This window comes from Arachis ipaensis, chromosome B10 (assembly GCF_059453495.1).
Source record: "Arachis ipaensis isolate K30076 ecotype BB chromosome B10, ASM5945349v1, whole genome shotgun sequence".
Taxonomy (NCBI): Eukaryota; Viridiplantae; Streptophyta; class Magnoliopsida; order Fabales; family Fabaceae; genus Arachis; species Arachis ipaensis.
Genome location: NC_142435.1, coordinates 119751388 through 119823476, shown reverse-complemented (window position 1 = coordinate 119823476; position 72089 = coordinate 119751388). Strand labels below are relative to the sequence as shown.

General features: G+C 35.5%; 4 protein-coding genes, 1 long non-coding RNA gene and 2 other non-coding genes across 7 annotated transcripts; 5 read left to right on the top strand and 2 right to left on the bottom strand.

Moving 5' to 3' along the window:
* Nucleotides 1-893: 893 nt before the first annotated feature.
* Nucleotides 894-1979, top strand: LOC107621633 (uncharacterized). Its single transcript, XR_001615869.3, has 3 exons — nucleotides 894-1126; nucleotides 1221-1341; nucleotides 1636-1979. It is a non-coding gene; the product is annotated as an uncharacterized LOC107621633 (long non-coding RNA).
* A 15494-nt stretch (nucleotides 1980-17473) lies between these two features.
* LOC107620974 (callose synthase 5-like) lies at nucleotides 17474-29403 on the top strand. Its single transcript, XM_088509770.1, has 39 exons — nucleotides 17474-17663; nucleotides 17763-17863; nucleotides 18895-19016; nucleotides 19119-19326; nucleotides 19408-19629; nucleotides 19762-19853; nucleotides 19960-20089; nucleotides 20216-20430; nucleotides 20545-20620; nucleotides 20729-20854; nucleotides 20947-21061; nucleotides 21241-21584; nucleotides 21752-21804; nucleotides 21890-21950; nucleotides 22092-22173; nucleotides 22271-22320; nucleotides 22523-22609; nucleotides 22853-22975; nucleotides 23058-23152; nucleotides 23231-23315; nucleotides 23415-23575; nucleotides 23849-23972; nucleotides 24097-24191; nucleotides 24299-24416; nucleotides 24531-24682; nucleotides 24794-24903; nucleotides 24991-25116; nucleotides 25211-25279; nucleotides 25633-25822; nucleotides 25924-26035; nucleotides 26119-26238; nucleotides 26311-26426; nucleotides 26519-26602; nucleotides 26722-26834; nucleotides 26940-27169; nucleotides 27257-28051; nucleotides 28179-28229; nucleotides 28320-28505; nucleotides 28724-29403. The coding sequence occupies exons 1-39, from the start codon at nucleotides 17474-17476 to the stop codon at nucleotides 28952-28954; spliced, it is 5760 nt and encodes a 1919-aa protein (XP_088365896.1). The 3' UTR covers nucleotides 28955-29403.
* On the top strand, nucleotides 25208-25288 carry LOC148581488 (small nucleolar RNA J33). Its single transcript, XR_015899263.1, has one exon. It is a non-coding gene; the product is annotated as a small nucleolar RNA J33 (small nucleolar RNA).
* Nucleotides 29404-30218: 815 nt separating the features above from the next.
* Nucleotides 30219-33033, top strand: LOC107623616 (BTB/POZ domain-containing protein At2g13690). Its single transcript, XM_016325947.3, has 2 exons — nucleotides 30219-31400; nucleotides 31687-33033. Exons 1-2 carry the CDS (start codon nucleotides 30696-30698, stop codon nucleotides 32626-32628), a joined length of 1647 nt encoding a protein of 548 aa, XP_016181433.1. The 5' UTR covers nucleotides 30219-30695; the 3' UTR covers nucleotides 32629-33033.
* A 4217-nt stretch (nucleotides 33034-37250) lies between these two features.
* Nucleotides 37251-40390, bottom strand: LOC107623165 (NAC domain-containing protein 82). Its single transcript, XM_016325333.3, has 5 exons — nucleotides 40146-40390; nucleotides 39470-39990; nucleotides 39113-39390; nucleotides 38185-38565; nucleotides 37251-37883 (listed from the first exon to the last, which is right to left on the bottom strand). The coding sequence occupies exons 2-5, from the start codon at nucleotides 39624-39626 to the stop codon at nucleotides 37596-37598; spliced, it is 1104 nt and encodes a 367-aa protein (XP_016180819.1). The 5' UTR covers nucleotides 39627-39990; nucleotides 40146-40390; the 3' UTR covers nucleotides 37251-37595.
* A 764-nt stretch (nucleotides 40391-41154) lies between these two features.
* LOC148581487 (uncharacterized) lies at nucleotides 41155-42555 on the top strand. Its single transcript, XM_088492389.1, has 3 exons — nucleotides 41155-41359; nucleotides 41437-41845; nucleotides 42366-42555. Exons 1-3 carry the CDS (start codon nucleotides 41155-41157, stop codon nucleotides 42553-42555), a joined length of 804 nt encoding a protein of 267 aa, XP_088348515.1.
* Nucleotides 42556-50497: 7942 nt separating this feature from the next.
* LOC148581486 (small nucleolar RNA R71) lies at nucleotides 50498-50605 on the bottom strand. Its single transcript, XR_015898040.1, has one exon. It is a non-coding gene; the product is annotated as a small nucleolar RNA R71 (small nucleolar RNA).
* Between the last annotated feature and the right edge of the window lie 21484 nt (nucleotides 50606-72089).

Genomic DNA, 72089 nt, shown 5'->3' with positions numbered 1-72089 from the left:
TTCAAAAAGCATTAAACAGAAGACAGAGAAATGATTAAGTTGTGAATAAAATATGGGGAAGGCAGTTAAGGTTTCAGAGTTATCTATTTTTCCGGATTAACTTTTCTTACTAACTATTTTAATCATGTAGGATTTAATTTATGGCAAACTATATGTGACTAGACCCTAATTCCTTAGACTTTTCTAGTCTCCTCTAAAATTCATCAACAGCGAATTCCTTAGTCAATTAATTCCAATTAGGGGGTGATGATCAAATTCCAGTTTATATGCCACAAAAACTCTAATTACCCAAATATAAAAAGGATTATATGTCACGTATCCCATTAAATCCAGATAATTAAAATTTAGGAGAATATGTTTTTAAGCTGTTGTTCAAGTAAAGAGCTTTTCCAAGTTATACAAGAACATAATTAGAAAGATGGTCATACTTCCGTTCCACCCAAATTCATAAGATAAAGAGCGAAAACAATTCTTAAATTATAAATCCATACATAAATTAAAATAGAAAAAGTAATAAAATCAATCCATACAAATAGACAGAGCTCCTAACCTTAACTGTGGAGGTTTAGTTGCTCATGGTTCAGAGAAAAATAAGGATTGTAAATTGGAATGGAATAATGTTGTGTTGGAATCACCCTGTTGAAATTCCCTTTTATATCTAATCCTAATTAATTTAAAATCTATCTTCTAAAACTAAAATAATATCTTTTCCTAAAAAATAATGTTTGAATTTAAATTAAAATTAATTAACAAGTCTTCAATTAATAGGTGGGGACCACTTGTTTTGTCCATCCTGCAGCTTCTAATCTGTGTTTTCTGGACTGAAAACTGAATAAAACTCTACCATAACAGAAAAGATATAAGCAACTTGATGAATCTTTAAATAGAAGCCCTGTTTTTATTTACGTCTGAACCTGCTAAGGGTCATATTTTGGTCTTCATTCCAATTCTTATCCTCATTTATCGAAGAAAAGGCATTTACAAAGAAGCCTTAATCCAAACAAGGATATACTTTATTAGTTGTTAGTGGATATCTAAATAACCTTCATTCTTCAAATATATTCAGTTTTATTCTCTATTTGTTATTTTGCAGAGATGAAGTTGTTTTTCATTGTCGAAGCTTTAGGTACTTTGGTCTATTTAAAGTATTACTGGCAAACCAATTGTTTAGATTAAATATCTCTAAACTTTTGTCCTAATTAAAAAAATGTCTCTTACAGGTGAAGGTCTTCTTTTTCGTTCTTGCCGTTCCTGAAACTGTTGCAGCAAAAATTGAGCTTTCAGATGGAGTTATACTGAGGTGTATTTTTTTCGTGGAAGCCAACTATGACCCCCTGTGAGGTTTGTCCTTCAACAAATTTGATACTTTATTTTCAGAGAAAAAATTCAATCATAGAAGTTAGAAATTTCTTGAGCTAACAATTTACTGCTGGATAACTATAATTGCAATTTACAAAAAAGTCCCTAGTTGTATAAAATGATTTATGTTATATGTATATATATTGTTGTAAACTCATGCAATATATTGTGGATGGATTTGACTGTTAATTTGCGTATCCCCATCTTTTATCAGTTTAGTGTTTCTTCTAAGACAGCTACTCAGCACTGTTCTTGATTTTCATGTTAATGATGCAGTTTGTTAGCTCTGCATTGAAACAAGCAGATTTGGAGTTTGAGCTAATACATCCGGTCCAACGGCGGGCAATCCCTCGGTTCACCAAAGCAGAGGAGAACAGTAAAACATTAGAGGATGAGGACTTAGTACCTTCAGCTCTAATTAAGTTCAAGCCATTGAAAACGGATTCTGTTGTTTTCACATGTGTTAAAAATAAATTGCTTCAAATTAGTGAGACGTTTGTAAATGCTTAAACAATTCCTTTTATATTAACAGTATTGGATTCTTCCCTAAGTTTTTTATTTTCTCTTGGTTTTGTGGGAGAATTGGATATAGATATATTTTTCTATTGTTTTAGTTTTCACATGGTATAGTAAAGTTGCTAATTAGCTAAATTCGCAAAATTGTTTTAAGATAATCATAAAAAAAAATTCGTTAATATTTTGGTTTTTAAAATAATAGATTTTTTTTATTATTCTATCTTTTTTATTAAATATTATAATCATATAGGAATAATATAATTCAGCTAACAGTTTTAATCTATTAAAATTATTCAGTTGTCCACAGTAAAACTAAAGCAAAGGCTGCAATTTATTTAAGCATCTTGATAATGACCAAATTAAAAAAGTAATACACACACAACTGTGTGCTAAGTTGCTAATTTTTTTATGGAGATGCTTTTGATAAAAAAATTTGTTATAACTTTCATAAAATAATTGCATAATGCTTTTAAAAATTAAAAAATATTAATTAATAATATAATAAAAAAATATTAATCAATAATATAATAATTTAATTTTTTAATTTAAAAACAAATAATTTGTATAATTTAAAAAAGGTATAATTAATAATAAATGAAAATATTATCTTTCTCCTAATAATATAATCATATAGAATGCTACCATTAATTAATTTGAAATTCACACTTTTTTCGTAAGTATAATGAAATTATTGATTAATACTATAATAAAGAATATCAACATAAAATTATATCCAATATATTAAGAAACAAACTATATTAACATAATTATCAAAAACAAACTAATTATGAAATTTTCATGCCTTAAGTAAATTTTAAAATATTATTCTATTCTCAAAATTTAATTTCACAATTATGTTTAATATATTAATTTCTTTAATTAGAGTATATTCATTTAACTATAATGCTTTTAAAATTAGAGAATAAATTATTAATTAATGATATAATAATTTGATTCTTTAGTCTAAGAACAAATAATTAAGTACAATTGTAGTATAACTAGTATAATTTATGTTTAGTATAAATAGTATTAAATTGGAACATTTTTTTTGAGATTAAACTAATCAAATCTTAATATTAGAATTCAGTTATTTAAATAATATCTATGGTATTGAATTCTAAACTTTAGATATTTATACATTAGAATTATTTTTGCAACGACAATCAATAAAAATAGCTTTTTTGACCAGACTGAATGTACAGAAACAACGCAAATTTAGACTATCCTCTTGAATACGATAGAAAATCAACAACTAAAATATATTTATAAAAAAGAAATAAACCAAAAAATAAGCTAAGGATATATTTGTGTATTTACACAAAAAGGTTACTAGTTATAAAAAATAAAGATAAAAAAAATTCGAGATATTATAAATAGTTATAATATTATATTATTTTACAAAATATTGATAGTGTATTACAAAATACTTTTATTTAAGTAAAAAGGTTTTTGGAAATACTTTTTTAATTTATGATAAAAATAAAAGAATTAGTTATATCAACTATTAATTCAAGTAGTAGAAGAAAATTAATTTAAACAATTTATTATTTTTTTAATGTTATTATTTAGGCTAATTATAATACAATATTATAGTGTTAAAAAAATTTAGATGATACTTTTAATCAGGAGTAAGTCTAAAATGAAATACTAACAATTTAATGCAAATAAATTATTGTTGAATTAAAATAGTTACATCATGAATTTGATTCGTTTATAAATTTGTAATTGAGTTAAGACAAATCGTTAGCCATATTCGAACTTGGTTCGTTAACAGTTTGATAAGTTTACGATGTTGGACACGAATTTTGAATTATAACTTGAACTTATTAATGTGAACTTAATATGGTACTAAAAGAAAATTAAGATTTTTTTATGACATAAAATAAAGTCAAAGTAAGAAAAGGAAAAAACAAAAGAGTTATAGCCTATGTCATTTTTGTCTTACTAAGAGCAATTACATAAAAGTTTTTTCAAGAAGATATACACCTTGTATACCCAATTACATTAATCTTTTCTCTTTTTACAATTAAATCAAATATGGAATTCACGTTCTCTAACATAAGCGCTCATGAATGGCGGCTATTATCCAATTCGCATAGTCACCGAATCAGATAAGAACCACACTCTAAAAGGATCAGTATGGTTGTAGGATGTGACTAGTTCTTCATTGATCTATGATGGATACCAATCTAAAAAGACCATTTTATCGATGCTCTAAAGATATATTTATCTCTTGAGTATGATAGAAAGAGAAAAATATGTTTAAATAAAGAAAATGAACGAAAAAATAACCATTCCACATATTTGATCTTTTACAAAAAAAATTAATATATAATAAAAATACAAATAAAAATAAAAAATATAAGAAGACTAAAGTATTGTTTTTGTCCCCTAACGTTTGGGATAAGTCCCAAAGTTGTCCCTAACGTTTCAATCGTCCTATTTAAGTCCCTAACGTTTCAAAATTGACTCAATGTTATCCTGTCGTTAGGGATCCGTTAACAGAATTGACGGCGGGACAAAATTGAGACGATTTTGAAACGTTAGGGACTTAAATAGAATGAAAACGTTAGGGGACAAAAACGATACATAAAAATAAATTTTAATTTAATTTTATCTTTCAATAATATTAATTTTTTACTATACATAGTATTCAATTATTTTTTAATTACATCTAAATAAATTATACTTAATCACATTACTTTCATTTTAAATAAATTTATTTTTTTATAATTTTAAAGAATTTTGATACATTAGAGACAAAAGGTATAATTTATATTTTATTGTATATATATTATTTTTTTCTGCAAGTTTATATACTAGTCATTCTACAAACATTTCATGATAACTAAAAATTTTTAAGAGTAAAATTATAAAAAAAATTAATTTATTTAAAATAAAAGTAATATGATTAAGTGTAATTTACTTAGATGTGATTAAAAAATAATTAAATACTATGTATAGTAAAAAATTGATATTATTGAAGGATAGAATTAAAATTTATTTCTATGTATCATTTTTGTCCCCAACGTTTTCGTCCTATTTAAGTCCCTAACGTTTCAAAATCATCTCAATTTTGTCCCGCCGTCAATTCTGTTAACGGATCTCTAACGGCAGGACAACATTGAGTCAGTTTTGAAACGTTAGGAACTTAAATAGGACGATTAAAACGTTAAGGACAACTTTGAGACTTACTCCAAACGTTGGGGATAAAAACAATACTTTACTCAATATAAGAATTTATTAATAGTTATAATATTAAATTCTTTTAAAAAAATAATAATAGGTTCGCTCTTGATTTCTAAAATTATGATTTTTACTTATTAGTATCCTTTGCATTATACTTTAGTGACATCAATACATATTTAAAATATAACTATTCAACTAGCATAGGTAGATAGATTTTTATTTCTCTAATGCATGACTGAAGTTAGAGCTTTTGTCCATTGTTATCATTGAATTCAAAATTTTTTATAAGATTTAATTTTAAAAAATTACTCTAAAAGACTATTAAAAATATTTAATTATTAAAAACTTAATATAAAAATTATTTGGTAGGATTAATTATTATAATATTTATAAAAATATTATTTTAAAACTTGGAACCTATATATAAACTATAGCTCACTTTATGATGAACGTACAATTTATTATTATTATTATTATTATTATTATTATTATTATTATTATTATTATTATTTATACATGTTTTTAACTTAAAGGGTTAAGTACGATTTTGGTCTCTAAGGTATAGGCCAAAAAATTTTTTCATTCCCAATTTTTTTGTGCATAAAAAAATTGTCCCCAAGATTTAACTTAGTTTTAAAATTGGCCTTTTTTTCAAAATTTTAATTTTTATTACCAAACTATCCCTAACAAAAAAAATTATAAATTAAAAAAAAGGGAAAAAAAAAGAAAAACAGAACGGATAAGAGGGAAGAAGGGGGAATCACGCGAGGGGGAAGGGGGGATGGAAGAAGAAGAAGGGGAAGGGAAGAAGAGGGGAAAGGGGGGATGGCGTCGGCAAGGCTTGGGGCCACCGTCGCGAGAGAGAGAGAGAGAGAGAGAGAGAGAGAGAGAGAGAGAGAGAGAGAGAGAGAGAGAGAGAGAAGAGAGGTGATTTCTCCATCTTGGATTGGATGTCTTTGAAAAGGGATCATTGTTAGGTGGTCTTGAAGAATTATCCATATAATTGACTTGTTCGGAAAGGGGTTACTCATAGTTATAGCTTCCAAATTGAGACACTCCGCCACCCATGTCATATAATGTGTAAAGGGTATTTATAGCTGAAATTTGCATGCCTTCCAAGTATTGAGTGATGGCATTAATCTGCTGAGACATGGCTTTATTTTGAGTAAAAATGGCATCTAAGGCATCTAATTTCATGACACCCTTCTTCATGGTTCTTTTTGAAGAGTACAAGTACTAATTATTGGCCACCATCTAATTTAAGGCCTCATTAGTGGTCTTCATGTGCAAAGAACTTCCTGCAGAATTATTCAGAGAAAGTCTTAAAGCCGGAGTGATCCCATCATAAAAAAATATGTAGTTATACCCAATCAGCGAACATGTCTGTACGACACTTTCTCACCATAGCTTTGTACCTCTCCCAACCTTCATAGAGAGACCTGCCCTCGAGCTGTTTGAATATCTGTCCTTAGCTTAGGCAATCTCTAAGATGAGAAGAATTTTGTTAAGAACTTACTAACCAATTTTTTCTAGGTTGCTATGCTTTTTTTGGGTTGTGTCTGAAGCCACTAACTAGCTCGGTCCCTCACAGCAAAAAGAAATAACAACAAATGGTAAACATCAGCGAGAACTCCATTAGTCTTGACTGTATCACAAGTCCTTAGAAAATTGGAGATGAAAAAATTGGGGTCCTCTTAAGGGCTTCCACTAAACTGACAATTCTGCTAGACCAAAATGATGAGTTGAGGCTTCAACTCGAAATTGTTGGCATGCACAACTGGGGATACTATGCTTCCTACGCAATTCCCAGGATTAGGGATAGTATACGACCCCAGAGTTCTCCTAACAGGCGGAGCATTATTGAGGTTGTTGACAACAGCATGCTCATTGTTGTCTGTCATACTGACTTCAATTTTCTTTTTTGATTTGTCCCTGAGAATTTTTGTAGCTCTCTGAGCTCTGACTTGTGTTCTGTTTCTCCTACAAGTTCTTTCAATTTTAGGATCGTATAGAAAAGATTTTTTATCCTTATTTTCCTACATAAACAATTAGAAAACAAGAAAAATTAGGTTCTCAACACCACAGTGAAGAGATCCTTAGTAAAGCACATGAAAATAAAAGAAAAATAAATAAGAAAATAAAATGGCAAAAACTAAAGAAAAAAATAAAATAAAAAATGAAATTTAAAAAATAAAGAAAAAGGTCTAATCTAGGTAATCAATCAACTGATAGTTGTTAATTACGGTTAATTCTCGGCAACAGCGCGAAAAACTTGATGCAGATTTTACATCACAAACTACCGGCAAGTGCACCAGATCGTATCAAGTAATAAACTCACGGTGAGTATCGATTCCACGAGGATTAATGGACTAAACAAGCAATCGTTGACTAATTATTCTAGTTAGACAAGTGAAAAGTAAGAGTTTTGAATATCAAATAGTATAGAAGACAGTGAATTGCATAATGCAAATAATAAACGTGTGAGAGAATAATATGAGAAGAGAGATAAGACTTTGGAGATGTTTAAGTTTCCGGATTAACAATCATTGTCAACTACCTTGATCATGCAAAGATTTAGTTCATGGCAAACCCCAGGTGAATGAATTCCAATTCCTTGGCAATTCAATCTCTTCTAACCCAACCAACTGTCAATTCCTTGATTAATCACTTGTGTTAAAAGATTAAGTTCAAATTCTAATTTATAAGTCACACAATCCCTAAGAACCAAGAAATAATCCGATTATATGTCACGTATCACATTAAATCTAGATAATTGAAAAATTGTGAGAAAAGGGATTTCAAGCTTTAATTCCAGTATTTAACTTTTCCAAGATTAAAAGAAATTCAACTTAGATTAGGTTTATTTTCCAATATACTCAATCCGTGGGATGAAGAACGAAACCAAATCTTAAATAGAAATCAATGCATTACTCAAGAGTAGAAGAACAAATAGTATTAATCCATTAAAGTAAACAAAGCTCCTAACCTTAACAATGGAGGTTTAGTGGCTCATGGTGCAAAGAAAATCTTAAAGTGTAAAAGTGTGTAAAACTAAAAAGTGTTGAAGTGGAGAAGAGAAAAGACCCTGCAGGTAGGAGTGTTCGCGGTGCGGTTTGGTTCGATTTTTTGAAGAAAAGTCATCCAATCCAATTGTTTAATTAAATTACAGTTCGGTTTGGTTCGATTTTTTTACCGAAACCATCCGAAGCAAACCAAACTGATTAAAATCTGTTTGGTTTGATTTGATTTGTTCGGTTTTTTCAATCAATTTAAAAAAAATTTATCATACTATTTTACAAAGTCCTATGCTTGAATTTGTTTTGAACTCCAAAACTATATAATTCGAAATAAATCTGAAAGCGAGAAGTCTTTCTTTTTTTATTTACGTAAAAACAATTCGTGACTCTATCATCTGAACGAGATATTGAAAAATGTGTAATAACATGTTTGGTTTCATGTTTTAAAGTCTTAAAATCAATAAAGAAAAATGGTCACCAGCTCATAGAGTTTTAAAGTAAGCAAACAAAATAAAACACCTAGTATACTCTGGAATAGGCTAGAAGGAAGGATGAAAAAGGCCATTGGAAATAATTTATTTTCATACTATGGCCTATGATTCATCCATGGAAAGTTCTAAATATATGGTATCCAAACCAAAAATAGCTTTTCAGATATCATGATCAGTAAATATAACTTTGCATGCTAACATCCATCCCATACAGTGGGAACTGAAAAAAATAATTATTCAAGCTATGCCATAAACAATACATTGAACAATGAACAGTAAATAACAATTAGAAGCAATTTCAGTAAATCATCAACAAATAAAAAATCAGAAGAAAAGACACAACAAATGAGGAACAATCAAAAGCAAAAACACAACACCAAATATTTAAAAAAAAAAAGCAAAAATCAGAATAGAGAGACGATGCTGTGGGTGGCTGGGTGTATCTTGAAAATTACCTTACTTCAAAGAAATAAAATCAGAACAGAGAATAAAAATTTAACAACCCTTAACCAAAAATCAGAACCAACAACCCTAAACCTGTGAACCAAAATATACAAATAGAATTGAAAATCATAAATTAGAATCAACTCTAAACTAAACCCCTAAATCAAAACAGAATAAAAAGTTCAGAGTTAAAAAACAAAATCAGAATTAACAACTCAACCATAGAATCAAGAACAACCTAACCAAGTATTAATTATAAATTACAATCAATAAGAAGACTAAACCAGAATTTAAAAATAAAAATAGAATCAGAACAAAAAAACAAACATGAGGCTTAGCCTCCATTATAGAGGACGATGAAGATGCAGGATGGTGAGACGATGGTGGCGATGAACCAAAAACTAGATATGGATAGACGACACTGCTTCAATGACGGAGAAGAAGAGATTGGACAGATGACACGACTTCAACGATGAAGATGGAGGGGTTGGACAGATGACACATGGCTTTAACGAAGGGCGCTACGATGGAAGGTGCGTGGAAGGGGATCGCTCAGCCACTCTGTGGATGTGTTGTGTGCGACGGCAATGATGAATGAGCGTGAGAGAAAAGATTGAACGAGTGTGAGAGAGAAGAAATGGAACGAGTGTGATGAGTGAGGGTGAGTGTGAGTGCGGCGCTGTGTGTGTTATTAGTTAGTGCTAGGGTTATGTTTGATGAGGGTAAGGATATTTAGGGGGTTAGTTATATTGATCGGTTCGGTTTATTTTGTTTCAGGTTTTCTTTATCAAAATCAAAAATCGAACCGAACCGACAAAAAACTGCAAAAATTTAATTTTTTGGTTATTTCGATTTTCGGTTTGTTCGGTTATCGGTTTTTTTGGTCCGGTTGGTCGATTTTGTTTGGATTGGATCAGTTTTGAACACCCTTACCTGCAGGGCAAATTTTTCTCCTTTTATATCAAATCTTAATTGATTCAAAAATAAAACTAACTAACCCTAATAATATCTTTTCTATTTGTTTATTTGATTAAAGAATCAAATCCATTGCCTTTCGTGTGATTGTTGATGTGCATGGGACCACTCCATCACTACAAGAAAATGAAACATTTGTAACAAAAAATTTGTATCAAATTTAAAATTGTTACAAATTATAGTTTTTTTGTAACAATAATTAGTTATTGTTACAAAATAAGAATATTTTGTAACAATAAGAAAATTTGTAACAAAATATTTCAATATTTTGTAACAACTTGATTTCTTTTGTTACAAATTATGTTGACTTTCGTATCGAATTGTTGTTTTGTTACAAAATGTTATAATGTTTTGTAACAAAAGATTATATTGTTGCAAAAATTCAAAATATTTTGTAACAAAATATCTATTTGTTTCAAAAGCTCTAAATATTTTGTAACAAAAAATTAATTTGTCACAAAATACAATATTTTTGTAACAAGTTATTTATTTGTCACAAAATTTAAAGATTTTTTATAACTAATAAAAAATTTTTTTTTAACATACTAAATGTAAGACTTTGAATTTTTAAAAATTAACATAATAAATTATTTATGATTTATTATATTTATTTAAGATTTTATATTCAAAAATTTATTTTACTAAAAATATTTAAGTCAAATTAATGATAGTTTGAGTTTAAAATTATTTTAAAAATTAAATAATAAATTATTTATAATTTATTATATTTATTCAAAATAATTTTTTAGAGATTTATATATTAAACGGAGTATTTTTTTTATTTATAATTTAAAATAATAATAAAATAATATTTTAAGAATAATTAATTTAATTACTCTAATTTTTAAAATTAAAATATTTATTTAAAAATAATTTAAAAATTTATAATTAAATAATATCTTTATATAACTATTATTAAATTAAAATTAATTTTCAATTATTATACTATCCTTATTTTTATTAAAAATATTTAAGTTACCCAATCTCTAACCTTATCTTTTTCTTGTAAGACTCAGAATTTTTAAAAAATGCTATTATAAGTTAATTTTAATTTATTAATTTATTAAAGACTTTATTTTTAGAAATTATTGTATTAAAAATAATTAAATTAAGTTTTGATAATTAAATTAAAAATTTTACTTAATCTTATAATATTGAATAATTTTCTATATTTAAACGATAAAACTTAATAGTTGTAAAAGAATAAGAATTTTATATAATTCGGATTAAATAATTAATATTTTATAATTTAATACTCATATTTTAAAAAACAAAAAGAATTAACTAAATTATGTCTATTTTTTTTAATTAAAATATTTATTAAAAAATAATTTATATATTGATGAACAAATAATACTTTCTTTAAAGATAATTTTATTAGATTAAATTTAATTTTTAATATCATTTTATATCCTAATTATATTGTCAATTGTCCTCAAAATGAAATCTAATTTGCTAAATACTTCCTAAGACCCTAACCCTATTTTCCCCCTTCAGCCGTCACACCCCTTTCAACTTTTCCTTCCTTCCAAAATCACAGAGAGACCCAGCACATAGCAGCAGAAAAAAGAAAAAAAAAAAAGAAAGAAATCAGCAGAAAGAAAGAAAACGTTGAGGGAGAGAGGGAGAAATGGAGTTAGAGAAGAGAAGAGAGGAGAGGGGGACGGCCAGCGCTGGTGGGCCGAGCTGCTCGCCGCCATCATTGCTAGCACCGACGTGGAGGAGGTAGCCAGAGGAGAAGAAGCACAACGCCGCGGATGAAGCTCGCCGCCGCTGCACCACGCCTCGCGAACCACTGCTGCGTCGCGTCTGTCATCGTCTTCGCGGGTTCCAGTCGCCATCGTCGTCTCTTCTGTGAAGCCTGTCGCCGCCGTCCTTCTCGCTATGAAGCCAGCGCCGCCATCGTCATCATCACGGGCTGCTGCTGCGCGTGATGCCGCCGCCGCCGCCTCTGAATCCGTCGCCGTCAAGCAGAGCCACGGGCAGAGATAGGATTCCCAGGTGAGAGAGAGAGAACTTGGGAGGGCCGCGACCAGTCCAGCTGCCGCGACCAGTCACTGGCGTCGTCTTTGTCTGAACCACCGCCAGATCCGCCGCTGTCGAAGCTTCTGGCTGCGCCTCTGCCGTCAGTGGAGCTTGCCGTTACTGAGATCATTTTTGCTACTAGGAATTAAAAACAAACGAAGGGTTTGTTGCGTTTAATTACCGAGTTTCGGCTAATTGAGGTAGGGAATTTTATTTTGAAATTAATTGTTTTAATTTATGAATGCTATGGAAGTCTAGGGTTTAATTTTTTAGAATTTCTGATTAGGGATATTGTTTTTGATTATCAGAACTTGTGAATATTAGGGCTGTTGATTATTGTTCTGTGTAGTTTTTTTTCTCATTTGTTACTTTTTCTTTTTTACTTGTTCTGATTAGTAATTTAACATTATTGGAACTTCAAATTATTACTTGTTTTTGTTTTTAATTTGTTCTTAATTTAGTTGATGCTAGATTGATGCCTAACAAAATTCATTCATAATAATAATTACTTACATGTTCATACCATCGATTGAGTTGTTACTCATAATTGAGTTCATACCACCATCAACTGTTGATGAATTCTAACAACAGCACAAAATAAAAACTGTTAGTAATGGAGGATCAGTTCATAATCTGAGTCATTGGATTGACAAAAATCTTTTTAGTAATGCAGTAGACAATAATTCATTCAATCTTGCTGCTGTTTGTGATTATTTATGGTAAATGTGCTGCTGTCCTGTTATTCTTTGTGCTTTTGTGGCTTAATTGTGATTAGATTGTGACTGTCTTGATCAAATTGTTGAGGATTATTGCTTCCAGATTTGGTTGCCACACAGGTAACATTATGAGCCACTTGAAGGATTTTTCTTTTTTTTTTTGGGTCAACCTGCCATTTTACTTGCATAATAATTGCAATCAATTACTTTATATTGGACTGGCTATTCTAGATTCAGATGGTTGGTATTTCATCTTCTTGCATGCTACTGCATGTTCATAAGAACCTGATAATGATATATAATATAAAACTCTAGTCTTAAATTTGTGTCCCCTTTTGTAGGCTCCTGTAAATTATGTTTCTCTTTATTGTGTAAAACCAATTTTGAGGGCGCTGTCCATGGCAATATCTACAGTTTCAATCCATATCTTTGGTGATGTGCCTTCCTCACCACTTGTTGGCATCCTGCAGGTTACACCTCATTTTTCCTGATATTGTGCGTGTTTTAGTTACTTATATTATTGGATATATATCAGCCATTGGATTCTGCATTTTACACGACTTTTCCTAATATTTTGATTATTTTTATAACTGGATATTATCAGCCAACATAAGACACAGATTTGTACTAGAAGTAAAGTGCTTGATTGATTTTCACCTTATCCATGTTTGTTGGATTTCATTTCCAGCTTCTAAATCACGTTTTAGTAGTTTTGTCCAAACCATGATATGGAGTTGCTCAAACAGAAAAACCAGACATATGATTAGCCAGTGGGTTTGATCTATAGTAAACGTTTCAAAACTTAAGTTTATCCCTTCTCTTTTAGTTATTATATCTATCTCCAGAAAATTGTTAAAATAAATGTCAAACCTGATTTTATTTGTTATAAACTGTTCTCTCTTTCTCATCTCTCTCTTTGATGTAAAAGGGTTTCACATCTTAGTTTGTTTAGGCAACTTTCAACATCCCTCTTGAATTAACATATATAGAAAAGAAGTTGACAAAACTAGTAACAAGAACAGTGCTGCCTTATGTTTTACATTTTGATGCAACCATACTCGTGATTTATTGACCTGCTTTACATTGTTGGTTGTTCCAGTATTTTACCTGTATTTGTTCCTGTTTTAACATTTATTTTTATTCTAAGCAAAACAGTTTTCCTGCACAGGATCATATTAATGACTGGAGGAAAATAGCACTTTGTTTAACATCCATTTTCTTTCTTGCTGCTATAATATGATTCATAGGTAAGTGGCATACCACCATGCAGCTTTGGTTTTATATTAGATGTTCTTAATTTTTAAACCAGACATGCATTAGAATTAATTATTTTTTAAAAATGTGCCTGTAAATTCAGAACACGTACTGAAGAAATTGCTGGATGTTGCCCATGGGTTTCAAATGTTAATAGACCCTAAAGGTACTCCTAAAATTGCTTATGATTTTAATACATTTTCGTAGATGATTCTCATTTTATATTAGTATACTTTAATTTGTATATGGATCTATTTATCACATTTTACTTATGTCATGGTTGAAAAATGATAAATGTCCTATTATTTGGTTTGATAAATTTGGTTGGGTATTGGCTGAGACATAAGTTGTGAATTGGTTATTTTTGTTGGAACCGTAGACGGTGGAAATATCCAAGTTTTAGGGGAGGTTCTGCCAAAATTTTTCTAAACATTTTGGATAAAACTTGGTGAAAAAATTATAATTAGTGTTATATCTTGTTTCTAAAATTTTGTTTGGGTTTTTCTTATTTACAGGAGTGCTGAAATGGTGACCATATGCTACCTTGAGGGCTCAAGAATATTTTGATGCATAGAGACACTAATCTATGTTAGAACTTTTATGTTTTGGTTGAACTTATGCAAGACATATAACTTGTAGAACTAATTAATATACTCACTAATATTATTTTGTTTGAAAACAATTTTAGCTAAAAAGATCTTGTTTGACTTATGTATGTTTTTACATATTATATAGATGTAAACTTGCTTATTAAAATAGTTAATATATTAGTCAATTTAAAAATAGTTTATTAAACGATGCATGCAATTTATATTAAAAAAAGTTGTTGCAAAATAATTAATTTGCTTTTGTAACTAAAGAAAAAAAATGTTATAAAATCATGTTACATTTTGTAACAAAATTTTTTGATAGGAAAAAAATAAATTATCACGAAAAATACCTTGAAGATTAAATTTTGTTACCACTTTTATAACGGCTTCTGGTTTTTTGTATCAGAAAAAATTGTTACAAAACATCATATTGAATTGTAACAATTCCATTTTTCGTTACAAAAACTTTTTGTAACGGGACTTACTGCAACAGCCCCTTTTTTTGTTACAAAAACTTTTGTTTCAAAATTTTAACGTTTTGTAACAATTTTTTTTGTTACAAATACGCCTTTTTCTTGTCCAGGTTTTGCTCCCGACGCTAAATGGGTCCCTGCTTTTTCAGGATAAGAAGAACAAGAGAAAATGCCTTGAACCAATTTTCAAGTACCAGACGCTACGTACGGCGCTGAAGTAATCCATGCCATACTCCAAGAAAAAGCTCGAACAACCTTCAACAAAAAGGTACCTGTACCCGAAACCGATACCGGTGGGTAGGTAGAAAATACTTAGGGGCGCAAGACAACTCTCTCTAAAGAACTCAGCAAAATAGTCATGTAACTTCGGGAGAAGGGGTGCCCCTCACAAAGGGGGTCGCAGTGACCAGACGGTGATGTGGCGTTTAGCGCCACCTATCTAGAAAATATTGCACGCAAATCCAAGGGCTCGGCGCTGAACGCCGGATTGTGGCATTTAGTGACACCTATCCTGCAAGGCAGACCTGGCGCTAAACGTCGGTGATGTAGCGTTTAGCGCCACCTATCCAGAGAGGAATGGGAAGTTCGTGTAACCCGGCGCTAAGCGCCAGTGATGCGGCGTTTAGCGCCACCTTATCAGAGAGGGATAGTGAGCTTTTTTTTTAAGCATTTTTTCACGTCTTTTCGCCCGAATGCTACCTATAAACAATGTAATGCAACAACGACTCAAAGTAGAATCTAATAGGGTGTAAATCACTTAAATCTTTTAGAAAATCAACTAATTACCGTATAAATCATGTAGAAAAATTATGAATGATGCTCACGCATCAGGCACTTAACAAACAATCTATTAACACATCATCATCGTTAAGTGATATGTAAATAAATTCCGTTAAATTTTAACGCTGAAAATGACAAAAAAATCGTCATATCTCACGACTACCAGAAATAAAGATAAGGTGGTACTACTTTTTTCGACAAGGATCAGCTTATCCTTTGAAAAAATGGACAGGATTCAGGTTGAGATTTTACTCCGATCATAACTAATCCTTTCTTTATTTAGCAACTATATCAGCTCTTTAAAGCTCTATACAATTATACCTTATCATTATTATTATCTCATATACTGTTATCAACACTAACACTATTAATGTTATCATTCTCTTATGTTGTTTCTTGTGTGATGCTATTTTTTTTTAAAGATTTATATGTACTGCAATTATTATTTCTTCTTGCAACATCACTTCCTGTAATAATCTTTTTTTATTTAACTATTTTTGGTAAAAAAAATTTTAAAAATAAATTTATTAATAATTTGTGAAGATTCAATAAAAATACTGAAAGTCGAAATATTCTTTTCTTTGGACAAAAATCGCCTTATAATTTAAAAAATGAATAGAAGGCAAAGGTCTTTTACTCTCATCTTTATATGAAACATCTCTATATAAATAACTACTATAATTCATTTTAACATTAAATTTGCATTATTGTTTGGCTATTCACATGAAGATAAATAGAATTATCTTACGTAAAAGAACTAAAAATACAAGTTCAATAACTAACAGTTATCATGTGACAGTTTCACCGAAAAGTGGGTTTATTTTTAGAAACGATTACTTGCAATATGATAAGAAAATCAACCAGCCCGATTCGATTCAAATAATGAATCACTTTTCAAAAACAAATCAATTTTTGTATGAACCGTAATATCAGTAAACCTACAATTTTGATATGAGTTGTTTTCTACTTTTTAAAGTCTTTCTACGTTACATGGTATTACTGAAAGCAGCTCCTTAATCTTAGTCGCTTATTAATATTTTTGAGGTGTCATGCAACAACATATATAACAACACATTATTACCGCCATAACCGTAGAAGAGCTTCGTAGTTGTCAAGTTCGTTTCACGCAAGCTAAGCATTATATTTGTATATTTTTGGCGCTTCTCCTCCGAAAACTCTGCTCTTCCAATCATTACTACTCTTTGTCGCTCTTACAGCTAGTCATCACTCTCCCCCATGATGCCACGTGTCACATATCTCTCTGTGTCTGTGCTTCTGTCTCTCTATTTTTCTTCTTTATTCTTCACAGTTCACACTATAATAATAATAATAATACCTTAATAGAAGCGTGCAGCGGGAACACCTCTTCTGCGTCTCTTCTGAAAACTCGAAATCCATTTTCTCTTCTTTTTTTACTCTCTTTTTGGAGTGTTTCATCCCTGAACTCATAATAGGTGCCTACATTATTTAATTTGTTCTTAATCATAATGATCTTAGTTAATTAATATAAGTACGTGCATGCATGCAAGAAGGTAATTAAGGGTTAGGTTTTGATATGATGATGAATATTACTGATTTTGATGATGCAGGGGGGAGACTAAGAGGTGAAATTAGAAAGAGGGAGGGGTGAGGAGCTCGACAGAGATGTCGAATCTCGAGCCGGCGGCTCCGCAGACGCTGGTACGGCGGCCGTCGAGGAGCGCAGCCATGACAACGTTCTCGACGGAGGTGTTTGACGATGACGTCGTAGTGCCGTCGTCACTCGCCTCCATCGCGCCCATCCTACGTGTCGCCAATGAGATCGAAAGCGAGCGCCCTAGGGTTGCTTATCTATGTGCGTTAATAACCTTCGACTTAATTAATTACAGATAAATCATAATTAGCGTTGGTGGAATTCAAAATTAAAATTGGTTGTTAATTTTTGGTTATGAAGGTCGATTCTATGCGTTTGAGAAGGCACACAGGTTGGATCAGAGCTCCAGCGGGCGTGGTGTGAGGCAGTTTAAGACGCTGTTACTTCAACGTTTGGAGAGGGTACGTACGTGTTTTTAAAGTTTAAATTTTTAGGATATGTTTGGATGTTATTAAACTAAAATAAAAATTAATTAATTTTTTCGTAAAAATTTAGTGTATTTGGTAAATTTTTTAAGTAAAATTAAAATTATTAGAAAAAATACATTTTTAAAAAAAAAATTACAATTCTCATTCGTTTAAATTTTTTTATTTTAGAAAAAATATTTTAATATAATAAATAAAAAATACTTTTATATTATTATATTTAAATATAAGTAATAGATAAAAATTACTTTTATATAAAATATCCAAATGTTAAATTATTTTTTTTTAATTTTTTATAAAAAAGATTACTTAATTTTTTTTAAAGCTCACAGAAATAAACTTTTAATATATAAAGCATTTTATATGATCATCTAAGTAGATTCGTGTATTTAGATAATTTTTTAACTAATAAATTTTAAAATTAGTTATGTATATTAATATAATAATATACCGTTAGTTATTTGTATAGATTAATTTTTTTTGGTTTGGATAAGTAACATGAGTGGTAATACAATTAGAGATGGAGGAGCTAAATACAAAGGGAATACAAAAGTTGAATAAAATATTAAATTTTTATTGTTTTATCAAATATATATATATATATAATTTACATTCGTATTAAACAGAATTTGTATACATAAATTGACAAAAATATACATAATTATTAGCATAATTTTTCACGCCTTGATTTCTAATAGTAGTTATGTTTTAATTTACTATTTATATATTAAGCAAAGTTATATTATTTTTTATCAACAATAATTTATAATGCTTTGCATATAAAAAATATATAATTTGTATTTATATTTTATTAAATTTTTATATATATAAATTAATATAATTTATTTACATATTTTTTAAAATTTATATACATAAATTAATAAAATTTATTTATTAAAAATAATTTAATAATTATACTAATTAAATAATGACTAAAAATATTTAAAATGGCGGAGTTTCTCGTTATATTTGTATGGAAGTGAAAATATGCGCATGCATGTGTGTAGGACAATGCGACAAGTCTTGCCTCCCGAGTTAAGAAGACAGATGCAAGGGAAATCCAGGCCTATTATCAACAGTACTATGAGCACTATGTTAGAGCTCTTGACCAAGGAGAACAAGCTGACAGGTCCATATGCACACCCTTAATTTATTATATGTTATTAACCTTTTCACTAAACTAACTGGTTGGCCTCCTTTGAACTGAAAATTAAACTCTTTGTTGTTGCAGAGCACAGCTTGGTAAAGCATACCAAACTGCAGGGGTACTCTTTGAAGTGCTTTGTGCAGTTAACAAGACTGAGAAAGTTGAAGAAGTTGCTCCTGAGATTATTGCAGCAGCTAGAGATGTCCAAGAAAAGACGGAGATTTATGCCCCTTTCAACATTCTTCCATTGGATTCTGCTGGGGCTTCTCAGCAAATTATGCAGCTGGAAGAGGTATCCATATGCGCACCATGTGTTTGATGTTTTGTTTATTTGGAAATATTGTGTTGATTTGTTCCTTGGTGGTGTTGGTAGATTAAGGCAGCAGTTTCTGCTCTGTGGAACACCCGGGGGTTGAACTGGCCAAGTACGTTCGAGCAACACAGGCAGAGAAGTGGGGATTTGGACTTGCTTGATTGGCTTAGAGCCATGTTTGGCTTCCAGAAGGACAATGTCAGGAACCAAAGAGAGCACTTGATTCTGCTTCTTGCTAACTCTCACATAAGGCTCAATCCAAAACCTGAGCCTCTCAACAAGGCACCTACCCTCTCCTTTATTTGAATAACAAATAAATAACAACTAATTAAACTTGGTTATTATTTATTATACTCATTTTTCACTTACATCAGGTTGACACACACTTTTGTTTTTGTTGAACAATTATTACAGCTGGATGACCGGGCTGTTGACGAAAAGATGAATGAACTCTTTAAGAATTACAAGAATTGGTGCAAGTTTTTAGGAAGAAAACATAGTTTACGGTAACATACATATAAATATAACAGATCTGTTTTTCTTTTTTCGTTTTTTCCCCGACAAAATTAACTTTGCATAAAAATGTTCTTGTCTTCTTGTTATTTGACACAGACTCCCCCAGCAAGGTCAGCAAGAGATACAGCAGAGAAAGCTACTATATATGGGGTTATATCTTCTCATATGGGGTGAAGCTTCCAATCTTCGTTTCATGCCAGAGTGCCTATGCTATATATTTCACAATGTGAGTACACATTTTTATATTTTTTCTCTTCAGTCTTTACACTACTACTGTCTGAGTTTTCAAATAATTTTAGAAGCTACAAGTAATGTTCTACGAAGTACTAACAGAATCCAACTATAATATCAGATGGCCTATGAACTTAACGGTCTATTGGCCGGGAATGTTAGCATTGTCACTGGTGAAAATATCAAACCTTCCTATGGTGGTGAGGATGAGTCATTCCTTCGCAAAGTTGTAACTCCCATATACCGAGTTATTGAAAATGAAGCACAGCGGGGTAAAAATGGAACTGCACCCCACTCATCATGGTGCAACTATGATGATCTAAATGAGTATTTCTGGTAGCACATTTAGCTTTATTTTTCTTATTTCATTTTGTAGTTAATAGTTTCTTTTCTTTTCTTTTTTGGCTTTAACTTTGGGATAATTGCATTATTCTATATATATACATTCAGGTCACCTGATTGTTTTTCTCTTGGATGGCCCATGCGTGATGATGGTGATTTTTTCAAGTCCACATTTGTGTCACAGGTATATCTCATTGATATTAATTTCCATATATTAATATGGAAGCAAATGTAAAATACGTAGTTTTGGTTCAATGCTAATATTGAAATTCCATGCATATTTATATATCAGGGAAGACACGGTGCCCGTAAGAAAGCTGGGAAAACGGGCAAATCAAATTTTGTTGAGAGCCGTTCATTCTGGCACATCTTTCGCAGTTTTGATCGTCTCTGGACATTCTATATAATGGCGTTGCAGGTATGTATATATAGAGAACGGAAATGAGCTTATTACAAAGTACGTATTTTTCTCTTCAGGCCTAAAACACTTGGTTCTTATTCTTGTTACAGGTTATGATTATTATTTCGTGGAACAATACTCAATTGAACGAACTCTTTCAAAAACCACTCTTATTCAAACTCTCTAGTATATTCATCACAGCAGCCATACTACGCTTACTACAAGGTATGAAGCGCTACCTTCATGCAAATTAATTAAACTTCACATGACACTATCAGAAGAATTAATTAATTAGCAAGAAGTCTTACTTGAACAAAGCTACTATTATTTTCCATGCAAATATATATCATATGTCCATCATCTCACGTCATATGTTCCTCCTTGCTTCATTTGTTTTGTCTTAGGTATCTTGGACTTGGTTCTGAACTTTCCTGGGTATCATCGTTGGAGATTCACTAATGTACTACGGCTTTTACTGAAAATAATTGTTAGCATACTTTGGGTCATAGTTCTTCCACTGTTATATATTGGTTCCTTCGAGAATAATAATAATGTCCCAGAGTTTATCACGAAGATACTTTCGTTCTTGGGTGATACAAAGGGCCTTCCACAATTGTATTTATTGGCAGTTGCAGTGTACTTGCTTCCCAATGCATTGACAGTATTTCTCTTCTTCTTCCCAATGCTCAGGCGTTGGATTGAAAACTCAGACTGGCGTATTGTAAGATTCTTCATGTGGTGGGCTCAGGTAGGAAACTACTATTTTCATTCACATTTAAAAAGTATGAAGATTACAAAGGACTATTATATGTGTAGCCTAAAAATAATTATATAAACATTTTATTGAACAATTTGTGATCTTTGGGTATAGCGCCTCCATTAATTATTTTCTGAGTGATTCTTCAACCTGTGCAGCCAAGAATCTATGTTGGAAGAGGAATGCATGAGAGTCAATTTTCTCTCTTTAGGTGAGCTTTTCAGGACACTATCTTATTCCAGTTTTCCACTAGAAATTTATCTCACCATCGAATTAATTTTGGTTTTGATTTTTAGGTACACATTCTTTTGGCTGCTTCTTTTGGCTTCCAAAGTGGCATTTAGCTATTTCATCCAGGTAATTTTTATAGATTTACATGTGTTTTTATTATTATTATTATTTTTTTTTTTTTTTTTTTTAAGAGTAGTGGTGTACGCACCTTTTTTGTTCGCTAATTCATTCTCGCTCTTTTAAACTATGTGATTTTTGCCACTTCAGATTAAACCTCTAGTGGAGCCAACTAAGGAGATAATGAGGATTCGCCATGTTGATTATGCTTGGCATGAGTTTTTCCCTAATGGTATACTTTCTTCTTTTTAATGTTTCTGCTATAATAAGTTTATCTGAGATCTATTGGTCTAGTCTAATATATATATATATTTTTGCTAAATGTGCAGTTACACATAACTATGGTGCAGTCATTGCACTCTGGTCACCTGTAGTGCTGGTGTGTATCCTATACTTTTCTGGTTACGTTAATGAAATATTTAAAACTTATAAAATCGATGTCTTAAAGTTTTAGAGAATATCCAATTCCTTTTTTATTTAATAATTAGGAGGATGTTTAAGAAAATCAATTAAGAAGATAAATCATTATTCTCATTATTCACGTAATGGCAACATCTCAGTTCACATTTATGAATATACAGGTCTATTTCATGGACACTCAAATTTGGTATGCCATTTTCTCAACTTTGTCTGGTGGTGTTGTTGGAGCCTTTGATCGTTTAGGAGAGGTAATTATCACTTTAACTTTATTTCTAGCTAGCTTCCTAGATGTGGAAAGAATTTCATATTAAACTACTTTATTTATTTTCTTCATTTTTGTGCATACAAAAGATTGAACTTATTTTATCAAGAAATTTGTATTATCCATTTTGGTGCATGAAGTACTGAATCATGATTATACATGCTTATTATTCAAATTTAAAGGTCTTCAAGGTGTAAAAAACTCAAATTTCCATTTCCATTTTCTGCAGATTCGAACTTTGACCATGCTAAGATCACGGTTTCAGTCATTGCCCGGCGCATTTAACTCATTCTTGGTCCCTACTGACAAAAACCAGAAGAGGAGATTCTCTTTGTCAAAGCGTTTTGCTGAGGTTTCTATCATTTTCATTGGCAACTAACTACATGAAACCAATGTAGTCATTTATGTTCACTCATGTTTCCATTCTTTTATAGGTTACTCCCAGTAGAAGGGTTGAAGCTGCTAAATTTGCTCAATTATGGAATGAAATTATCTGTAGTTTCCGTGAGGAAGATATCATAAGTGATAGGCAAGCCCTTAGAACCAAACTCTAGCTATTTGCAAAATCACCTATTGGGGTCTAACCTCTCAGTTCACATCACTGCAGGGAGATGGATCTTTTGATGGTTCCTTACTCATTAGACCCTAGCTTGAAAATAATTCAATGGCCACCATTTTTGCTTGCAAGCAAGGTCAGTGGGATTTTCTTTTAATTTATTATTCATTTACTTTTTTTGGGAAGGTTTACGTGTTACTATTTCCTCTAATTAATTCCATGTATACCTTTGTAGATTGCTGTAGCACTAGATATGGCAGCTCAATTTCATGGAAAGGACTCTGATCTTTGGAAGCGCATTTGTCATGATGAATATATGAAATGTGCTGTCATTGAATGCTATGAAGCTTTTAAGAATGTTCTAAATACTTTGGTGGTTGGTGACCTTGAGAAAAGGTAACTTTTTGAATCTTATCTATTGACCTTTTTGGTTATTTATTAGTTGACCTTTGGCCATTTATGTTTACGTTTCATGATATCAGATATGATATCCCCCATGTTATTTTAGGAATTACTTGCTTGATCAAATTTTAGGTTGAACCACATTAATTCAAAATTTGACATAAGCTTCTTTTGTTGTTATTCTTGATTAACCTAGAATTGAAGCTATAGAAATTTCATAAGCATCAAATTTTTTAAAGTACATCCGAATTCATTATGATGACACAGGACGATCTCCGTGATCTTCAAGGAAGTTGAGAACAGCATCTCCAAGAATACCCTTCTTACAAATTTCCGAATGGCATTTTTGCCCAACCTTTGTAAGAAATTTGTTGAGCTTGTTGAAATTTTGGTGAGTCATTCATAGGAAAACCAATCATTTTAGTATCTTCACTTTATTTTAGTCTTAATTCTTAAATAGTTTCATCTCTGTAGCTATATTTTTTGGAAACTTACACATTCCTTTATGGTTACAGAAAGATGCAGATCCTTCGAAGCGAGGAACAGTGGTAGTCTTATTGCAAGATATTTTAGAAGTATTTACCCGTGATATGATGGTGAATGACATTAGGTTGGTTGACACTTAATTGCTACTCTAAACTTGGAATGTAGTTATACTTGCATCACTTTCACTAAAAAGTAACAATGCTTGCTTTTGCATGGTGTGATTTTCATCAGTGAGTTAGCAGAACTTAATCATAGTAGCAAGGACACTGGAAGGCAACTTTTTGCTGGTACTGATGCAAGACCGGCCGTGTACTTCCCTCCTGTGCTTACAGCACAATGGGAGGAACAGGTAATTAATTAGTGATGCTATCATAAAATCAGAGAAAAATTACTCTCTCATAGGTTATATTTTGACTAAGAGATGCTTCTATAACTCATGAGTCACGAACCGTTGTTGTTTCAGATTAGACGCCTACATTTACTTTTGACAGTAAAGGAGTCTGCTATGGAGGTCCCAACAAACCTTGAGGCACGCAGAAGGATTACATTCTTCACCAATTCATTGTTCATGGATATGCCGCGTGCTCCAAGGGTTCGCAAAATGCTCTCATTCAGGTTTGTGATGCTTATTTCTTGTGCAAGAAAACAGCCCATGGCGCTGTTGTATTTCTGAAGTTGTACAGTGCCTTCTTATGTATTAAAGAACATCTTGGTTTTTCTTTGTAGTGTCATGACTCCATACTATAGTGAAGAGACTGTCTATTCCAAGAATGACCTTGAGGTTGAAAATGAGGATGGTGTGTCAATCATATATTACCTGCAAAAGATCTACCCTGGTAGCAATAGCTTACTCTATACAATTAGTTTGATTTCATTTTTTTTTTTTCTAAAGAGGAAAGATTGCCTAAGAAGTGTATTTATAGATGAATGGAACAACTTCATGGAGCGACTTGATTGCAAGAAAGATAGCGAGGTCTGGGAGAAAGAGGAGAATGTGTTGCAATTACGTCACTGGGCCTCGTTAAGAGGACAAACTCTTTGCCGGACAGGTATATATACAATGGTGTCCCTCCCTTTTCTGTTCCCATATGCAAGGTTTGATCAACTAATAATTTTTCTTCTTGTTCCTATAAATTAATGCAGTTAGGGGAATGATGTACTACAGGCGAGCTCTTAAGCTCCAAGCTTTTCTTGATATGGCTAATGAAAGGGGTAAGAATGGATACTCTTTTAATTTTTATATAGCCATGAATAGAGTTAAACACTACAGCCATCTTTCATCCACATTTTCATACATTTTTATAGAGACAAAAAGCTTTGTTTAGCAGTCCTCAACTATTGACCAAGTTTAACCCCATAAAGAAGTATTGCCCATACATTTGAAAAGACTAGATATTAGTAACATTTATTTATACAAAACTATACCATATATGACAGCAAATATAAACTTCTGCATCAAAATATTTCTTGTTATTATTAAGATACCAGTCTTCAACAATATTATTGGCAAGGCAGTTAGTTATGTGCCAAGATGATTGTTTAAGTTTTTTGCTACTTATGGACAGAGATACTGAATGGCTATAAGGCTGTTACTGTTCCATCCGAGGAAGATAAGAAGAGTAAGAGATCTCTGTATGCCAGTATCGAAGCTGTTGCTGACATGAAATTCACATATGTCGCCACGTGTCAGATCTATGGTAATCAGAAGCGCAGTGGAGACCGCCGGGCAACAGACATATTGAATTTGATGGTTAAGTATGTCATTGTTCTCCAACTGATAAATTCGAAGTTAGTCCATTTGGAATTTTTATTTCACTTAATTTAAGAAAATTACATACGGTTCTTAATTTTTGTAGCAATCCTTCCCTTCGTGTGGCTTATATTGATGAAGTTGAAGAAAGAGAAGCCGGAAAAGTACAGAAGGTTTATTATTCTGTGCTAGTCAAAGCTGTGGACAACCATGACCAGGTAAATTCTCTTATATAATAATACCTTTAGTAATTTACTTATGCTTGGTTAACTTCATTAGGACTTATGTTTGTATTATACAGGAAATATATAGAATAAAATTGCCAGGTCCACCCAAGATAGGAGAAGGAAAACCTGAAAATCAAAATCATGCTATCATTTTCACTAGAGGGGAAGCTCTTCAGACAATTGACATGAACCAGGTATATATAGCATTATATTATGTAACCTTTGAAGCTATATAACAAAATTCACACTGGACATATTCTTTCTAGGATAATTACTTGGAAGAAGCTTTGAAAATGCGTAACCTTCTAGAAGAATTTAATGAGGATCATGGCGTTCGTCGACCTACTATACTAGGTGTTCGTGAGCATATCTTCACTGGCAGGTACGAAGAATTATTTTCCATGTATACTGTTAGTGAACACTGCATCAAGTTATAATTTCTATATTATATAAAATTTTTTCTCTTGTGTGCAGTGTTTCTTCCTTGGCTTGGTTTATGTCAAATCAAGAAACAAGTTTTGTCACTATTGGCCAAAGAGTTCTTGCAAGACCCCTAAAGTAAGTAGAACTCATCCAAACATGAGACAATAATTTACTTTAAAAGGGAAATGAATGCAAAATATGTAGACCCTCAAATAAATGTTTCTTTTCTTTCCATTTTCCTTGTCCAATTGCAGGGTTCGGTTCCACTATGGTCATCCTGATGTTTTTGATAGAATTTTCCATATCACCCGTGGAGGTATCAGCAAGGCTTCTCGTGTAATCAATCTTAGTGAAGACATTTTTGCTGGTAAAATTCTTGTAACATGTTTCTTAGCACTATATACAGTATTTTTTTACTTTTATATTCCTTCCTCTATGCTGCATCACATGCATGTTTTTTACCTGAAAACAGGATTCAACTCCACACTAAGGCGTGGAAACATTACTCATCATGAATACATCCAAGTTGGAAAGGGTAGAGATGTTGGTCTCAATCAAATCTCACTCTTTGAAGCAAAGGTGGCCTGTGGTAATGGAGAACAGACACTTAGCAGGGATGTCTACAGGCTGGGGCATCGTTTCGACTTTTTCCGCATGCTATCATTCTATTTCACATCTATTGGATTTTACTTCAGCTCAATGGTAATGGTCATTTCATCCAGAAGAAAGAAAAAATTTTTTGGTCCCGTATGCATATGACATTAAATTATTTCTTGTATTCATTCACAGGTTGTGGCCCTCACTGTTTATGCATTCTTGTATGGCAAACTTTACCTGTCATTGAGTGGACTTGAGGCTGCAATAGTTAAATTGGCAAATAGAAGGGGAGATGAGGCACTGAGGGCAATAATGGCTTCACAATCCCTTGTTCAAATAGGACTATTAATGACTCTGCCCATGATCATGGAAATAGGACTTGAGAGAGGTTTCAGATCCGCTATGGGAGAGATGATAATAATGCAGTTGCAGCTAGCACCCGTTTTCTTCACTTTCTCTCTTGGAACCAAGTTGCACTACTACGGACGCACTCTTCTTCACGGAGGTGCAAAGTACAGAGCAACTGGTCGTGGCTTCGTTGTTCGCCACGAGAAGTTTGCTGAGAATTACAGGCTGTACTCTAGGAGTCACTTTGTGAAAGGGATTGAGCTTTTAATATTGCTCATAGTTTACAGGGCTTATGGTTCAGCAGCAATCGGTGGAGCTTACGCTTTCCTTTCATGGTCAATGTGGTTCTTGGTTTGTTCTTGGCTGTTTGCTCCTTTCCTTTTTAATCCATCTGGATTTGAGTGGCAGAAGATAGTTGAAGACTGGGATGACTGGAAGAAATGGATAAGTAGCCGAGGTGGCATTGGTGTTCCTGGAAATAAAAGCTGGGAATCATGGTGGGATGAGGAACAAGAGCATTTGCAATACACTGGGTTCATGGGAAGGTTTTGGGAGTGTTTCCTAGCCCTGCGTTTCTTTGTCTATCAATATGGCATTGTGTATCAGCTCCATATATCAAGAGGCGACAAGAGCATTGTGGTAATTATTCTAAGTACCTTTTATTTTGCATTTTCATGCATGTACTGGCACAAAATAGTATACTTCACTCTGGTAATTGGTAGTGCCTGAAATATGTTAACTTGTTCATATGCAATTTTCCTTGCAGGTTTATGGTCTGTCCTGGCTTGTCATAGTAGCTATCATGATCACCTTGAAGGTCAGTATCATCATTTTGAAAGATTAGCAGTGTTTTTCTTTCCTTTATCTTAATACTGATATCATTTACTGGTGGCACTGGAAACTGCAGATTGTGTCCTTGGGTAGCAAGAAGTTCAGCGCAGACTTCCAATTGATGTTCCGTCTTCTCAAATTCTTCCTATTTGTTGGAACCGTTGTCGCCTTTACCTTAATGTTTGTCTTGCTAGGTCTCACCGTTACTGACATATTTGCCAGCCTCTTAGCCTTTTTTCCAACAGGCTGGGCTCTTGTACAGGTACTCTTTTAGAACTCACGCAACTAGATACAACCCTCTTACAATGTTTCTGTCTCGTCTTTGTCCCCATTATCTTAATGTCTCTGTACTTTTGTCATGAGATACCAAATACATTCTTAGAGTGAAAATGTGAATATGCTTGGTATACAATACAAAGTCTAAACCATTTTTTGTTCCCTTATGATCCATGTACTTAGAATGCATCTTAACATGTGCAGATAGCACAAGCATGCAGGCCTATTGTGAAGGCCATAAGAATGTGGAGTTCTGTCAAAGCTTTAGCAAAAGGCTACGAATATCTGATGGGAGTTATTATCTTTGCACCTGTTGCTGTATTGGCATGGTTCCCTTTTGTATCAGAATTTCAAACTAGGCTTCTATTCAACCAAGCTTTCAGTAGAGGGCTTCAAATCCAGCGTATTTTATCTGGCGGTAAGAAGAATAAGTAAAGAATCATCCAAACACCTTTGTGGCAAATTGGTGCTGACAGAATATGAGATAAGGGTACATGCAAACTGGGAGATTAAAACAAATTTACATGATCAAAGAGCACATGCTGCGGTTAGATTATTGTATTGTAGAAATGGCCAGTTGAGTCATGGTTTTTGGAGGGGGAGTTCAGCCAGCATTTGTTCATAAATTATTTTATTGCAAAAGAATTATATCTTGATTCTAAAGTATCATAAAATTTCATCTTCAATTCTTCATTCTTGTTATTCTTTTTAATTTTAGGAAAGGAAGAATTGAATGTGAACTTTTGTATGTACCCTATTGATTCTGTACTCTAATATTCCTAATTGTGACTCTTCAGCTTTTAGAGTCAGAAGGGCAAGTTTTATTTGTGGGGTGTTTGTAACTCAATGAAAAATGAGAATTCTCCAAAAGTTTGTTGACCAAATCTTAATGATAATATTAGCTTATAGCAATTTTTTTTTGAATAATAGCATATAATTAATTAGTGGTAAATAATACCATGAAAATTACTTATAAATTTTTTTATATCATAACTGTATTATTACTACAAGCAAACCATGTATCAATTAACCTGTTTTTGCAAATATAGTTGGATTGAACCTTTACCCGTAAAAGGGGGAGGAAAAACAAACAGGCTTTATTTAACTTATATTGTTCAAAAGAGTCAATTAGCAAACCCAAAAAATAAAAAATATACAAGAAAACTATACTGAAACAACATCTCATTGGTCTCGAGAGGATAATAAGACATTTAAAATGTATCATAACATAATAATAAGTATTATTTGTTTAAAGTAAACCAATAGCTTTCATACAGTACGATACTCAATAATAAATTAAAAAGTAGAATTATTAGTTAAGTTAAAATTGAATAAAAAGTTAAAAACACTTGCTGAAGAAGCACCGCAAGAATCTCATCATCGCATTCGCATCATTTAACTGTGGTTGTCTTTTTTTTTTTTTTTTTTTTTGGACAGGAACTGTGCGTGTCTGTGCGTAACAAACAGACAATAGGGGTGAAGCAACTAAACAGAAGAAAATAAAACGTTGAACGTAAAAAAAAAAAAAGCAAACTCTTATCTATCCCTTTAATGGAATGAATGATTGGATTGGAGTCCGAAAGGAGATTATGCCATCCCTGACCAACAAGCAACAAACAAGGCAAAAAAGCATAAATACATAAATTGATTTTTTTTTATATTTATATTATAATATAACAAAACAATTCCCCAAAACGATGCTATTGATGGGGCCACCTCAGTAATAGAGTAGTACTACTTTTCATCATTCATCATCATCTGTCCCTCACTTCGGTCGCTCTTTTCTTTTCCTCCTTAAATTCCAAACTAACATTACAACTCATACAAACAGAATCACAAAACTCCCAACCCTAAGCCACACCACTAAACCAGATTAATTAAAAGGTCACAGCTTGCAGATGCTAAGCACTATTTCCTCAATTTCTTCACCGGAACACAAAAACAACCAAACAACACCCATAAAATAAAAAAACACAATTCCCAAGAAAGTAAGTAAATAACACCCGTTCCAAGGAAAGAAAATAACAACTAAAACATTTAACAGAGCATGACCATGATATGATGCTCCTGCTCCTCACTCTGCAGCTCCAAACATAAAAAACAGAGCACCCACTTTACCCATTCAGTCACAACTCTTCAATTTTCGACCTTTGTCTGTTTTTTGAAACCCATTTCGATGGACCGTTCGTATCGCCGGCGCCGGCGAACATGGTGCTGCTCCTTTGCCGTTCCGCCGTCGAGCCCCGACAACTTCTATTCTTCAACCCACTACTCGAAACCGCGTCAGGGGAAGTCTGAAACCTTCTCAAAACCGAATCTTTCGGTCCCAAGCTCGCCCCAGAGCACCAAATCCGGGTCCAGAATGGCGGGTCGGATCGACCCTCGGAGGATCTTGTCCCCCGGCAGAGTATCCCCCATTGACTCCGATCCCGCTGCCGTCGATTCCGCCGCTCCCGTCCCCTCTCCGGCCATCGATTCCGAGCCCAAGTTGCGATCTCGGAGCTTCCGGGCACCGACACCGCCTCCGCTGCCTCCTGCGGTGGTGGAAGAGGAGGGTTCTGGCAGCGGAGGAACTAAAGACGGTGTTTTTGACGTGAGAATGTGTTTGAGAGGGAAGGATGGTGGGTGCATGGTTTTGGAGCTGAATTCGGTGGTTCTGTACGCGAATTCCGAGGTTTTTGCTGGTTTGATAAGTGATTACAAGAAGGGTTCAGGTTCAACTTCAAATGGTAGTGGCTGTAGTAGCAAAATGTGCAGGATTGAGGTTCCTGAGGTCGATAACTTGGGGTTGTTCAGAGAAACCATTGAGCTCATGTTCGAGGATGATGTTACCAAAAGGCTCGCTAAGATTGGTGTTTTTCGATCCATCGACGTTTTGGAGGTACCTAAGTAGTTGTTACTTTCTTTTCCTTTAGTAAAATATTTTATCTTCATTTCTGTGTATGTTTTTGTTGATGATTTAATTTGCAGCTAGTATATGGTAGGTTTGGTTTTTTGAGTGTTTTGGGAATAAGCTGGTTTAGTATTGGGTGGCATGAAATTAAAAGCAAGAAAAATGGAGAATTGGAACTTGCATTTGAACATTTTGATTTTTCTAATGGAAACAATCTTGCTTGTGTTTGAATAATTGCATTTGTCTTACATGGTTGTTATGATTGTGTTTATAGGTGGCTGCTGGCATCAAGTTCACAAGGGGTGTATTATCCTGTTTGAAGTACCTTGAGGCTGTTCCTTGGACTGAAGAGGAAGAAGAGAAATTGAGGAGCTTGTTCACAAGATTCAAGTTCGATGATACGACAACCAGGGACATCCTAGGTAGATTCTACTTGAATGATTCAGCAGATTCACAGCCAAATGTTGCAATGCAACTCGTTTGGTCTATCACCAGTTCTGCAGATGCCAATGCAAGGAACGAACTTAAGTCACTAGTAAAGGGTCTTCTAAGTAAAAGCTCGGTCTATGAGAAGAACCATGTTGACCTCAGCAAGGAGGATCTATATTCTGTTTGCCACTCGTGTCTCGCTTCTCTAGTTAGCCTATTTGAGGGGAAATCTGACGACAACCGTCATGAACAATCATTGCCGAAGAAAGATATGAACAAGCCTTTGATCGAACGCGTCGCAAGACAGGTTGATAACATCAACTGGTTGCTGGAAATCATGTTTGATGGGCAAATGGCGGAAGACTTTGTTGATATATGGACCAATCAGCAGCAGCTACTTAAATTGCATGATGATGCCTCTCCCATGGTAAGATACGAACTGAGTCGAGTGTCAGCAACATTGTTTGTCGCCATCGGCACCAGAAAACTACAATGTCGGTTGGAAGCTAGGTCGGGGCTTCTTCAGGCGTGGTTCAAACCAATGCTGTTGGACTTTGGGTGGCTGCAGAGATGCAAAAAGGGGCTTGATATGAAGGCATTGGAAGAGGCAATGGGTCAGGCACTTCTTACTTTGCCCCTCAAGCAACAACACATGCTGTTTATGGAATGGTTTCGGTATTTCTCAAAGCATGGTACTGAGTGTCCAAATCTAAGTAAGGCATTCCAGATATGGTGGCGCAGATCATTTTTAAGGGGCTCTGAGACTCATGAAATTGAATCAAGGTAAAGAAAAAAAGAATACTGATGCTTGTGATGTTTACTTCTGTCTACTCTGTAAAGAGTTGCAATTAGGTGAGAAATTCTAAGCTATGTACACTGAATAAAGTAGATGAACTCTATATGAATATGATCATTGTATTAGTTGATTGATGCCTAAATAGTATCGAATTTTCTAGGAGGTTTTTGTATTATTTTTAATTTAATTTATTAATATTTTCTTAATGGCCTAGGTCCTAATGAGGCCTCCAAGAAATCCTCATAAAAAAAGAAAACTCGTTGCTGTACCTTAGAAAGGTCTATTCTTGTAGCACATCTGTTGCCATGGTCATGCTATTCTCGTTTGTTTAACTTTGTACAAAGTGGTGAACATCTATTTTTATCTGTCTTGTATGCTAATTCTCTTGTGATTTTATTTTGGTGCCGAAATTGTGGAATTTATTTTTAAGGTAGGTATCAAATATTTTAAAATTATTTGTTTTTATATTTTTAAATTAAATATGGACTTTTAAGCTTTTTTAGTAAATTAAACACTAGACTTTAAACACCATAGCAATTAATATATATAAAAGTTAATACTCATTTTTTTTCTACAAACGCTCTTAATTATATTATTCTATTGATATTGTTTTTTTTTTGTTATAATTTTTCGAATTTTATTTTTTATAGATTTTTCACTTTCTTTTATTATCTTTTTTTGTCTTATAATTTATACTAGTATTTTCTCTTAATTAATAATAAATTTAATATCATTATTTGATTATTTTTTAACCAAAAAAATTGTTTTATTGTTTATTTGTCTTTCATTCTATTATAATATATTATTTTGCTTTTATATTTTATTTTATGAATCAACAACTTATATGTTAAATTTTTATAAATCTTTTATTTGAGATAGAATTATAAGTGAAGTCATTTCATATTCAATGATGTTAAGAGAAATTACTGAAAACATATTTAAATTAATTTGATGTATAATAATTTTATATTTTGTAACTTAGTGTAAGTGATGTTAGGGATGTACCTGGCCGGGACTGAAGGGCCAGTCAGACTCGAAGGGTCTAGGGTCGGATAAGAGTCTCAAAAATAGGTTCGATTATTATTTAGAGTCGAGTCCGGATCAATGCGAAACCGGCCTCACTTGGCTCCTTGTGCACTTTAAGAAGACTAAAAAAGATATATATGTTTTAAATTAATTCCAATATTATGTTATCTTGATTATAAGCTTATTGTTTTATTTTTAATCACACTTAGTTGAATTTAAAAATAGATCAAAGAAGCACGAAATTAGAATTTATGAATAAATTCAAGTTTAAATATGGATATCAACTTCTTGATAACAAGTATATTTTTTTTCTTCTTTATAAATAAGTGTTATAATTTTTTGACATAAAGTTTATCAAAACCCAAACTTCACCGATTTAGACCTGGTTCTAGTGTGGCCCGAAAGTAGTCTGCTTTCACTGGGTTTAGGACTTGATAAAGGTTTCAAAAATAGACCCGATTATTATTTAAGGTCGAATTCGAGTGAAGACAAACCCGGCTTTACCCAAGCCATGTACACCCTAGGCGATGTACTGTAACATCCTCCATACAGAGCTTTATGCCTAGGACGTAAATCAGAAGTGGTGAGGCGGTACGATCTCTAAAAATAAAAATAAAAATACTTATATAATATAATTGAAAGAATTTATAACTAAGAGCCTTAAAAGAGAAGTCATACAAAATACAAACAGAAAAGTATATCACTCACGAAAGATAAGCATAGATGGATAAGCAAGATTGAAAAGAAGATTAAAAACATAACTATATGGATCAGAATTCCAAAATACAGATAACTAGCTCCGAACTCAATCCGTGAATCTAAGACCGGCCAGAGCATATATATATATATATATATATATATATATATATATATATATATATATATATATATATATATATATATATATATATTTCTACAACCCAAAATATAACTCAAACTACAGAATAAACACTTATTTCTCCAAGTCAACCTCTAGGAGGGACAAAATACAAAATATACATGCAGAGATTCTATAAGCATATATACATAGCTTAAAACAAAATATAATGGCCCAAAAGATAGTTCTTCGCTTGTAAGGAGGGTCTCCAGACGCTCAACGAGGTGTCTCTCGACCTGTATCTGAAAAATAATAGAAATATGTATGGAATGAGAATCGGAGGTTCTCAGCATGGTAAAGGTGTCCGCATAGTTAATATAAAAGGTCTCGGAAAAGTTAGAGGCATTCCTAGAACTCCGACACTCAGATTTCAGCTTAAAGATTCAACTAAACCAGAAATTAAGTAAATTATCTAAGGTATTCCAAGTTCTGAATCTAACTTTAACCTAACACTCTACTTTCTATCTTCTCCAATCTTTCGAATCACCGGTGGAACACCCCCCCCCTCCCGGGCCCCTCACACCTCAAGTAAAGAAAACAAGATAGAGGTGCAATTACAACAAGTAACAGAAAAGCAGAGTTAAGCAGTTAAGCAAGTGAAAACAATGTACACTCAAGCAAACACAAATAAATGCATATGATGTATGTCTGTCCTATGGCTGATAAGTCTTATCTGTCGGTTATACAGTCAAATCGACACGTCCTAGTAGTTAACTATTGGGCAGTTTCTCTGTGCGCGTATCCCCAAGCTCAAAAATAATATCCATGGCGTCAAACTCCAAACTCAATAATATTCTATGGAGTCAAACGTCAAACTCAATAATTTAATATTTCATGGGTGAGACAACCCAAGCTCAAATTCAATATATATGCATGCCCATGGGGGAGCTCGAGGAGTTAAAGTGTCCAGTCACATCTTGCGACAGAGGATCGACAATTAGTCTCAATATCATCATCATTCATCAAAAATTCATACTCAACTTAATTCATTATTTTTTAAATAAATCAAACTCAAAACGTAATCATTTTCTTAATAACTGAAAATCAAATCATAAAATCCCTAAACCCAAATTTTTCTAAATAACCACTTTAAACGAACCCTCCAATTTTCATAAAAATTTCGGCAGCATCTCTTCTAAAAATCGGACTTTCGCCACTCTTCAAGGGTCCCAACCACCAAACCAAGCACCTCTTAGTCATTTAAATCATTCCTAATATCAAATTATTTCAAAATCAAACCAATTCCAATATTAAATCTTTTTCAAAAAAATCAACCAACTTCAATAGCAACCACTTACAAAATCGACTTTCACATCTCTCAACCAATCCATTCAAGCTCACCATCAATCCTCAACACATCAACTATCGTCATTATTTTATACCCATCAAAGTCATAATCCAACACATACAAATTCATTTATCCTTATACACACATCATAAACCATATTCACAATCCATCAATAATTCATTTAATTCATTCCTATCTTATGGTCCTCTAGTCTAAGTTTTCACATGACATTAAACATTAACTACGAAAAACCAAAACTATACCTTGACCAATTCCTCCCTAAGCTCGAAACACCTCAAAAACCTCTCCTTACACAAACTTCAAGCTTCTAAACGTCAATTTCCCAAGCTTAATCACCCAAATTTCGTTCCAAACTGTCAAATTGAACTTCAAATTGAACTCCAAATCAACAAAAATACCATCTAATCCACACAATAGCACTACAATCATTAGAGGATTCACTAATTCAATGATTCACAAGGGTTTAACAGTTTCTTACCCTACCCATGAATCAATTGGACAAAATCGAATGATTATCCACTGTTAGAGTTCACCTAAACCATAAAAACCATTCAATTCCTGAATATTCAAACTCAAAACCCATGAATTTGAGGAGAGGAAGAACTTGACGAGAAATGCAAGTTTCTTACCAATTTGTTCGATAGAATTGAAGAGAATTCCGATACGAACACTTGGCCGTTGACGGCACGTCAATCGGAGCTCTGGATTGAAAGTTATGGACAATTCTCTCTTTTGCAACCTATTCAAAGTGAAAAAATGATGAAGAAAACCAATTTTGGGAGTTTATAGGTTGGATCTTAGGTTCGGTCCAACAGGTTCGGCCCGTTTGCCTATTTTTATGCCAAAAATTTTTAAATTAGTGTCAAAATTCATATTTTAATTATTTCTACTTGTTTAAACTATAAAATTTAAGTTTCTAATTTTTTTAAATAATAATTAATTTATTAGTTAATTATTTACTAATTAATCAAAGTTTAGATGAACTATTTATTTTTATATATAGTTTAACAATAATTTTTACTTAAGCAAATACTTCAATATATATATATATATATATAATTCATTATTATATTATTAACATTATATTATACTATAGGATTTAATTATGATAATTATATTGTTTTTAACTAACTATAAAACTAAATTTTAAAAATCATGTACAAAAAATTCATAGTGCTAGTTTTATGTTCAATTCTAAATCTACTAGTTATCACAAAATCTTTCTAATAATGGGATTTAGTCGATCTCTATATAAATCACGAAAAGACCTTACAAGATCAAGCTATACTGGTTTAGATAACGTACTTTCCAGCGCGACGAAAAGTAAAGGGGCAAAGGCCTATCACAGTTCCCTCATCAACTAACCGTTCTCCAATAAAACAAAATTGAGAATACTAGAAGTTTAGGGTTAAATGTGTCAACTTCCATCATTTGATATTACTACGAAAGACATGCATAGATTTCAACGTAATAGATGTTGAAAACTCACTCTAACAAACACAACTCAGAAAATATCCGAAGAAAATTTGTGAGGCTAATGATTAATCCAACCTAGTAAATAGAACTAACACTAAAGATTTTATCAACTGCTATCATGTGTTAGCTTATTACAGAAAGGAATGTTTGTACAGAATATATGCTTCAGTAGAGTTTATAAATGAGAATGGAAAGACAATCAAGATCAGCAACACACGGCAACGGTTCTTCTACCAACCTCATGTTGATGCTTCGTCAAATTTTGAAGCCTCATTTATTGTCCTGGCTCCAATTTCCTTGTTCATTAGTCTCCCATAACAATGGGGTGTCGAGGTCACCCAACTCCAAGTAGTCCAGGGGATCAGGGAAACGCAACCCATCACTCGCAGAAAGCATTTCATTCACAGTATATCCACCATTTTGGCCGCAGGAAAAACCATGTCCAATTCCACCCATTTCGAACAAACCATCAAGGTCACCCAGACCCCCAAAAATCTCATTGGGATCAAAGCAAGGTGTTCCTTCAGCATTGTTTATGTCAGGAGGATTGTCAACCTTCTGTAATTACAAAATTAGAACAAGAGAAAAGAAATGAAGGCTCAGAACATTTATGGAACAAAGTAAAACAACAATAATAAAGCATCATGAGTTTGAAACTAAAAATAATGGATGCGACAGATGCAGTTATTCCAAAAACCAAGGTCCTAGATATGTTTCCACAAAATGGGGAAAGAGATGGAAGGAAACTGTAGAAGAGATGTCATAGATTAGATGGAAACAAGCATGAAAAGAAAAACAATCTAGTCAAATTCCCCCAAAATATTGTGCAGGCATAAATAAGAATAAATAGATTGCATACTTCAGTTGTGGTGTTCTCAGTAGGAGCCATTATGTTATCTTCTATGGCGGAACCAGGCACTGGTGTAATATCACCATCAACTTGATTACTTGGAGCTGAAGGATGTGCTGAGCAAGAAGGCATTGGCCCTGTTAAACACGAAACAGAGGTCAACCCATAGCATTCACTCACAGAGAGATTCACGTTATTCACAACAGAGCTATGACATGAAGCGGGTTGTATAGGAACTGCAGCAGGTAGAGCAGCAACAGGTGCAGATTCTACACAGTCAATTTCATCCTCTTTATCCCAGTCTTCCTCATTAAATGGCCTTCCGTATTGTGCACCATTCCTAGGACCAGGACCATCCTTTTGGAACACTTTACATATCACATAAGAATCCTGAGAAAAACGTAAACAATTAGAACTAATTAAAATAAACACACCAGAAAAACAAGCACAAAAATACAAGACAAAATAAGCAAATACCATAAACAGTCTCACAAGAGATGCTAAACTAGTCAGACATACAGTAAAATTATATTAAGTAAAGCTAGCCATTATATACCATAAAGCTTAAGCACCAGGCATATGTATACTGCTAAAAATCAGTTTATGGCATCAGGCTTAACATGAAAAGACAATCTACATAGAAGCCATTACCAACAATAGAGGTTGCAACGCGTGCAATTCAGCAGAATTCTGTAATCCACTAATCCTCGTGTATTAAAATATGCTCATCAGCTAAGAGCATAGCTTCTAGTGAAACATAAGACGATAACAACATAAATAACAACAATCCTAGATTCCTAGTTATCCCCATATGGGCAGAAAAGCACAAACACTAACCGATAACAATAATTAGCAGCATATATTTCGACATATATTTCCTTAGTCTCACCAAAGTAGAAATACACTTAATTTTCATGAATGAGAAATCAGTAGTTACCTGTTGAACACCCTTATCAGCAAGGTCCTTATCTTGAAGTCGGTATTCATGCAAAACCCAATCAGTTCGATCTCCCTTGGGTGCTTTACCATTGTGAAACACCAGAGTCTTTATCATGCCCACAACAAGCTTCTTGTTCTCGACGGATCTATCCTTGCCAGTAGTCTTCCAGTACCCACATTCTGTGGCCCTATTCATCCTCCCTCCGCTCGAATACTTCTTCCCTCGAGGGCAAAAGAAGTACCATTCTAAATCTCCAGTTTTAAGCAGAGAATGATCTGAAAAAATATCATCAAGTTAAAAACAGCTATGACGAACACAGAACTCTACTAAATCAAATGAAACCAGAGTGCAAACCTGGTAGATCCCACGGCGGATATTTGTATATATCAAGTTCAGCAATCACATCACAAGGGAATCTCTTCCCCATCACCTTCCTTTTCAGAAAGTACTGAACCAGCTCAACATCGGTTGGATGAAACCGGTACCCTGGAATTGACTTCATTGCGGCCATCGCAGAAGAATAAAGAAAGCTTAAATAGTAAAACCTTCAGAATCTAACAACTTCCCTTAAATCAAACAATCCAACAACAAAGAACCACTTCACCAGCAGTGAAGAAAGAAACCAACTTTGTAGGTACTCCCAATTAAAAATAAAAATAAAAAATAAAAAAGACGAGAAATTTAACTAGAGAATGATGAACGGAATTAAATAACCCTAAAAGAATCGAGGGTGCGAAGCGTCAAGTCCAGTGGCGAAAGAAATTGCGAGAACAGCGAAGCCTTCCCCGGTTCATGAAGGTAAAATGGAACTGGAAACCCACAATGGATGAAGACGGTCCCTTTCTGAGAACAAAATTCATCGGCACAGTGGAACCCTAATAACAACACCAACAGCCACATTGCAAATTCATCGATTACAATTATTCGACGGAGCTTACCCACAACAGAGAAGGAAAAAAAAAGACAACGAAGAGATGGAAGGTTTTATTGTATCGCGAAGATTGGGGTTTTGGGAAGAAAGGAAGCTTACCAGGGAAGGAAAGAGGGAAGTGAGAAGAACACAGACTTGAAACTTCGCACTCCTAATCGTTGAATCTTTGGACTACCAAGAGAGTGAGAAGCGGCCAGGGTTTTGTTTATATATGTGGTTTTAATTGGGGTTTTTCCTTTTTCTTTTTTATTAATTTCTGTTTCTTGTGCGAGGGGCCTCATTGTTCGCCATTCGCCTAGGTAAATTTCCATGGAATTGAAATACAAATATTCCTTCCAAATGCTAAAGAATTTTAATATGGAATTTAGAGGTCAGTTTTACCTGGAAATGGAAATTTTTGGTGTATATACTGTGGATGGACAGTGCAAATATACAAATACAATATGCAGGTAATGTGTTGACTCAGCACACAACTAATATATTGGACACGTGTCAGAATCGCACACAACACGCAGGTAATATGTTGCCATGTGGCACTCATCCCTTCACCATACAGGTAATGTGTTTCACACGTGGCAGACGCTGGTTGGATGGCGTTCCAACACGTAGCCTGCGAGATGAGTCTTCTATCTATAAAAACCAAAGTTCGTAACTATTTTGCTTAATTGTGAGAGAAATATTTTTCTCCAGGGTTGGTACGATAGAGGGCACTGCAAATATAGTGGTTTATCACAATAGTGAAGTCGTACGAAATACATATGAGAGTGCGAGCTTTGCTTATGAGAATATGTTTTCGTTTGTGGTTCTGTGCAAAATAACATTCGCGGAACTACAGTTTGGGCTCTGTCAAAGCATAGAGGCTGATATTTTAAAGAGGGTGACCAACATTCTCTATAGGAGTCCAGTTGTCGTATTTGGCGGCCTAATACAGTTTGAGGATATGCCAATCGTCGACAAAATTAGTATTCAGCGGATGTTTCATATTCACTAGCAAACTCAGGTGCAACACCCGAAGATTAAGTTATACGTTGAGTTTGAGCATATTGCTACAGATGAGGTTCAATATGACGTAGATGTGCCAGATGACAAAGCTGAGGCGTACTTGGGAATGAACGATGATAGCGATGAGGAGTTTGAAGCTACGTATGAAGCCGGTGATGAGGATGAGGACGGCAATGGGGGAGGTGATGCAGTGGCAGAAACTTTAGTGATTCCAGTCGTGGTTAGTCAACCGATGGACGTTCCACCTTTTATGCGTAGCTTGGATCTTGACGCCATGCATACACCAGAGTTTCCTGAATATGCAAACATAGGTACGTGAGCAGTGGGTAGTATGTTTACTTGATTTTGTTTTAGCGGATCGATGAGTGACAAATTTATTTTCTTATAGGTGTTGCTGATCCTGAGGATGGAGAGTTTAGAATCAGAATGGAATACGGTTCAAGAAAATCAGTCATTGCGGCAATTCGGAGTTACACTATCTCTAGAGGAGTTGATTACGTTGTTTATGAATCCGAACCACAGACGTTCTATGCAAAGTGCAAGACTTATGGACGTGGGTGCGACTGGCTTACCCGAGCCAGCTTGATACAGAAGAAAGTCTGTTGGAAGATTCGGAGAAACAACGGGAGGCACACGTGTTCCATGGGAACGATCTCACGGGATCACTCCAAGTTAGACTTGGACACGATTGCTGAAGCTATGAAGCCATTGGTTGAATCCGACCCATCCATAAAGGTCAATTTTATAAAGTCCAGGCAAGATTCAACTACACTATTAGTTGCCGGAAGGCTTGGCTGGTAAAGTAGAAGTCGATAGCCAAGGTTTTCGGTGGATGGGAATATTCTTACCAAACTTTACCATTGTGGTTCTAGGCAATAGTTCAGAAGATGCCTGGTTCACAAGTCCAAATACAAACACGACCTCTGTATAACGGGAGTCAAGAGGTGGACGGTGTTTAGATACTTCATCGGGTATTCCTGAGTTTCCATACATGCATAAGAGCTTTCAAATATTTCAAGCCGCTGGTTCAGGTTGACAGGACCTACTTATACGGAAAATATAAAGGTTGTCTTTTGGTTACAATTGCGCAAGATGGGAATAAAAATATTGTACCGATTGCTTTTGCCATTATAGAGGGTGAGACTGCTGATGCGTGACACTTTTTTCTCAGTAATTTACGAACACATGTTGTAAGAAAAGATGCGTGGGTATAATCTCTTATCATCGTGAGTCAATCCGAGCCGCAGTAGATCGTAGCGGAGGTGATTGGAAACGTCCGAGAGTATGGTGGATGTTTTATATTTGGCACATTGGTAGCAACTTCTTGAGGGAATTCAAGGTTCCATACCTGCAAAAGTTTGTGGTCAATATTGGGTATTCAAGGACAGTGGAGGAGTACAACGTCAACTACAGGAGGTTGCAAGAACGAGGCGAGGCATATGTTCATTGGTGTGACAACATCGAATATCCTCAGTGGGTGTTGGCATTTGACGAGGGACATCGATAGGGTCACATGACGACGAACCATGTCAAGTGCATTAATTCGGTGTTGAAGGGTGCTCAAAATCTTCCTATCTTGACGCTAGTCCGAGCAACATATTATCGGTTGAACGAGTTATTTACACATAAGAGTACTGAGGCTTACCAGTGCAAGCATGCTGGATTTACTTTCTCAAAGTTTGCCACTCAGCGGATAGAGGCAAACATGCAGTGTGCAGGAAACATCGTTGTGCACCGGTTTGATAGAAGAAGCGAGGTGTTTGAGGTGCACAAAATGCCTTGTGGAAAAGTGTTAGTTGTTGATCTTGCACGACAGAGGTGCGATGGTGCGTGAAATTAGAACTCGCACAACTTAACCGGCAAGTGCACCGGGTCATCCAAGTAATACCTCAGGTGAGTGAGGGTCGATCCCACGAGGATTGTTGGACTGCGCAAGCAATGGTCGTCTTGTTGGACTTAGTTAGGCAAATAGTAAAAAGAGTTGTGTTGTTGTAAACGCATAAACAAGTGAACAAGAAAATAAAGAAAGCAATTAAAGGGTTTAGTGTAAAACGATGATGAGAAATTGATTAAGGTTTTGGAGATGTTTACTTTTTCCGGATAAAAATGTCTTACTAGCTATTTTGACAATGAATGATTCATTATATGGCAAATCATAAGTGATTAAACCCTAATCTCTTAGCGATTTAAGCTCCTCTAATCCTCATCAAACGCCACTCTCGTGGTCACTCAATTCCAATTAGAAGGTTAAATTCAGAAAACTAGTTTAACGCCACAAAAACCCTAATTACCAAAGCTAACATGATTTTATGTCACATATCCCAATTAGTTCATGTAATTAGCAATTTAGGAGGAATTTGTTTTCAGGTTTTAGTTCAAGCGAGATAACTCTCTCGAGAATCACAAGAACTCAAGTAGAAAAGGGTCATACTCTCATTCCACCTAATTCATGAGATTAAAAACGAAAACAATCCTTAGAATAGAATCAAAATATTAATTAAAATAGAAGAATAATAGTTCTAATCCATAGAAATAAACAGAGCTCCTAACCTTAACCAGGAGGTTTAGTTGCTCATAACTTACAGAGAAAACAGGGTTCTAAAAAGTGCGAAAGGAAGAAGATCCTAAACCTAAGTGATCTTTTCCTTTAAATACTAACCTAATAATAAATGCTGGACCTAAAAGATATTATTTGTAAATAGAAATTATAAAAGGAAATAAAATAAAATTAACAAGTGCTAAATCCACTTGGAGGCCCAAAGAGGTGTAAAACGGGCTGCTGCTGGCGTTTAACTTCAAGAATGGGCGTGAGACGCTAGAGAAGGAGTATAACATTACTGGTTTGTGCCCTCTACTGGCGCCAAACGCCAAGTGGGCATTCAGCGCCCAGGGAGGGTGCTGCCAGCATTTTCCTTTCTTGCTTCAGACTCCTTCAAACTACTCTGAATTTTACCTAAAACCATAAAAAAAAACTCAAAGTAGCATCCAAAGGTGATTTTTGCACTAAAAAACAAGTAAAAGTAAATAAATCTAACTCAAAACAATATAAAAATAACAAGAAAAAGGGTATAAGATGCTCACGCATCACAACACAAAAGGTAAACTGTTGCTTGTCCTCAAGCAACCAAAAATAATATAGGACCAAGGAAGAGAAAACACACAAGAGTAGAGTTGTCATTTAAGCTTAGGTCTAATTACTGAATAGAGCCAATGACACTCTATTTCTGAATAGCTTTGGCATCTCACTATCCTTTGAAGCTCGAAAATATTGATGTCCTTTAGAACTAGAACTCGGATGGTATTATTGATTCTCTTCTTTAGGCTCTAGTTGATTCTTGAACACAGATTTTCTTTTGTTTAGTGCTTTGCACCTTTGAGCCTAGCCGTGACCCTAAGCGTTTTGTTTTCAAGCTTAACTTGATACATAAACACTACAAGCACTTAACTGGGGAACCTCTTGGGTTCAAATTTTTCCTTGCTTTTTCTCCCAGACAGTGGTGCTCAGAGCCTTAGGCATACTTTGTAACAGCATTGGGTCATGACTTTAAGTGTTCAGTCTCAAAGGTCACTTGACACTTTCATACCACAAGCATATGGTTAGGAAAAATCACTCTTTTGAGCTTGAGATTAGTTTTGACCCTCCTAACCATTGATGCTCAAAGCCTTGGACCTATTCTTTTGATTTTTCTTTCTTTTTAACTCTTTGTTGTTTCTTTTGCTTCAAGAATCAATCTTTTTTCTTGTTTTAGAGAATCAATAATATTTCTCTGAATTTATATTCCTCAAGAACCAATATACTCAGCTCCAATATCAAACATGCATAGTTAATTTATACATTCAGATATAGAGATAAGGCCACCACATCAAAGCAACTAGAATAACTCATAATATAACTCAAGATCTCATGCGTTTTACTACTTTTTTTTCAATAGATTTTTTTTTCTTTTAAGATTGATGCGTAATACATAAGACACCTTGAAAATTTTTCAAAAATAAACTACTAAACGATAAAGCAAAAAAATCCTAAGGGTGATCATGCAAACTAGAATAGAAAGCAGGTAATACACTGAAACACTAGAAAAACAAAGGAAAAATAAAAATAGGGAGAGTGAAACTAAACTACCTCAGTGATGGTGGCTGCTGCTCCCTCTGAAGAATCCTCTGGAGCGTTTAAGCTCCTCAATATCACGCCCTTGCCTCCTCTGCTCCTTTACCATTCTCCTTTGATCTTCCATCATCTGATGGAGGAAAGCAGATTGGTCCTGATGCTCCAACCTTAGCTGATCAACTGATGATGTCAGCTCCCCCAAAGATGTGGTCAATTGATCCTAGTAGTCACAGGGAGGGAAGTACATCCCCTGAGGTATCTCTAGAAGATCCTGTGGAGGCGGTGGAACTGGCTCCTGCTGCGGTCCTTGCACGGGCTCCTTAGCGTAATCCATACCCTTCTTTGTAATCGGCCTCTCCTCGTCGATCAGGGTATCTCTCTCTATGTGAGCTCCAACTGCTTGATGAGCGGATAATTTATACGCTTTTTGGCATTATTTTTAGTATGTTTTTAGTAGGATCTAGTTACTTTTAGGGATGTTTTCATTAGTTTTTATGTTAAATTCACATTTCTGGACTTTACTATGAGTTTGTGTGTTTTTCTGTGATTTCAGGTATTTTCTGGCTGAAATTGAGGGACTTGAGCAGAAATCAGATTCAGAGGTTGAAGAAGGACTGCTGATGCTGTTGGATTCTGACCTCCCTGCACTCAAAATGGATTTTCTGGAGCTACAGAACTCGAAATGGCGCGCTTCCAATTGCGTTGGAAAGTAGACATCCAGGGCTTTCCAGCAATATATAAGGTAGCATTTGTTTTCAGAGACAGAACACAGAGACATGGACAGTACATGTTTAAAACGTGTTTGGAAGCAGAGACATGGACACGGAACACATTGTCTCCGAGACAGTTTTTTATATTTTTGTGTCCACTCTTCTACGAAGGACAATGATGGACACGGGATTTAGAAGAGTGGACACGGACTTTTTATAAATTTTGTTTTTCTTTTTATCCATAGATATTTTTTATTATTCCACTATTATCCCTTCTTTTTTTTCTATAATTAATCTTAAAATTTTTTTTCATATAAAAACGGATTCTTTTTTAAAACTGATTTTTTATTTAAAATTAATCTGGCTTATTAACCTAAATAAAATTTTTTATTAATCAAACTTAGATCTATTTTTTATTAATCTTAACCATATGTATTTTTACATATTAATAATAAATTTAAAATAAAATAAATATATTTATAATTTTTATTTTAATATAAATACTATTATATATTTTTTTATTAAAATTTTTGGTCTCTTCAAACATTTTTTCAAATTTTGTCTGTACTCCTACGTACTCTCATTCTCTATTAAATTAGTTTGTATTTGATGTAGAAAATTTGGAATCATATGGTTATTTTAGTCATTTCATATAATATTTTAGTCTTGTCCATGTGTATCCAAACATAATACTGGACATTACATTAGTGTCTTGTACATCGTATCCAAACACAATACACAAACAATAATTTTTAGTGTCTCTGTCCTATTGTCTCTGTCTCAGTGTCATGTTCTGTCCTGTCTCTGAAAACAAACGCGGCCTAATAATCCATACTTTGGCCAAGAATAGACAACGTAAACTGGCGTTCAACGCCAGCTTTCTGCCCAAATCTGGCGTCCAGCGCCAGAAAAGGAGCCAAAACCAGAGTTGAACACCCAAACTGGCACAAAAGCTGGCGTTCAACTCCAAGAAGGACCTCTACACGTACAACACTCAAGCTCAGCCCAAGCACACACCAAGTGGGCCCCGGAAGTGAATTTATGCATCAATTACTTACTCATGTAAACCCTAGTGACTAGTTTATTATAAATAGGACCTTTTACTATTGAATTAGACATCTTTGGATTATCTTTTGATCTATTGATCACGTTTTGGGGGCTGGCCATCTCAGCCATGCCTGGACCTTTCACTTATGTATTTTCACGGTAGAGTTTCTACACTCCATAGATTAAGGTGTGGAGCTCTGCTGTTCCTCAAAGATTAATGCAAAGTACTACTGTTTTCTATTCAATTCATCTTATTTCGCTTCTAAGATATTCATTCGTACTTCAATCTGAATGTGATGAACGTGACAATCATCATCATTCCCTATGAACGCGTGCCTGACAACCACTTCCATTCTACCTTCGACTGAATGAGTATCTCTTAGATCTCTTAATCAGAATCTTCGTGGCGTAAGCTAGAATGATGGCGGCATTCAAGAGAATCCGGAAAGTCTAAACCTTGTGTGTGGTATTTCGAGTAGGATTCAATGAATGAATGATTGTGACGAGCTCCAAACTCGCGATTGCAGGGCGTTAGTGACAGACGCAAAAGGATAGTAAATCCTATTCCAGCATGATCGAGAACCGACAGATGAATAGCCGTGCCGTGACAGGGTGCGTTGATCATTTTCACTGAGAGGATAAGATGAAGCCATTGACAAGGGTGATGCCTCCAGACGATTAGCCGTGCCGTGACAGGGCATTGGATCATTTTCCCGAGAGATGACCGAAAGTAGCCATTGACAGTGGTGATGTATCACATAAAGCCAGCCATGGAAAGGAGTAAGACTGATTGGATGAAGATAGCAGGAGAGCAGAGGTTCAGAGGAACAAAAATCATCTCCATTCGCTTATCTAAAATTCCTATCAATGATTTACATAAGTACCTCTATCCCTATTCTATTATTTATTATTCGAAAACATCATTATTATTTTATATCCGCCTGACTGAGATTTACAAGGTGACCATAGCTTGCTTCATACCAACAATCTCCGTGGGATTCGACCCTTACTCACGTAAGGTATTACTTGGACGACCCAGTGCACTTGCTGGTCAGTTACACGGAGTTGTGAACCGTGGTTTTGGCATCATGTTTTTGGCGCCATTTCCAGGGAAAGAAAGAGCAATGAACTTTACATAATTAAATTGTAATCACGATTCCGCGTACCAAGTTTTTGGCGCCGTTGCCGGGGATTGTTCGAGTATGGACAACTGACGGTTCATCTTGTTGCTCAGATTAGGTAATTTTCTTTTTATTTTGTTTTCAAAAATTTTTCAAAAATCTTTCAAAAATTTTTCCTTTGTTTTCGAAAAAAAAAATTTATTTAAAAAAAATGTTTTCAAAAATTTTATTCAAAATTTTTAAGAATGAATTCTAGTGTTTCATGAAGCATGTGAAGCCTGGCTGGCTGTAAAGCCATGTCTAAATTTATTTGGACTGAGGCAGCAATTTGTTATCAAGAGCAAGCTAGTTGTTGCTAATCCACCTGCTGCTGTTCCTGATTCACCTGCTGAAGCTTGGCTGGCCATTGGCCATGTCTAGTGTTTTGGACCGGAGCTTTCATTGAAAGCTTGGCTGGCTAGTGAGCCATGTCTAATTCCTGGACTGAAGCTTTAGACTAAGAATGCAAGATTCCTGGAATTCATGTTAAAAATTTTGGAATCCTTATTTTTTTCTTTTTCATATAATTTTTGAAAAAAATCCAAAAAAATTAGAAAATCATAAAGATCAAAAACATTTTTTGTGTTTCTTGTTTGAGTCATGAGTCATGTCATAAGTTTGGTGTCATTTGCATGTGCATCTTGCATTTTTCGAAAATTTCATGCATTCATAGTGTTCTTCATGATCTTCAAGTTGTTCTTGGTAAGTCTTCTTGTTTGATCTTGATGATTTTCTGCTTTGTGTTGTATGGTGTTTTTCATATGCATTCTTGAATTCTTAGTGCGTAAGCATTAAAGAATTCTAAGTTTGGTGTCTTGCATGTTTTCTTTGCATTAAAAAAATTTTCAAAATTGTGTCTATGATGTTTATCTTGACATTCAAAGTGTTCTTGGTGTTCATCTTGACATTCATAGCATTCTTGCATGCATTCATTGTTTTGATCCATAACTTTCATGTATTGCATCATTTTTCCTATTTTCCTCTCTCATCATAAAAATTCAAAAATAAAAAAAAATATCTTTCCCTTTTTCTCTCATCAAATTTGAAAATTTGGATTGACTTTTTCAAAAAATTTTAAAATCAATTTGTTTCTCATGAGTCAAATCAAATTTTCAATTTGAAAATCTTATCTTTTTCAAAATCTTTTTCAAAAATCAAATCTTTTTCAAAAAATCTTTTTCTTATTTTTATATCAAATTTTCGAAAATAACATAATCAATTAATGTTTTGATTCAAAAATTTGAAGTTTGTTACTTGCTTGTTAAGAAAGATTCAAACTTTAAGTTTTAGAATCATATCTTGTGATTTCTTATGAATCAAGTCATTAATTGAGATTTTAAAAATCAAATCTTTTTCAAAACTAATTTCTAAAATATCTTCTTATCTTACCTTTTTCAAAAAGTTGGTTTCAAAATATCTTTTCTAACCTCCTAACTTCTTATCTTTTCAAAATTTGTTTCAACTAACTAACTAACTTTTTGTTTGTTTATTAACTTTTTCAAAACTACCTAACTAACTCTCTCTCTCTAATTTTCGAAAATATCTTCCCTCTTTTTAAAAAATTTCTTTTTAATTAACTAATTATTCTTATTTTTATTTTTGATTTTAAAAATTTTCGAAAAATACTAACATTTTTCAAAAATCATTTTCAAAAATCACTAACTCTTTTTCAAAAATATTTTTTGAAAATTCTCCCTCTCCCATCTTATTCTATTTATTTATTCATTTACTAACATCTCATCTCACATCTCAACCCTCCTCACAGTTGTGTTTCTTCCATTACATTACATTCTTTGTCTCCCCCTCTTCTTCTACTCACACAGGGATTCCTATACTGTGGTATAAAGGATCTCTATTATTATTATTTTTCTGTGCCCTCTTCTTTGTCATATGAGCAGGAGCAAGGATAAGAACATTCTTGTGGAAGCAGATCCAGAACCTGAAAGAACTCTAAAAAGAAAACTAAGAGAAGCTAAAATACAACAATCCAGAGATAACCTTTCAGAAATTTTCGAACAGGAAGAGGAGATGGCAGCCGAAAATAATAATAATGTAAGGAAGATGCTTGGTGACTTTACTGCACCTAATTCCAATTTACATGGAAGAAGCATCTCCAATCCTGCCATTGGAGCAAACAACTTTGAGCTGAAACCTCAATTAGTTTCTCTGATGCAGCAGAACTGCAAGTTTCATGGACTTCCATCTGAAGATCCTTTTCAGTTCTTAACTGAATTCTTGCAGATATGTGATACTGTTAAGACTAATGGAATAGATCCTGAAGTCTACAGGCTCATGCTTTTCTCTTTTGCTGTAAGAGACAGAGCTAGATTATGGTTGGATTCTCAACCCAAAGACAGCCTGAACTCTTGGGATAAGCTGGTCACGGCTTTCTTAGCCAAGTACTTTCCTCCTCAAAAGCTGAGCAAGCTTAGAGCTGATGTTCAAACCTTCAGACAGAAAGAAGGTGAATCCCTCTATGAAGCTTGGGAAAGATACAAACAGCTGACCAAAAAGTGTCCTTCTGACATGCTTTCAGAATGGACCATCCTGGATATATTCTATGATGGTTTATCTGAGCTATCAAAGATGTCACTGGACACTTCTGTAGGTGGATCCATTCACCTAAAGAAAACGCCTGCAGAAGCTCAAGAACTCATTGACATGGTTGCAAATAACCAGTTCATGTACACTTCTGAAAGGAATCCTGTGAGTAATGGGACGCCTATGAAGAAGGGAGTTCTTGAAGTTGATACTCTGACTGCCATATTGGCTCAGAACAAAATATTGACTCAGCAAGTCAATATGATTTCTCAGAGTCTGAATGGAATGCAAGCTGCATCCAACAATACTCAAGAGGCTTCTTATGAAGAAGAAGCTTATGATCCTGAGAATCCTGCAATAGCAGAGGTGAATTACTTAGGTGAACCTTATGGAAACACCTATAACTCATCATGGAGAAATCACCCCAATTTCTCATGGAAGGATCAAAAGCCTCAACAAGGCTTTAATAATGGTGGAAGAAACAGGTTTAATAATAATAAACCTTTTCCATCATCCACTCAGCAACAGATAGAGAACTCTGAACAAAATGCTTCTAATTTAGCAAATCTAGTCTCTGATCTATCTAAGGCCACTGTGAGTTTCATGAATGAAACCAGGTCTTCCATTAGAAATTTGGAAGCACAAGTGGGCCAGCTGAGTAAAAGGATCACTGAAATCCCTCCTAGTACTCTCCCAAGCAATACAGAAGAGAATCCAAAAGGAGAGTGCAAGGCCATTGACATAAGCACCATGGCCAAACCCAAAGAAGGAGAGGAGGACGTGAATCCCAAGGAAGAAGACCTCCTGGGACGTCCAGTGATCAATAAGGAGCTTCCCTCTGAGGAACCAAAGGACTCTGAGGCTCATCTAGAGACCATAGAGATTCCATTGAACCTCCTTACGCCCTTCATGAGCTCTGATGAGTATTCCTCTTCTGAAAAGAATGAGGATGTTACTGAAGAGCAAACTGCCAAGTTTCTTGGTGCAATCATGAAGCTGAATGCCAAATTATTTGGCATTGATACTTGGGAAGTTGAACTTCCCTTGTTCATCAATGAACTAAGTGATCTGGATCAACTGACATTGCCTCAGAAGAAACAGGATCCTGGAAAGTTTATAATACCTTGTACCATAGGCACCATGATCTTTAAGGCTCTGTGTGACCTTGGTTCAGGAATAAACCTCATGCCCCCTCTCTGTAATAGAAAAACTGGGAATCTATGGGGTGCAAGCTGCTAAAATCTCATTAGAGATGGCAGACAATTCAAGAAAACAGGCATATGGACAAGTAGAAGACGTGTTAGTAAAGGTTGAAGGCCTTTACATCCCTGCTGATTTCATAGTCCTGGATACTGGAAAGGAAGAGGATGAATCCATCATCCTAGGAAGACCTTTCCTGGCCACAGCAAGAGCTGTGATTGATGTTGACAGAGGTGAACTAGTCCTTCAATGGAATGAGGACTCCCTTGTGTTTAAAACTCAAGGATCTCCCTCTGCAACCATGGAGAGGAAGCATGAAAAGCTTCTCTCAAAGCAGAGTCAACCCAAGCCCCCACAGTCAAACTCTAAGTTTGGTGTTGAACTCCCATATCCAAACTCTAAGTTTGGTGTTGGAGAGTCTCAACAATGCTCTGAACATCTGTGAGGCTCCATGAGAGCCCACTGTCAAGCTATTGACATTAAAGAAGCGCTTGTTGGGAGGCAACCCAATTTTTATTTATCTAACTATATTTTTCTTAGTTATATGTCTTTATAGGTTCATGATCATGAGGAGTCACAAAATAAATATAAAAATTGAAAACGGAATCAAAAACAGCAGAAGAAAAATCACACCCTGGAGGAGCATCTGTCTGGCGTTCAGCGCCAGAACAGAGCATGGTTCTGGCGCTGAACGCCCAAAATGGGCAGCTTCTGGGCGCTGAACGCCAGAACAGGCATGGTTCTGGCGTTCAACGCCAGAAATGGCACACAAATGGGCGTTGAACGCCCAAAATGGCCACCAACCTGGCGCTGAACGCCCAGAGTTGTGTGCAAAGGCATTTTTACATGCCTAATGGGTGCAGGGATGTAAATCCTTAAACACCTCATGATCTGTGGACCCCACAGGATCCACTCAGGATCTGTGGACCCCACAGGATCCCCACCTACCTCCACTCACTTCTTCTCACCACTCTCTTTCACGCAACCCCATACACACTCTTCCCCAAAAACCCTTCACCAATCACCTCAATCTCTCTTCCCCATCACCTCTTCACCACTCACATCCATCCACTCTTCCCTATAAACCTACCTCATAAACTCCACCTACCTTCAAAATTCAAAACCAATTCCCCACCCAAATCCACCCATATGGCCGAACCTTAACCCCCCTCCCTTCCCTATATAAAGCCCTCCATTCTTCATCAAATTCACACAACACACCCCTCTTGGCCGAAAACACTTCCCACTCTCCCTCTCCTCCATTTCTTCTTCTTCTTCATCTATTCTTTCTTTTATTGCTCGAGGGCGAGCAAAATTCTAAGTTTGGTGTGGTAAAAGCATAAGCTTTTTGTTTTTCCATTACCATTGATGGCACCTAAAACCGGAGAATCCTCTAGAAAGGGGAAAGGGAAGACAAAAGCTTCCACCTCCGAGTCATGGGAGATGAAAAGGTTCATCTTCAAAGCCCATCAAGACCACTTCTATGATGTTGTGGCCAAGAAGAAGGTGATCCCCGAGGTTCAAACTCAAAAGAAATGAGTATCCGGAGATCCGACATGAAATTCAAAGAAGAGGTTGGGAAGTTCTAACAAATCCCATCCAACAAGTCGGCATCCTAATGGTTCAAGAGTTCTATGCTAATGCATGGATCACCAAGAACCATGATCAAAGTAAGAACCCGGATCCAAAGAACTATGTTACAATGGTTCGGGGGAAATACTTGGATTTTAGTCCGGAAAATGTGAGGTTGGTGTTCAACTTGCCAAACATGGAAGAGAACGCACGCCCCTACACAAGGAGAGTCAACTTTGATCAAAGGTTGGACCAAGTCCTTATGGACATATGTGTAGAAGGAGCTCAATGGAAGATTGACTCCAAAGGCAAGTCGGTTCAACTAAGAAGATTGGACCTCAAGCCTGTAGCTAAAGGATGGTTGGAGTTCATTCAATGCTCAATCATCCCCACTAGCAACCGGTCTGAAGTTATTATAGACCGGGCCATCATGATCCATAGCATCATGATTGGAGAAGAGGTGGAAGTTCATGAGATTATACCTCAAGAACTCTACAAGGTGGCTGACAAGTCCTCCACTATGGCAAGGTTAGCCTTTCCTCACCTCATCTGCCACCTATGCAATTCGGCTGGGATTGACATAGAGGGAGATATCCTCATTAAAGAGGACAAGCCCATCACTAAGAAGAAGATGGAGCAAGCAAGAGAGTCCATTCATGCAGCTCAAGAGGCGTATGAAGCTCATCACCATGAGATCCCGGAGATGCCTCAAATGCACTTTCCTCCACAAAACTATTGGAAGCAAATCAACACCTCCCTAGGAGAATTGAGTTCCAATATGGGAGAACTAAGGGTGGAACATCAAGAGCACTCCATCATGCTTCATGAAATAAGAGAAGATCAAAAAACAATGAGGGAGGAGCAACAAAGACAAGGAAGAGACATAGAAGAGCTCAAGGACATCATTGGTTCCTCAAGAAGGAAACGCCACCATCACTAAGGTGGATTCATTCCTTGTTCTTATTTCTTCTGTTTTTCGTTTTCTATGTTATGTGCTTATCTATGTTTGTGTCTTCATTACATGATCATTAGTAGTTGGTAACTTTGTCTTAAAGTTATGAATGTCCTATGAATCCATCACCTCTCTTAAATGAAAAATGTTTTAATTCAAAAGAACAAGAAGTACATGAGTTTCGAATTTATCCTTGAACTTAGTTTAATTATATTGATGTGGTGACAATGCTTCTTGTTTTCTGAATGTATGCTTGAACAGTGCATATGTCTTTTGAAGTTGTTGTTTAAGAATGTTAAATATGTTGGATCTTGAAAGAATGATGACTAGGAGACATGTTATTTGATAATCTGAAAAATCATAAAAATGATTCTTGAAGCAAGAAAAAGCAGCAAAGAACAAAGCTTGCAGAAAAAAAATAGGCGAAAAAAAAAATAGAAAGAAAAAGAAAAAACAAGCAGAAAAAGCCAAAAGCTCTTAAAACCAAGAGGCAAGAGCAAAAAGCCAATAACCCTTAAAACCAAAAGGCAAGGGTAAATAAAAAGGATCCCAAGGCTTTGAGCATCAGTGGATAGGAGGGCCTAAAGGAATAAAATCCTGGTCTAAGCGGCTAAACCAAGCTGTCCCTAACCATGTGCTTGTGGCGTGAAGGTGTCAAGTGAAAACTTGAGACTGAGCGGTTAAAGTCAAGGTCCAAAGCAAAAAAAGAGTGTGCTTAAGAACCCTGGACACCTCTAATTGGGGACTTTAGCAAAGCTGAGTCACAATCTGAAAAGGTTCACCCAATTATGTGTCTGTGGCATTTATGTATCCGGTGGTAATACTGGAAAACAAAGTGCTTAGGGCCACGGCCAAGACTCATAAAATAGCTGTGTTCAAGAATCATCATACTGAACTAGGAGAATCAATAACACTATCTGAACTCTGAGTTCCTATAGATGCCAATCATTCTGAACCTCAATGGATAAAGTGAGATGCCAAAACTATTCAAGAGGCAAAAAGCTATAAGTCCCGCTCATATGATTGCAGCTATGTTTCATTGATAGTTTGGAATTTATAGTATATTCTCTTCTTTTTATCCTATTTGATTTTCAGTTTCTTGGGGACAAGCAACAATTTAAGTTTGGTGTTGTGATGAGCGGATAATTTATACGCTTTTTGGCATTGTTTTTAGTATGTTTTTAGTAGGATCTAGTTACTTTTAGGGATGTTTTCATTAGTTTTTATGTTAAATTCACATTTCTGAACTTTACTATGAGTTTGTGTGTTTTTCTATGATTTTAGGTATTTTCTGGCTGAAATTGAGGGACTTGAGCAGAAATCAGATTCAGAGGTTGAAGAAGGACTGCTGATGCTGTTGGATTCTGACCTCCCTGCACTCAAAATGGATTTTCTGGAGCTACAGAACTCGAAATGGTGCGCTTCGAATTGCGTTGGAAAGTAGACATCCAGGGCTTTCCAGCAATATATAATAGTCCATACTTTGGCCAAGAATAGATGACATAAACTGGCGTCCAGCGCCAGAAAAGGAGCCAAAACCAGAGTTGAACGCCCAAACTGGCACAAAAGTTGGCGTTCAACTCCAAGAAGGACCTCTACACGTGCAACACTCAAGCTCAGCCCAAGCACACACCAAGTGGGCCCCGGAAGTGAATTTATGCATCAATTACTTACTCATGTAAACCCTAGTGACTAGTTTATTATAAATAGGACCTTTTACTATTGAATTAGACATCTTTGGATTATCTTTTGATCTATTGATCACGTTTTGGGGCTGGCCATCTCGGCCATGCCTGGACCTTTCACTTATGTATTTTCACGGTAGGGTTTCTACACTCCATAGATTAAGGTGTGGAGCTCTGCTGTTCCTCAAAGATTAATGCAAAGTACTACTGTTTTCTATTCAATTCATCTTATTTCGCTTCTAAGATATTCATTCGTACTTCAATCTGAATGTGATGAACGTGACAATCATCATCATTCCCTATGAACGCGTGCCTGACAACCACTTCCGTTCTACCTTCGACTGAATGAGTATCTCTTAGATCTCTTAATCAGAATCTTCGTGGCGTAAGCTAGAATGATGGCGGCATTCAAGAGAATCCGGAAAGTCTAAACCTTGTCTGTGGTATTTCAAGTAGGATTCAATGAATGAATGACTGTGACGAGCTCCAAACTCGCGATTGCAGGGCGTTAGTGACAGACACAAAAGGATAGTAAATCCTATTCCAGCATGATCGAGAACCGACAGATGAATAGCCGTGCCGTGACAGGGTGCGTTGATCATTTTCACTGAGAGGATAAGATGAAGCCATTGACAAGGGTGATGCCTCCAGACGATTAGCCGTGCCGTGATAGGGCATTGGATCATTTTCCCGAGAGATGACCGAAAGTAGCCATTGACAGTGGTGATGTATCACATAAAGCCAGCCATGGAAAGGAGTAAGACTGATTGGATGAAGATAGCAGGAGAGCAGAGGTTCAGAGGAACGAAAAGCATCTCCATTCGCTTATCTGAAATTCCTACTAATGATTTACATAAGTACCTCTATCCCTATCTATTATTTATTATTCGAAAATATCATTATTATTTTATATCCGCCTGACTGAGATTTGCAAGGTGACCATAGCTTGCTTCATACCAACAATCTCCGTGGGATTCGACCCTTACTCACGTAAGGTATTACTTGGACGACCCAGTGCACTTGCTGGTCAGTTACACGGAGTTGTGAACCGTGGTTTTGGCATCATGTTTTTGGCGCCATTTCTAGGGAAAGAAAGAGCAATGAACTTTACATAATTAAAGTGTAATCACGATTCCGCGTACCACTGCTGCATATAAGCGGTAAATGAGATGAGGGAATGCCAGCCTCGTAGTGGTGGAGAGCTAGTCAGCTACTCTGTAAAACTCTTGAGGGATCACCTCATGTACCTCCACCTCATTGTCGAGCATAATGCAGTGAATCATCACTGCTTGCTCGACTGTAACCTCAGAGCGGTTACTCGGAGGGATGATAGAACGTTGGATGAACTCCAACCATTCTCTAGCTACTAGCCTAAGGTCAAGCCTACCCAGCTGGTATGGCCGGCCTTGAGCATTCCTTCTCCACTGAGCTTCAGGTACGCAGATGTCAGCAAGAACTTGATCCAACCAATGGTCAGTGTTAACCCTGCGAATGTATGAGTGAGGGTCTTCTCATGGCTCTAGCAATTGTAGCACCACCCTTACACTCTCAGGGCTGAAATCCATGATGTTTCCTCTGACCATGGTGCGCCAATTCTTCGGCTCCAGATTAACGCATCTATCATGCTTGTGATGCGTGAGCATCTTTCCTATCTTTTCCTAGTGAATTTACATTTAATTTGTTGAGTTTAATCAAGAATTTATTATCTTTTAGCCACTATGGATGCTACTTTGAGTTGTGTGCAATTCTATTTATTTTAGGTAACATTTGGTTGGATTTGAGGGAGCTTCCGCAGAAAAAGAGAAGAAGGCCATATAGAGCAGGAATGGCTTAAAGGATGGAATCAGCACAAGAATTAAAGGAGATGACAGTGAAGAGCGACGCGTGCGCGTACCTGACACGTGCGCGTGATTTGGAGCTTTCCATGGCGACGCGTGCGTGTACCTGACACGTACGCGTCACACGCGAAGAAGACCATCGACGCGTACGCGTTAATGCAGAAAACACTGATTCCTATTAATTCTGATTTAAACTTTAATTTTAATAGGAAAAGATATTATTTTAGTTTTAGAAAATAGATTTTAAATTTATTAGGATTAGATATAAAAGAGAAAAGAAACTTCTCTTTTGGGGGATTCCAATTAGTTAACTTTTCATTCCACCTCAGCCCAATTTACAATCCTAGTTTTTCACTCTGAACCATGAGCAACTAAACCTCCACTGTTAAGGTTAGGAGCTCTGTCTATTGTATGGATTGATACTATTATTTTTCTATTTTAATTCATGTATTGATTTCTATTTCAAGAATTGTTTTCGTTCTTTATCTTATGAATTTGGGTGGAACGGAAGTATGACCCTCTTTCTAATTGAGTTCTTGTATAACTTGGAAAAGCTCTTTACTTGAACAATAGCTTGAAAATATATTCCCGTAAATTCTAATTATCTGGACTTAACGGGATACGTGATATATAATCCTCTTATATTTAGGTAATTAGGATTTTTGTGTCATAATAACTAGAATTAAACTTCACCCCTTAATTGGAATTAATTGACCAAGGAATTGGCGGTTGATGAATTTTAGAGAAGACTAGAAAGGTCTAAGGAATTAGGGTCTAGTCACATATAGTTTGCCATGAATTAAATCTTGCATGATTAAAATAAATTAATAAGAAAACTCAATCCGGAAAATAGATAACTCTGAAGCCTTAACTGCTTCTCCATATTTTATTCCCAACTTATTTATTTGCCTGTCTTCTGTTTAATATTTTTTGAACTCTCAAACACTATTTTCTGTTTGTCTAACTAAGTAAATTAATCAACCATTGTTGCTTAGTCCATCAATCCTCATGGGATCGACCCTCACTCACCTGAGGTATTACTTGGTACGACCCGGTGCACTTGCCGGTTAGTTTGTGGATATAAATTCCGCACCAGCTTGCTCGTTACCCAGGCATTGGCGTAGAACTCCCACTCCATCAACACTTCAACCTCGGTTACAGGGTTGGCTAGAACTTCCCAACCCCATCTCAGAATCTGGTATAGAATTTTCGGGTACTCATCATCCTTCTGCTTGAAGGGGACCTCGAAAGTCACCGTCTTCTTCCTCACCACATCATAAAAATGGTCTTAATGGATCTTGGAAAAGAATCATATGAATTCTCATGGCTCGGAAGTGGGGGATTTCTCCTTTCTTTTCTGTGAGGACTCTCCGATTTTTTGTGCCTTGGAGGTAAGAATGAAGAAGCAAAAAGCGGAGCACCCAACACCAAACTTAAAAGCGTTGCTCATCCCCGAGCAAAATAGAAATATAAAATAAGAAAAGAAAAAGAAAATAGAGAATGAGATAGAGGAGATGGGGTATAGGCTTCGGCCTTTGGGGTAAAGAAAGGGGTAAAATGAAGAAAGAGAATGTCTATGGTGAAGAGTAAGAGGGGAAGAGTAATGGAGGTGTGGTGGAAGTGGAAGAAGTGAGGGTTATTTATAGGAGGTGGGAGGGGTTTTTGGTTATGGTAGGGAAAGGGTGGGAAAATTTGAATTTGAATGTGGGTGGTTGGAAAGAGAGATGGATGGGATTGATGAGAGGGGATTGGGTGGAGTGGGAGGTGGGTTGAGAGAATCAAAGGAAGTGATGGGTGATGGAATAGATGAATGTGGATAGAAAAGAGGGTGAGAGAGGTGAGAGAATGTATAAGAGTGAGTAAGTGGTGAAGTGGTTGGTGGTTGGGGTTTATCCATTGGCCAAAGAAGTTTGAAATTTAAATTCTGCATGCTGCTTCCCCCCTGGGCGCTGAATGTTGGGCTAGCGTTTGGCGCCACCAGAAGGATCTCCATTTTTTTACTAGCATTTAACGCCAAGAATGGGCGTTAAACACCCTAGGGGGACCAAAAATTGGCTTGAAATGCTCCCTCATGGACGTTAAATGTCCAACCTTTTGCCCCTGGGCGCTGAATGCCAGCCTGGCGTTTGGCGCCACCAGGGTGTGCTGTATTGCTTTCTAAACTTTCTTGTTCCTGTTTTAAGTTCTATACATGATTAAAACGTTAGAAAAATGAGGAAAACTATAAAAATTAATATAAAATAAATTAATATGAAATTAAACTCAAATAAACTAAAATAGAATAAAAGAAAGTAAAAGTAAACTATGGGATATGTATGGTTGGGTTGCCTCCCAACAAGCGCTTCTTTACCGTCATTAGCTTGACAGACAGCTCCTTTACAGAGGGTTATAGGGGCTCAGATCTTCACCCCTTATTGTGAACTTCCTCCTTGTGCTCTCATGAATTAGTTCAACATGCTCCAGAGACAGGATTCTGTTCACCGTGTATGGGATGACTGGACTTCTTGTGAATACTACTCTCATGCAAGGTGAGAAGTCTTCAGTATGAATTTTCTTGTTCCTCCAGTCTTTGGGTACTTTCTTTTTAGGGTCTCCTCCTTCAATGGTGGGTGGTGAATGCCCAACACCAAACTTAGGTTTGATGTCAGGGGGCTCTGTATGGCTTTCCACTGAATGAGAAGGCTTGAGCACTGAGCTCTGCATGCCAGTACCATCTTTGTCAGAGAGAGGTTGAAGCTTAGGAATTTTGAATAGCAAATGGTCCTCATGCATCCTCAGGACTAACTCTCCTCTCTCTACATCAATCAAGACTCTTCCAGTAGCTAGGAATGGCCTTCCTAGGATGATGGAGTCATTCTTTTCCTCCCAGTATCAAGTATCACGAAGTCTACAGGGAGGTAAATGTCTTCAACCTTTACTAGAACGTTCTGCACCAATCCATATGCCCACTTCAAGGACTTGTCCGCCATCTCCAGTGAGATCCTTGTGGGTTGCGCCTCTTGGATCCTGGTAAGCGAATCCCTACACTTCGTATAACTGAACCAGCAAGTGCACTGGGTCGTCCAAGTAATACCTGAGTGAGTCAGGGTCGATCCCACGAGGATTGTGGTTTGAAGCAAGCTATGGTTATCTTGCAGGTTTTAGTCAGGCAGATGAAAGAGTTGTTGGATTGAGGTTTAATTGTATTAAAGGAATAAAGAAAAATGTATAAAATACCTTTTTGAATTGGAATGTAAACAAGGATAAGGAATTGGTTAAGGTTTGGAGTTGCTTTGTCCTTCTGGAATAACTCTGGTATTACTGTCTTCTTCAAGTGTGAATGATTTCTTCTATGGCAGGCTGTATGTGATTGACGCTGGTTTAAGCAGCCGCCAATACTCCTCCAGATCTGAACCCCAGGGTTAGTGCGGATCAATTCTGATTGAGAGTGAAGCTCCTGCAGTTCATTCTCCTTGGTGATCCTACTTAAAACGTCACAGACAAAGTCGAATCTTCCAGATCGGAGGATGCTGCACCTTGTGTTGTAGCCTCTACCACAGAGACCCTAATCTCCCCGTAAATCGGCTGACTAGTGTCTCAAGAAGTCCCTAACAAAGTCGTGGATTAGCTTTCTGAGAGATGTATAATCAAGCTGGTGATTCATCATTGTCCGATGAAAGACGCACTTTGAACCCATGTAGAATGTGATAACCTTATGCCAGTTCAACGCATTCATATTGATGAAGAACGAATATACCTCTTAGAATTGATCAAACACAGATTAAAGGGAAACAGTATTACTTTTATTAATCCATAAAACTCAGCAGGGCTCCTCCTTGATGAGCGGATTTCTTGAAGGTAAAGAATTTTGCAAATAAATTCCCGTTGTAAGTATAGTTTCTAAACCAACAAAGAATTCTTTTGTACAAAAAATTGTTTATCACTAAAGCAAACCCAATAAAATTTATAACCGAAGTATTCAAACCTCGGGTCGTCTCTCAAGGAATTGCAGGGAAGTATGATTTATTATTGGTTATGGAAAAAGTGTCCTTTTGGGTTTTGAAATAGGGAACAAGGAAATAAATTGACAAGAAAGTAAATTAATAATCATGAAAACCCTTGCAAGGTATAAGAACTGGAAATTCCATCCTAGTTATCCTTATCAATTGTGATGAGAATTTTTTATTGCTCCCACTTAGTTAACCCTTACTAAATAAAGGAAAGTCAAGTGGACTAATCAATGGGATTCCTCAAGTCCTAGTCAACTCCTATGGAAAGACTAGCTTTAGTGGGATCCAAATCAATCAGCAAATTCCAATTTTCAATCAACAAGGAGTTTGATAACTCAAGTGTCACCAATTACTCAACCAAAGTCAAAGGGGAGAAATCTAAATTAAATTAAAAGCATCAATAACATAAATAGAAGAAAACAATTATAACTCTGAAAATACCTCAAATTGCATTAAATAGAAAATCAAATTAAACATGAGAATTCATAAATCAAGTAGCAACATAAAGTAATCAACAAAGGAATTAGATAAAATAGAAAGCTAGAACAAATAAAAGTAAAAAAGAATTAAATTAAAGGAACATTGAACCTAGAATTGAGAAGGAGTAATCCTAAAACTAAGAGAAATCCTAAATCCTAAAACCTAGAGAGAGGAGAGAGCCTCTCTCTCTAGAAAACTACATCTAAAACCTAAAATTGTGAATTATGAATGTTGTCCAATGAATGGATTGATTACCCCACTTTGTAGCCTCTAATCCATAGTTGTCAGAACCGAACCGGTGATCGAACCGGTCAGGTTACTGGGTCACTGGGTCATTGGTTCAACCGGTGGGTCACTGGTTGAACCGGTTGACCCGGTCCTATGTAAATAAAAAATAAAATATAGTAAAAAATTTAAAATTAAAATTTAAAATACATATTTTCACTAACATTTTAAAAATATCTAGTTATTCTAAAACAATATGAAACAGGAACAATAAGTATTTTGTTAAATTTACTCTATCATAAATATTTTTATTTTTTTTATATTAAAATAACTATTATTTTCGAATTTTAATAATTTATTAATTAGTTTATATCTATTATACTATTATATACTACAAGTATTTATTGAAAAATAATATTAATAGATATTATATAATTATAAAAAAATAAATGAGTTTATAATTATTGTTAAATAAAAATATAATTAATTTAAGAATGAACGAGTTTATAACTAAAATTAAAATAATTAAATAGATTGATAAAAGATATCTATATATAAAATAATTTGTAAACATATTAAATAGTATTGTGACAGCTTGGTGGTTATGACAGGCTCCTTTTACCCTGAGGATAGGGGTTCGAAACTCACCCCATCCATTTTGACAATTTCACTCTCAGCGGTTCGGTTGAACCGGTTTAACGAGTTTGACCGGTTTTCACCGGTTTACTCCGGGTTTGACCGGTTCACACCGGTTCGTTACCTTATTCGGTTCAATTGGCGGACCGGACCGGCTTAGGGTCCGGTTCACCGGTTTTCCGGTCGAACCGGCCGGTCCGGTCCAGTTTTTACAACAATGCTCTAATCTGTGTTTTTTGGGACAAAAACTGGGTCAAAAACAGTCCAAAAATCACCACCAGTGATTTCTGATACGTCCAGCACGTGGCAAAGTCACGCGTACGCGTGAGTCACGCGTCCGTATCGCTTATCTTTTGGGAAGCTATGGTAAATTATCTATCATTGTGAAGCCCCGGATGTTAGCTTTCCAATGCAACTGAAATCGCCTCATTTGGACTTCTGTAGCTCAAGTTATGGTCGATTTAGTACCAAGAGGTCAGGCTGGACAACTTTAGCAGTTCCTTCAGTTTCTTGTAATCCTTCCACTTTTGCATGCTTCCTTTCCATCCTCTAAGCCATTCCTACCCTATAAACCCTGAAATCACTTAACACACATATCAAGGCATCGAATGGTAATAAGAGGGGATTAAACATAGCAAATTTAAGACCAAAGAAACATGTTTTCAATCATAGCACAAAGTTAGGAAGGAAAATGTAAAACATGCAATTTACATGAACAAGTGTGAGATAGTGGATAAAATCCACTCAATTAAGCACAAGATGTACCATGGAATAGTGGTGCATTAAATCTCCCAACACTTAAACATTAGCATGTCCTCATGCTAAGCTCAAGAGGAACTATAAGAGTGAAGAGGAATGGTAGAAAGTATGTAATGCAACCTATTTATATGAATGCAACTATATGCAAAATGCTTTTACCTACTTGGTTTAATAGTAAATAAATTTTCCAAGAATAAATATGCACTGGATCTCACTAATTCAAATCACAAAATAAAGTACAAGTGAACTTGCAAGAAGAAAATAGCTCATGAAATCCGGGAACAAAGAATCGAGCATCGAACCCTCACTGGAAGTGTATACACTCTAATCGCTCAGGTGTTTAAGGTTCGATCTCTCAATTCTCTACTATTTTTACTTTCTAAGGCTTGCTTTTCTTCTACCAATCAACAAGAAATTAATGCACAGATACACATATCAAGAGGTCTTTTAAGGGTTGTAATGGGGTTAGGGTCAATGTAGGATTGTATTTGGCCAAGTGGACTAAAATCTGAATCCTTAATTAACCTAAACTTCTCACCTAACTTAAGACAATCCATGTAATCATAATATAAAACCTAACTATCCATTAACCATATTTTCCACATATTCATGCATCCTGATTTGAGTACAGTACATATGCATTGCTATCACCATTTACTTTGGAGCATTTTGTCCCCTTTTATTATTTGCTCTTTTTTCTTTTCTTTTCTCCTTTATTTTTTTATTTTTTTTATTTTTGTTTATATATATGCCTATTTTTTTATTTTTTGTTATTTTTTAATTTTTTTTCTCAATGCATATGATTAAATTATTGAATGCATGAATATGTCCTAAACATTTCTTTCACATTTTCATAAAGATATATAACACCCAATTCTTAAACCAAATGTTTCCAAACCTAACTTTCCCACACTTAAATCATGAACACTCTCACTAGTCTAAGCTAACCAAGGATTCAAATTAAAGACATTATTTTTTTTCGCTTAGAGTTAGTGATGGGCTAAAGTAAAGAATAAAAGGGTAAAATATGCTCAAAATTGGTTTGCAAGGGATAATGAAAGGTAAGGCCATATGGGTATGTAAGCTCATTGAAACAAAGGCCTCAATCATATAAGTGCATGCATACATCAAACCATGGAAATATAGAATTAAGCTAGACAATGATCACAATTTTAGAGAGAACAACACACACCAAAAATAAAATATTGGTTGATAAGATGCAACCAATCAATTAGGCTCAAAATCTCATTAGTTTTGTGTGTTCGAGCTCTAAAACCATGTTCCAAATTAAAATTTCTTCAAACAAGTTTTTTAAAAAAGTTTAATTCAAATTAGTGAAATGCTATAAAAAGTTTCTTGAAAAAAAGAAAATATTACTTCAACCAAGTGGTAAAATATGCACAAAATCAAACAAACATACAAATGCAACAACTAATTTAACAAAAAAAGTTAAACATTGGTGTTGAGTCAGGAAGTACTAACCCGCGGAAGTTGGTATCGACCTCCCCACACTTAAAGATTGTACCGTCCTCGGTGCATGCAGAGATGTACAAGTGGACGGGTGGCTCCAACTGATGCTTTTTCTCCAAAGATTCTGTGGCAGACTTGTCTGTCGCCCCATTGAAACGTCTTCCGGTTCCCTTCCTAGTGGCCATCCTGAAAGAAGAGAAAAAGGAAGAAAAGTAACCCAGGACTAAGATAGAAAACAAATAAAGTATGGGTGGGTTAATGCCAAATAATGAGGGTCTCAACTACATAGTAGCTACAACATGCAAGTGAGAAAATAGTAAAAGCAAACGGCATATCAAATAGTGCAAAAACTGCAACAATGGGGAGAGATAATGGATAATGTAAGACAATATAAATTCATGTCAATGCAAAAGGAATTACAATTATCATAAAAGATTAGCATTGACTTAAATAATATTACCCAACAGTTAAGAACAAGTCACGAAGCACCAAAATAATACCAGAGAAGATACAACAGTTGAATAAGAACAATTAACACCAATGATAAAATAATAGACTTAGAAAAGAAAATAAAATCATGAACAAAGTTAAAATGCAATGAATCAAAGTATGCAAATACAATAAGAAAAATAGAAAGAAAGAGAATAAATATGAGAAGTTTAAAGAAATGAAGATGAAGAAAGTAAGGAAGGAGGAAGAAAGAATAAGAAAAGCTAGAAGAAAGAAGAAAGAATGATAATAGAAAGATAAGTAGGATTGGAGGGTGGGAGATTTGAAATCAGACGCTGAGGTGGTTTAGCTATGCGTCACTTGCGACGCGTACGCGTGAATCACGTGTACGCGTGGATCGCGCTATTTTCAAGCGACGCGTACACGTCAGGGACGCGTACGCGTGACAGGGGTTGTGCAATTGGCACGGAGGCAGCCTCGTGCACGCACAACTCTCTGTTTAATACGCACACTTGTCAAAATTTTGAGGCGATGCATGCGCGTCAGAGACGCGCACGCGTGAATGGCCTGAATTGGAAAAACAACGCGTACGCGTGATAGGGCTTGTGCTTCCAGCACAATTCCAGCCCCACACCATCATAACTCTCTGGGCATACACCCATTTACGCCGATTTGTTGGGTCACGCGTACGCGTGGGTGACGCGTACGCATGGAAGGCTGATTTTGCAATTGACGCGGACGCGTCAGGGACGCGCACGCGTGGGCGTGTTTGTGCCTAAAGCACGCCTCCAGCCATGCTCCCGCACAACTCTCTGTTTAGTTCTTCTTTGTTTCGCATGCACATATGACGTGTACGCGTCAGCGACGCTTGCGCGTCGCGTGTGATTTTTTTTAATGCAGAATGAAAAATGCAGAATGCAAATGACTATGCAGAAATTATGAATGAACACGAATGAAAATAAAATAAAATAAAATTAAGAACAAAAAAGAAAGAATATACCATGGTGGGTTGTCTCCCACCTAGCACTTTTAGTTAAAGTCCTTAAGTTGGACATTTGGTGAGTCCCTTGTTTTGGTGGCTTGTTTTTGAACTCATCCAGGAATCCCCACCAATGTTTATAATTCCAATGGCCTCCGGGATCCCAAACTAGGCGCAAAGATCCTTCAAGCAAGTCAAAGCAAGTGACAAGGCCCCAAGAGTGTTGATTGCTAGACTGAATTCCGGGGTCCCAAACCTTGCTTTTGCACCCGTCTTCTTGTTGACCATCTTTGTTCCAACTGGGTGGTAAGCAATCCGAATTCTCACTTAAGCGCCCAAACAACTTCCTAGACCCATACAATTCAGTATTCTTCCAACCATGATAATTCAGCCGTGAGCTTCCTACCACAATGAACCTAGGATTGTGTTGCCAACCACTAACCATCTCCCTCTTACTCTTATAGCCACAAAGAGCTCTAAGTTGCCCATCCGTCTCAAGCAAAGCATATTCAAGTGGGCTAATTAAGTATAGAGATGAGAGATTTACCCACTTGAATGAAGAGATGGATGATGATGGCTTTGGGGGAGAGGTCTCCAACAACCTTGGTAAGGTGATCTCCAGCTCCATTCCCTTGGGCTCTTCTTTGACAACTTCCACCTCTTTGCAAGCTTTTTCAATATCAACCTCTTCTTCTTGGTATCTTTCTTCCAATTCGATCTCTTCTTCATTGTTCACCAAGGACATGGGAGGTTGTGCTTCTTCTTCTTTAATCTCCATGTCAAGTCCAATGGGAGAGGATTCAAATGTAGATAAGAATTCATCAATGATTGAATCCATCTCTTGATCATCCCCTTCAAAGTCTTCAACCATGATATGCCTTGGTGGTTGTACACCCTCCTCAACATCAAATTCAAACTCCTTAGAAGGGGGCTCTGTGACTGGGCTTTCCCATGGATGTTTCGCATCTCCTAAGTCTTCGACCACTTCTTCCTCTTCAATAATTCCGGCTTCCTCCACTTGTTCCATTATAAAGTCATGCTCCTTACTGTCCACTGGAGTTTCTAGTGTCTCTGACGTGGCGAAAATTGGTGAGTTAAGAAATTAATATAAGAGATACGTTGCAAGTACAGTTCTTAACCAACCAGAAATCCGCTTATCAATTTAGAGGGTTGTCACAAAATTTAAATTAAAATACTGAGAGTATGAGTCCCAGGTCGTCTCCGAACGAGTTGCAGAAAGATGTGCTACTTTATTAATCAGATGTTTTCAAAAAATGGTTTGAGTTGAATAGCAGGAAATTAAATTAGAGAATTTATGTAATTTTAAATAAAAGCTTTGGCTGGGAGTAGATTAGTTGGAAGCCCTATTCTTGTTGGAGTACTCTCAAGATTAATTGATAATTGAGGGTTGTTCTGTTTAGTTATCCCTTACTAGGTAAGGGAAAGTCAAACAAGTTGGAAAGCTATTTCTATTCACAAGTCCCAATCCGCTTAATTGAAAAGGATTGGTGTCAGCGACTAGAGGGTAAACCAACAATAAACCCAATTACAATTTTTCTTTTAAGCATTCCAACTCAAGATCTTCCTTTCAATCAACTCCCATCCAAGTTATGGAACTACTCGCTCATTGTGAATGTAGAATTCATAACATAGGAAAGGGAAATATAGAAAGACATGATAAATAATAATCAAAGGAATCAATTAAAAATAAAGATAGTTCTTGTATTAATAAACTCTAAAAATAATTCAATAATAATTCTAAATAAACAAAGGACATGGAAGAGTAAGAGACAGGTAAAGAAAGCAAACTAGAATGACGAAGTCTTGCTGAGGTAATAACTCTTCTCAATATCCCAATGCGAAAAGCAATCAAAATAAAATCCTAAGAACTATGAATGTGTAGAGAGAAAACCTAGAGGAGGAGTAAAACTATATCTAAAACTGAGAATTGTCTGTAATGAATTGTTCTTTTTTGTTTTTCCATGTTCCTTGGCTCTAGTCTACTTTTCTGGGCCGAAAATTGGGTCAAAACAGGGCCCAAAATCGCCCCCAGCGAATTCTGCAGATTCTGCAGATCGCGCATGTCACGCGATCGCGTCATTCATACGAATGCGTCATTCGGCGTTTTGCCTTGCCATGCGTGCACGTCGTCCACGCCTCTGCGTCACTTGTGCAATTCCAATCCGCGCGGTCGCGTGAGCCATGCGTCCGCGTCACTGCGATTTCCTCTATGTCGCACGATCGCGTGAGCCATGCGTCCGCGTCACTTCTCGCTGGTCATCTCCTCAATTTCTTGTGTTCCTTCCATTTTTGCAAACTTCCTTTCCAATCTCCAAGTCATTCATGCCCTATAAAGCCTGAAACACTTAACACACAGATCACGGCATCTAATGGAATGAAGGAGAACTAAAATACATAATTAAAAGTCTTTCGGAAGCAAATATTCAATCATGTAATAATTTTAGGAAGGAAATATAAATGCATGCCAATCATATGAATAAGTGGGTAAAGAATTGATAAAACCATACAATTAAGCACAATATAAACCATAAAATAGTGGTTTATCAACCTCCCCACACTTAAACATTAGCATGTCCTCATGCTTAGTTGAAGGAGATAAAATAAATGAGTAGGAACATGTAAAACTCATGTAATGCAATGCAACCTATGTATATGAATGCAACTATATGATTCTTGTCTACTTGATCAAAAGTAAATAGGTTCTTCGAGACAATCACAAATCAAACTCCACTAATTCAATTCTTATATAGTAAGAACAGATAAAAATGCAAGAAGGTAGCTCATGAAAGTAGGGAACGTAGAATTTAAGCATTGAACCCTCACTGATGATGTATGTACACTCTAATCTCTCTAGTGTATAGGGCAATCACTCTATCCTTCTCTAATCATGCTTTCTAATTTTTGTTCTTCACCTAACCAATCAACAACATTTAATATATTAATACAAACATCATGAGGTCTTTTCAAGGTTGTAATGGGGCCAAGGTAAGGGTAAGGATACATATATGGCTAAGTGAGCTTATAAATTGAATCTTTAATTAACCCAAGCTTCAACCCAACATATATATATATATATATATATATATATATATATATATTCTATATAACTTAAAATTCACACCCAGCTACCCAAAATTTCTCTTTTACATTCCATACTCATATATCAACTTTTTATTTTAATTTTATCATACATGCATTGATCTTTGAATTCTTAACTTAGCATTGGGGTAATTTTGTCCCCTTAATTATTTATTGAATATTTTTTGGATTTTTTTTAATTTTTTTTTCAACATAAACTAAAAATAAACATAGCTAATCAATGCACATAGATTTTTAATTCTTATAGTTTCACATGAGTAGGTACCCAAATTCCCATTGTATTATCATGACATATTCCCTTATTATCTTTTGTTCTCACAATTTCCCATACTTAATTAACACACACAATTCTATCTTAAGCTAACCAAAGATTCAATTGGGGTATAAAATTATTGTTCCGCTTAAAGCTAGTAATATGGTAAAATACAGAACAAATGGGATTTAAAGGCTCAAAGTGGCTAACAAAGGTAATTGAAAGGGTAGGCTTAATTTGGATAAGTGAGCTCGAACAAATATATGGCCTCAATCATATGCAAGCATATAAATATATTAAACATTGGACATATAGGATGAAACAAAATATAGATTACAATCATGGAGAAGTAAACACACAAGAATAAAATAATTATGGTTAAATAATGTAACCATACATTTGGGCTCAAATCTCACAGGTTGTGTGTTCTTTAGCTCAAAAATCATGTTCCAAATACAACTTCAAGCAATTTTAACATAAAAGTTTTGATTAAAATTAGTGAAATTTTGTTCTAAAGATAGGGTCTTAGAATAAACTTATTGTCTTTTCAATCAAGTAGAACATGCATGCAACTAATCTATTACTATGCAATTTATCCTATTCTACAAAAGAAAAACTAACTAAATATCCTAATTTATTGGTGTTAGGGAAGAGAAATTACCTCCGGAAGTCAGGTACTGACCGACCTCCCCACACTTAAGGCTTTGCATCGTCCTCGGTGTCATCTGTCAGGAACAAGGGTGGGCTAGTAGCAGTATCTCCACAGTTGGAACCGTCATGGCTCCTTGTGCTGGTAAAGAAAGTGGAGTCCGGGGTGTCTGAGTCCTTGAATTTTCCCATAATAAGCTCCTTAAGGTATGTGAATCGGCGCTTGTTACGGCGCTCTCTCATCTTAGCTTTCTATTCCTGCCGATCCAACTTTTCAAGTATCTGATGGAGCAGTTGGTTTGTTGTAGGTGCTTGTGGTGCTGATGGAGGGATGTCCTCAGCCGGTTCTGTAGGCTGGCTAGTAGTGGCTGCTGGGAGTCTAATATATTTTCTGTTAGGGACGTATTGATCATCCCGTGGAAGCATGGCTTTGGTGTCCCCAGCTCTGTAGGAGACTCCGGCTGCTGAGACGAGATCTGAGACCAAGGCGGAAAAAGGTAAGTTGCCCGTAATCTGTACGTGTCCCATGGCATTCCGGATGTGTCTTGGTAGGTTTAGAGGCTGGTCTGTAAGGATGCACCATAGTAGAACGGCCATGTCGCAGTGAAGGAGGACTCGTGAGTGTTCAGAAAGACGTAATGGGACATGATCTGTGCCCATACGGGAGCCTCCAAGGTAAGTGCTGAAGCCGATATTCCCTTAGGACGGGAACGGTGGTATCCGAAGATCCATCTGCTGCCAGGTAGGGCGATAACTCTGAGAACGGCATCCCAATCAAATTGGTACATCTGGCGCTTGAGTGCGGCTTCTTGAAAGGCGTCCAATCCTTCTGGAGCAGGGGGAAGATCTAGAGCTCGTTGAATGGCCTCTTCTGTAATGGGACTTGCTTCTGACGTAGATAGATAGACTGCAGGGTTGGCAGGTGGAAATTAGAGTAGAACTCAACTACCCAAGAAAGATTAGCCTGCCTTGGCTGTCTCTGTAGAAAACCCCATTGTCTTCGTTCAATTTGTGGCTCAACAAAGGTAGCAATATTGGGTGGGAGGATAAGAAGGTATTCGTTGTTGTAGCTCCGTTCTGCCAGGATAGGGAACATCTGCTCACAGTAGCGATTGGAAAATCACGCAGTGTCCTTTGCTGGGAAGGTTTTCTCCTTTTCATCAACCTTTATAATCCTCTTAATTCTTTTTGTTGAGGGTTTGACTGCAGTTGAAGAAAG

Coding starts and splice junctions, on each gene's coding strand:
- LOC107623165 (XM_016325333.3), bottom strand. CDS start 39,626: ATGGCCGCAATGAAGTCAATTCCAGGGTACCGGTTTCATCCAACCGAT. Junction 38,566..39,112: donor CTGATAAGGGTGTTCAACAG/GTAACTACTGAT, acceptor CGTTTTTCTCAG/GATTCTTATGTGATATGTAA. Junction 37,884..38,184: donor CTGAGAACACCACAACTGAA/GTATGCAATCTA, acceptor TTGTAATTACAG/AAGGTTGACAATCCTCCTGA.
- LOC107623616 (XM_016325947.3), top strand. CDS start 30,696: ATGGACCGTTCGTATCGCCGGCGCCGGCGAACATGGTGCTGCTCCTTT. Junction 31,401..31,686: donor GATCCATCGACGTTTTGGAG/GTACCTAAGTAG, acceptor TTGTGTTTATAG/GTGGCTGCTGGCATCAAGTT.
- LOC107620974 (XM_088509770.1), top strand. CDS start 17,474: ATGTCGAATCTCGAGCCGGCGGCTCCGCAGACGCTGGTACGGCGGCCG. Junction 22,174..22,270: donor GCATGAGTTTTTCCCTAATG/GTATACTTTCTT, acceptor CTAAATGTGCAG/TTACACATAACTATGGTGCA. Junction 24,192..24,298: donor ATGATGGTGAATGACATTAG/GTTGGTTGACAC, acceptor GATTTTCATCAG/TGAGTTAGCAGAACTTAATC.
- LOC148581487 (XM_088492389.1), top strand. CDS start 41,155: ATGAACGATGATAGCGATGAGGAGTTTGAAGCTACGTATGAAGCCGGT. Junction 41,360..41,436: donor TCCTGAATATGCAAACATAG/GTACGTGAGCAG, acceptor ATTTTCTTATAG/GTGTTGCTGATCCTGAGGAT. Junction 41,846..42,365: donor GTTGCCGGAAGGCTTGGCTG/GTAAAGTAGAAG, acceptor GCACATTGGTAG/CAACTTCTTGAGGGAATTCA.